This window comes from Haliotis rubra, unplaced genomic scaffold (assembly GCF_003918875.1).
Source record: "Haliotis rubra isolate DU_JTF1 unplaced genomic scaffold, ASM391887v1 Scf231, whole genome shotgun sequence".
Lineage (NCBI taxonomy): Eukaryota > Metazoa > Mollusca > Gastropoda > Lepetellida > Haliotidae > Haliotis > Haliotis rubra.
The window spans coordinates 107,131-179,219 of NW_025766348.1; the positions used below are offsets into that span (position 1 = coordinate 107,131).

At 41.1% G+C, this 72,089-nt stretch overlaps 2 protein-coding genes across 4 annotated transcripts; one reads left to right on the forward strand and one right to left on the reverse strand.

Moving 5' to 3' along the window:
- Positions 1-626: 626 nt before the first annotated feature.
- LOC124278106 (5'-deoxynucleotidase HDDC2-like) lies at positions 627-50,187 on the reverse strand. 3 transcript variants are annotated; one of them, XM_046713851.1, is made up of 6 exons: positions 50,074-50,187; positions 39,713-39,846; positions 10,354-10,456; positions 8,103-8,171; positions 6,758-6,896; positions 627-1,196 (listed from the first exon to the last, which is right to left on the reverse strand). In XM_046713851.1, exons 1-6 carry the CDS (start codon positions 50,095-50,097, stop codon positions 1,084-1,086), a joined length of 582 nt encoding a protein of 193 aa, XP_046569807.1. In that variant the 5' UTR covers positions 50,098-50,187; the 3' UTR covers positions 627-1,083. The 3 variants fall into 3 exon arrangements, with proteins under 3 accessions (XP_046569807.1, XP_046569806.1, XP_046569808.1); XM_046713850.1 differs by lacking the exon at positions 50,074-50,187 and adding an exon at positions 49,889-50,044; XM_046713852.1 differs by lacking the exon at positions 50,074-50,187 and adding an exon at positions 47,502-47,715.
- Positions 50,046-58,858, forward strand: LOC124278105 (28S ribosomal protein S28, mitochondrial-like). Its single transcript, XM_046713849.1, has 2 exons — positions 50,046-50,544; positions 58,610-58,858. Exons 1-2 carry the CDS (start codon positions 50,084-50,086, stop codon positions 58,761-58,763), a joined length of 615 nt encoding a protein of 204 aa, XP_046569805.1. The 5' UTR covers positions 50,046-50,083; the 3' UTR covers positions 58,764-58,858.
- The last annotated feature ends 13,231 nt before the right edge of the window (positions 58,859-72,089 follow it).

Below are 72,089 nucleotides of genomic sequence, written 5' to 3' on the forward strand. Positions count from 1 at the left end.
GTGTCGTCAATAACACAATTCTCCAATCTGCTTCAGCAATCTGCCGTCACATGCAATCACTGAAAAGCTTCGTTGGTCGCCATTTTTAATGCGCTTGAAACCAGTGCAAACAAATTCAAGCATGAATGTTAGAGAATTTCCCCATTGGACGCTATTTATAGATGCACCAATCAGCGATCATTTAAGAAAACCATGCTAGTTTTCGGTGCTTGCCGCTCCGATTATAATAAAATTCGATTCTTTAGTATACGCAAAAAAAATCAAGATGAATAGTTTCGACTGACTGACTGAATCTGATACGCAAACAGTTTATGTGGTTTACGTGGTTTCAAAACTACGCACATTTATTTTAATTAAAACGTAACGGTAATATTTGATGCCAGCAGAGACCATATAATAGATATATGGTCTCTGATGCCAGTAATTTTCCGCAGACATGTAAAACTTACTTTTTAAAAATATGTTTCTTAAGAATACACCGTTCATCTGGAATTCTAAATTCAGAGGGATTTAGTCATGTCCTACCTGTATTTGTATTTATGCTGCTTATGTTACTCTACATCCCTAAAACTAGAGCTGGCTTTTAGCCATCAATAACAGGAAATATCGTCATTAGAACAAAATGATAATGATTATCTGCTTCTAAATTCTATTCAGGCGCTCTCCGATATTTATAGCCAGACGTACTTAAAACTCCCAAGTTGGCACCACACTTGCACAATTATAGTCTCTCTTTGCTCAAATGTTTTCTGACTTCACAAAATGAAAGGTTGAACCAAATATTTATGTAAATTAGGAAATGATGTTTTCTGACTTGATACCTCTCTACAAAATGAAAGGTTGAAACCAAATATTTATGTAAATTAGGAAATGATGTTTTCTGACTTGATACCTCTCTACAAAATGAAAGGTTGAAACCAAATATTTATGTAAATTAGGAAATGTCTCTTTTCAGTTTTTTTAAGTAGTGTATTGTGGCATTTATATTGTTACAGTTAACATGTTACTGCTGTATTGATGTTGAGCTGGGTATAATGTAATAAACTGACAGTTCAGTCAAACAGAACACCCAGATCGAAGCCCTCACTGGCTGGTCGTGGAGTCTGTGTATGAATGCCCCGCTCTTGTTTCACACACATCCCGAACAGCCCTGAGGGACTGCACCCACTCCTTCACTTGTTCAGTTTTGAATTTTCCTGAAAATACAAATGCTAAAATATATCACCTTCTTTTAGTTCAGAAAATCTGTATTCTGAAATATTTGTGAAAGTAGTGTCAATGTTTCTTTTAGTGTGTGTCAGCATGATCATACAGGTCTTAGTATTTTACTGTTTCTGTGAAACCCATGAACATAGTTACCATGATAACAAACTGTTAACATGATCTGGGCAAATTGAGATTCTAACATAATCAGGCAAAACCACAAACGTCATACCCTGTACAATGAGCAAGGAGGGTTCAATGATAAGCTCGGAGCTGCACAAAGAAGGAGCTTTGTAATTGGGAAGTCTTTTGTTGTGGACTGTAGATGATGTAGAAAGGTACAACTGAGTCATTTTAGCAAATTGTGAATTAAGCAAGCAAGGTCTCTGACCATTTGAAAATGTACAAAATGCATCAGGAACAACATGTTCCATTTAGTCTTTACTGCTTTTGTTAAACCCTGTGGATAGAATATCCAAAATAGTAGATGCATTTGACATCACCACTTCCAAAGAAGGATCAACTGGAAAGGTTAAGACTTCCATGTTCTGAGATGCCAAGGGTGTCATCATAAACAGAGACTATAATTCTGTATTCCTGAGACAATTACTACAAAGAAACATGAGATGCAGAGAAAATATGTACTCTTCCTTCTGGACAATGTACCAGTGCACAAACTGGGCCATTGTCATGGCTCCAATCATAAAGCATGGCTTTGAACTCCTTCAGCAACCACCTATTTTCCTGATCTGGTTTTGTTTGACTTCCATTTATTCTCCAACATGAGGAAAGCTCTATCCACAGTCTTCTACAAAACTTGGATCAAATCCCTTCAACAACGTTGGCAAAGAGTGTCGATGTGTGAGATCAATATGTTGAAAAAACTTTAGGTGAAGTCAGGCTAAGAACATATCAATGAAGACTTACTTTAGCATGGTTTGCAACATGGTTCATATTGTGGCACTTTTGAAGGTTCAGGTATCATCACACTCTTTTGAACATCAACACATTTGAAGCCCATCATATGTCACAGTATTTCAAACATGTCTTTTGTGATGGTCATATGTAATGTTGGTTGATAATTATGCAACCAAGAAAACCATTACTGTGATCATTATGGAATTCTAGATGGGACCTCATTGCACTGTCGTCAAAATCAAACAAAAGTATTGTCAAAATTCACAAAAGAATAACAATGAGAAAATAGAACAGCGCGACATTTTGACTATTTGTCACACTGTTGCATTTTGAATATGTTTTGAGAAAGGATGATAATGTGCCAATGTGATATTTTTCATGGCAAAAATATGTCATCCCATTTGATGTGTGTAAAACACACATTAAAAGGTGAGCTATTTCCACAATGTGATATATTATTCATATTTCATTGTCACCCTTTCAACTGATGATAGCTTGAATGGTTAAAATACCTGTGTATCAACTGCAATTTGGGTAGCTTTTTCCCAAAGTTAAAACAAATCATTCATTGTTCCTTCAGAAATTATATACTGCTAGTGTCAGTGTTGTCATCTGTATCTATCCTCAAATCAATAAGAGGACATGATTGGCCCTGTTGTTTTAGACAACACAATTTGCTGTGCAAAGCTCCATTCCATATATTTATGTACCAGAAATTTATGATTGTGGATTTGAATTCTTGCACTAGTACTAGCATATCTAGTCTGTCTCACAGTCCCCCGAACCACATTATTTTCCCTACTGCCTAGCCCTCCCTGCAGTGTAGTCTGTCTCACAGTCCCCGAACCACATTATTTTCCCTACTGCCTAGCCCTCCCTGCAGTGTAGTCTGTCTCACAGTCCCCCGAACCACATTATTTTCCCTAATGCCTAGCCCTCCCTGCAGTGTAGTCTGTCTCACAGTCCCCGAACCACATTATTTTCCCTACTGCCAAAGGAGAGTCTTTAGCAAAAATTTAACTTTGTAGCCATCAAAGGAGATTTGGTCACAGAGAGACTGGAAGAGGCTATTGTTGTGGCACTCGTCTATCGTCTATCGTGGCCGTAGAAATTGTTGCAATGGGCGTAACTGCAACTGCCCTCTCTCAGTCAGCTCTTGTGTTGAGGTGCAGAAAGCTAGAACTTCTTGCTATTGCCACTTGTTTAAGTCCCTAAAGGTAGTGTACTCGGCCCAGTTCTCTTCATTATTTACATAAATGACCTCCCTCGTGTAGCTCAATCGACATCCCATATGTTTGCAGATGACCCCAAAGTGTACAATGTGTCAACACCACAAGGAAACACAGTTTTTCAAGAGGACATAGTCTATTCAACTAGTCATCTGATTGGCAACCACGCTTCAACGCAGGCAAGTGTAAAACACTTCACATGGGGACAAACAATCACAGACATGTACATTCCAGGAACTAGAAAAAGATCTTTTTGTTAACATGGACTCTGAATTATAATATTCAAAGCACGTTGAAATCCAAGAAAGAAAGGCAAACTGAATTCTAGGACTAATAAGGAGACAGTGATCTAGCAATGGTAGCTGAAGCCATCCAGGAGATCCAGGCAATATCCTTGAAGACGATTTGAGACTAGTGGTTGTATGTTGTTGGAGCAAAGTTGCAAATGCATCCTATGATCCCAAAATGTGGATAGGATACACCATCTGGGGATTCAATACTCTTGCTCTCTGCTGTCCTCTCCACAATAGAAGCATCCCGGTGACCTTGTGTGATGATAGCCTTGGCTGAACAATATATACCCATGGAAACGAATATGGGATCACATGAAAGTACATGTGTTCCCTTATTTGTTTCCTTGAGTATATGATTGTACTGTGTCACTTCAAGTGTTATGAGGGGCGGTGGGGTAGCCTAGAGGTTAAAGCGTTGGCTCGTCACGCCGAAGACCCAGGTTTGAATCCCCACATTGGTACAATGTGTGCAGCCCATTTCTGGTGTTCCCGCCCTGATGTTGCTGGAATATTGCTAAAAGCGGCGTAAAACCAAACTCAGTCAGTCAGTCAAGTGTTATGAGTGAGTGACTATGGTTTTATGCCACTTTTAGCAATGTCACAGCAATATCACAGTGGGGGACAGGAGAAATGGGCCTCATACATTGCACCCATGTGGGGAATCAATCTTTGCGATGACGAGTGAACGTTTTAACCATTAGGCTATGCCACCGCCCCTCTAAGTGTTATGAAGATTATGAAGGATAGGGATTGATGGGGATCTACCAATCTAAAAGGTGTAATCTCTACTTCAACATGAGAATCTGTGCTCTTTTCCTCCTGAATAGTTGGTGTTGGTATAGTTGTCTCCAACGATAAGACATGCCTCTTGTCTCCTGGAGTAGTGGTAGAGGTATTACAGCCGCTACAGGTACAAACATGGTTATAAGCTTCAAATCTTCATTAAGTTACAAATTCGAAGTCTCATCCATGGTGATGGTGGGAAAAATAGTAGGTCTTTAGCAGTAGATGAAGGCGACTTCTTAGGAATAATGACAAATCTCTTGGTCTTCTCTTGCCTGAAGCAAGCTACTGTGAAGCCTTTATTGAAGAAACCAAGCCTTGACACTGATGATCTGGCCAATTATAGACATCTCAACTCTATCCAAAGTGCTGGAAAAGGTTGCCTTACTGCTCATTTGAAAAACCACAGTCTAAACAATGCATTCCAGTCAGTGTATTGAAGCAATGACAGCACTGAGACAACTTTACTTCATCAAATAGAGTGGTCTGACATTACCATTCTCGCCAACAACCAAACGGACTTCACTAAATGGAAGCTCACCAAAGCCATTCACATCAAATGCCATAAGCCCACCATCAACCGTGACCAAGGATACTTCATTCCAACCGCTTATGATGCACTCCTCCACCAAGCCCAATCTATTGTATAAACATCTCCTTCATTGTAACTACTCCTTTATTTGTACATCTCTGGCTTCCATTCACTACCCTTTGTGTACTCACTGGCTTCATCAGCTTACTGCTTAACCAGTTATGGCTATTATGTTGTTTTCTTTGTCAATTATGTTGTCTCATTGTTATATTCAGTATATATATATATATATACATCTCCTCCACTTCATGTGTCACTCTTGCTTGACAGCGGTACAAGAATCTGTATCGAAACGTCGCACTTACGAAATAAAGAAGTTGTTATCCATAAAAAAATTGTCCTACATTGTACGTCTTAACTTCTAAAATGCCACTCAAACAAACTTTACTTCATGTAATAGATACTCTGCTTGGAGTGGTCGACTCTGGTCAGGTTTGTGTGCTCGTTCTTCTTGATTTATCGGCAGGATTCAATACGATAGACCACAAACAACTTCTTGATTGTCTACAAAATTGTTTTGGAATAGGGGGCTCTGTTCTAAGACGGCTTTCGTCATACCTAAAAGAACGATCTCAATTTGTGCTCATCCAAGATGTTAGATCTCAGAAACGCAACCTTTCATGTGGTGTCCTGCAAGGCTCAGTGTTGGGACTGATGATATTCCCTCTCTACACCAGCAGTCTTGGGGACCTTACTACTCAGCACAAGATCTTACGTCACTGTTATGCTGATGATAATCAACTCTTAAGAAAACTCAATGTCAATGATGCAAAATCAGAAGTTGCAGAAGTTGAAGAGTGTGTAGAAAATGTGAAGACTTGGGTGATTGCCAGTAAACTCAAATTGAATGATAACAAAACAGCCATTCTCATGGCTTGTTCACCAGCCAACAGAACTAAACTGAGTTTGAATTCACTTAAGATAGGTGAATCTCTAATCTCTGTAAGCCCTTCAGTCTAAAACCTGGGTGTCTTGACACAATCTACACTTTGTATGGAGCCACATGTAAGTAACTTACGTAAAATCTGCTATCATCACATTAGGAATATCTCCAGGATACGCCACCTATTACCCTATTAACAACTGGCGCAACACACCATCTTTAAGATCTATGATGTTGTCCCGCTTGGCCTACTGCAACAGTTTGCTTGGGAACGTGAACAAGGACCTGCTGTCCAGGTTGCAAAAAAGTTCAGAATGCAGCTGCCAGATTGATCTGCAGAACCACCAAACACAGCCACATCTCCCCAATCCTCATGCGTCTGCACTGGTTACTACTGTCCACAACAGAAATCCATGGTTCCACCTCTTCTGCCAGAAAGATATAAGTAGTAAGCCAAGCAGGATAGCTGGATGGTCTTTGTAATGGATGGGCACTGTTTATCCAGGTGTAGATCCCTGTGTGACATCTGGGTTGAGAAGTCTTTTTGGATTGTTATTGTAAAAGAGGACTCCCCTTGGCAGGTCTAACTGATAGACATGATTTATTCATAGCTTTATACAGAACTTTTCATGATCAGTAAGTTCACTCTTGAGAAAAACTGTCATACTGGCAATATCTGACCCTTACATAAGGTGAGGGGAAAACACAATACATCTTGTTTACAGACTAATACAAATGAATGAACTTTGTAAGCATTGAAAGACAACAAAATATAGCTTATGTTGTGCATGATACATGACAGTGTCCTCATTAGTGTCAACTGTACACCAAACTCAAATCTCTCATAGAATCTTACCTTTTGTGCTGTCAAAGAAGTCTTGAAGGTATCCAGGATTCCTGTCCATCTGTTCATACTCATATGCTTGCAGGATCATTTCAAACTTGTCTACATCTTTTATAAACTCTGCTTCTTTACTTCCTTGATCTTCATACTCCTAAAATCAAAGGCTGAGCATTGGAACTACAAACGTATCAGCAGTAAAGTGAATAACTGAAACAGTACTATCTGTGCATTATATCACAGACCATATATACAATAAGTGTGTACTTTTAACTGTGCAGGGCTTCAGATAATTTTTCAACATCAGGAGTACTGGAAAACCTTAAGAGTACATTTAGTTTACTGAATGGAATTTAATGGAGTATCAGTAATCGTGTGTTTCGTTTCATATATGCACCACAACATCGCTACTCATGTGTAAACAGGTCAATAAACAATAAATAAATAATGTTTCAGATAAATACGTCTTTAAATGATTCTAAGACCATACACCATTGCTGTGGTGCGTATCTGCTACGTTTTCTAAATTATTTCCTACCGTATCGTGCATATTTTTTATCCGTACATACGCCGATACGGCCCATATCTGGAGCCCTGACTGTGCATTATGTACAATAAGTGTGTACTTGGAGTATGTAAGCAGAATGCTAAACACCCTTTATGAGATACTATAGAGCTATGAACCAGTTTGTGAGACAAAATTTCCCTGACAAATATTCAAGATGGAAGAAGAAGACTTTGTATTCTGATGTCACACAATGTAAATCTTCCTGTTGATGCTAATCACAGGATTTGTCTCTTTCTTTTTTAAGATGCTATATGGTGGCGGTCTGTAAATAATCGATTCTGGACCAGACAATCCAGTGATCAACATCATGAGCATTGTTCTACGCAATTGGTATATTATGACATGTGTCAACAAAATCAGCGAACCTGACCACCCAATCCCGTTAGTCGTTTGTTACAACAAGCATGGGTTACTGAAGGCCAATTCTAACCTGGATGTTCACGGGTAGACACTTAAAGACATAGTTGCAAATGCCAATATCATTCTTCCACTGGTTATGTTGCTGAGGAAACACATGGAAATGCACTATTTCATTTTGACACTGTGTGAAAATCAATCAATATTTCATCCATAAAAAACAGATTCATACAGAGAAGCACATTTCTTGCTGATGTTATTAAAAAATTCTGAGAAAAAACTTTTATTTATCACTCATTCAGTTTTTATAACAACAGAAATGACTCCGAAGTACAGACCAGTCACCAACCCTGGTTTAGTGGTGCACAAGATCTTCAGAATGAAATGAAAGGTGAGATGAATGGCATGCCCTTACACCAGTTTGTCATGTCCTACCTGCCACAGGCTGTAGATCTCTTGCCCAACACTATCTTCCACCAGGCTGCAGATGTATTTCATGGCAGTCTGAAATACAATTTGTATTTAAACATAACGACAAATGAAAGGTTCAACCTTTGAGAGGAGTATGAAATTTGCCAAAAACATTTTGTTGGTTAGGTTGAATAAAATGAAATTCAGGAATAAAATATATTATTTATATTTCTTCTTCTGATTCAACAGTCTGTTGATGAGTCTTGAAGATTTTAAGACACATTATCTACTGGTTGTAACTGAAGCATTTTACAGAATTGACCAGGCAGTACTGAATCAAGTTCTATAACTTCTTCAGTAGATGCGATATTCAACTTAAAAAATAATGATGATAACTACAGATTCTCATGAAGATAGGCCTTTGAGATTTCTGCAAAATGATGGACTCATCTTTGAAGGTAAAAATGTGCCTTCACAATTCTCACAAATTGATAAGGTAAAAAGCCAAATGATTTGGCTATAAATGTTTTGGAGCGTTCTGAAGGAACTAATGTAAACATCATAAGTTCTATCCCAGAAAATATTCCCAGAATAAATTTATTTCTTGAAGAAAAAAATGGCACACACCACTGTACAATACAAAAATTCTAGAAGGCTAAAGTAAGGAAAAGAAATATATCTGCAAAAGATACCTGCATTGATACTGTAGACAAAATCTTTTCAAAGCACATAAAGAAGACTGTGATGTAAGACATTTAAAGACGTATCAATTACTGTAACTAAATGCCAGTACAATACATACAATATTGTAAAAACAGTACAATACATAGTCAACCCTGACTTTGAAACTCTAATAAGACAGGTTGAAAATACTAAATACAGACCACAAGCCTAATTCAGTTATACATATAAAACTCAAAAACATAACATGTAGTTGTGAGGTATGATGGAAAAAACACATGGTCCTGTGATTTATAGAGGCCTCATGCAGCAGAAATGTTCCTAGAATCCCTCCAAACTGAAGAGTGAACAGTCAGGGAGCATTTATCACATACAAAACCCCTGTGTATAACAAAGGCTGATTGAGAGTAGAACTAAAACAATACCAAGGGCCATCAAAACGTTTGAGCCTCAAATACTTCTGATATGTGCATGATAAAAATAACTGTATGATATTGAAGAAAGGTTTATATTATTCGCATAAGCGTCATATCAACATGCACATGTCGCTAGTTTCCCATCACGTGACATCTAATCACATGTACCCCTATTGAAATGGCAGAAATGGATAAGCTTGAGTACAGAGCAGTCATAAAGTTGTTGGTTCTCGAAGGCCACCCAGTGAAGCATATTGAAGAGATCACTCTTCAAGGCTGTGCTTCAGAGATCCAACAAAGTGTCAAGGACATGTTCTTGGCTTTGTTTCCATAATCTGTTAGTGTTCTTCAACAGGTTTTCATAGACAACATTGAAAGTATGGTAGGTATACAAATCTTTTCAAATTTTTGTTCTTTGGTAGGTGGTAAAAGCAAAACCACATGACAGGTATATTATATTTCATATTAATATTTGTCAAGCTCTACAGTAAAGATACTGAAGGAGTGAGTGAGTGAGTTTGGTTTTACGCTGCTTTTAGCAATATTCCACCAACATCACGCCTGGGGACACCAGAAATGGGCTTCACACAATGTACCCATGTGGGGATTCGAACCCGGGTCCTCAGCGTGACGAGCCAACGCTTTAACCACGAGGCTACCCCACCGCCCAGATACTGAAGGAAGCACCCAAGAGATATATGCATAAACCCCATCCACCAGCTTTTCATAGACTCGACAGTCTTGTTGAAAATGTCTTCAGCCCTGTGTACAACTGGATTAACAGAAGCAATCCATTCTATTAGGACTAAATAGTTTTACCAGTATACCGGTATACCGTAATACACTTTTTGAACAATATGTGTTTGAAAAAATTGTTCTGTGTAGTGGTATATTGGGTGAAAAAAATATCACAACATATTATCTCTATAGTTTAATTCTTGGCTGAGGACTGGGAAAAAAAGAGTTCAAACTGATAACAGTCAAAAGTATATCAAAAGTGGCATTTTTTTGGGAGAAAATTTCATTTAAAAAGGAATATCTGACAAAAACATTATCAAGGCTGACCCATACAATCCAGTGAGTGATACTATGAGCATTGTATATTATTTCCACCTTCCCTGTATTATGCTCCCAGTAAAGCGCTCACCTCCCCTTCATTTGTATGCTCTTGAACTCACCTCCTCCTTGTTATGTTTGTCCTCCTTGCTTATGTCATCTTGTGGTGTAATATCACCCACAATACACTCAGCCATGTCGTGAACAAGAGCAATCTTCATACACCTACATTGGAAATTAACATCATTTAAATTTATGTGAATAAATTAACAAATTGTGACATTTCTGAATTGAGTGAGTGAGTTTAGTTTTACGCCGCACTCAGCAATATTCCAGCTATATGGCGGCGGTCTGTAAATAATCGAGTCTGGACCAGACAATCCAGTGATCAACAGCAGGAACATCGATCTGCGATGTGTCAACCACGTCAGCGAACCTGACCACCTGATCCCGTTAGTCGCCTCTTACGACAAGCATGGGCATTTCTGAATTGAATGAAAACTGATGAATAGAAGAAAACCTTGATGCAAAGCATCATGACAGCAGCAAAGGCTGTATTCATCAAAACAAATGTACAGTGAATTTTGTTCCCTACAATGTTAAATAAACATGGGCATGTTTAACACAATAAGAACAATATAGGAACAATAGTCATCATTGCTAAAAATTCTAAGAATAATCGTCTAGTACATCAGCCAATCAGAATTTAGCTGTTCAGATTACAAAGGTGGGAAAATCCTCACTTCCTATCCAGGGACAGAAGAATGGGGAAGAGGGCGGTAGATGGTATTCACAGAATTGCTAACAATGGTAACTATTGCCTGATAGTTCTCCACCTCTATTACATCACTGCCAGACTATACCAGAAAGAAACAGGCTGGTTCTGGCTCTGCCATACTGCCAGTGTAGTGGACAGTTGTACTATCTTCCTGTTGATTCACCCCAGAAATGCTTGGAAAAATATGCATAGTCTCTTCTTTGCAAGAACGTGCAATATTTACTTGACACGATATTTTGCACAATGTATAAAAATCACTAATTATCCCTAAAAGTATTGTGACTGTTGGACGATGTATATCATATGTCATGAATAAATGATAATTGTGTTTCAATTATGTTTATTTTGTTGGTTGCATCTAAGCTTTAAAGGAAAATTAAGTTCCATGGATAGTCAACTTCTTTATTCCAATGAGTATTGTATTATGACCGATAAGTCTATATGCATGCAATTCATTGTGGCGGGTAGTTGTTTTCACGAAATGTGAAAGTCTTGTTTGCAACGTGTGAATTTAATCAGCATGAATATATTTTCTGTACGAGAAAACACATATTATCATGTATATAACTTAGAGAAGTGAAAAACAATGTTCAAGTACTTGTAAAATAAACAGTCGTGGATGAATAATGTCAAACATCACATACATAATATAATACAATGTTCAAATACGATTTAAAAATAGAATGGACATAACTGTAATCTATCTTTTTTGTTATCTGTAGGGGTTTATGGTGCATGATGTATAAAATGATTGTATGGGTGAATGGTGGATATCTATTGCTAATTTCTACAATCACTGCATTTTAATAAAGATAAATTTAAGTATCGGTATATATACTGAACATCATCGAAATCGCACCACTTATAAAAGTTCAGATTATTAAAAGCACGTGTAAGGAATTGATATTTTTTGAGTGGATAATAACAGAAGGACAACTGACAAAAACAACAACACAGAAAAGACCCTCATTCATTGAAATGTTCCACAGTCAGAAAGGATCAAACACACGTGGGGTCAAATCGAAAAGTCAATATTGAGTGTCACCGCCATTTGCATTGACACATGCAGTTCAACGTCTCCTCATTGAGTCAATAAGTGTCCGAATAGAGTTCTTGAGGATGGCATTCCACTTCTGCAGTAGTGCAGCCTCAAGTTCCCGGATGTTTCGCATCTGTTGTCGCCGCGAAAGACTTTGACCAATTTCGTCCCACAAGTGCTCCATGGGGGATACATCTGGCGACTGTGCTGGCCAATGAATAACCTGGATGAGTTGCTGGGCCAGATACTGCATGGAAAGTCTTGTTGTGTGTGCCCATGCGTTGTCCTGTTGAAAAGTATGGACATCTTGGTGGTGATTGAAGACAGATACGATGTGATTCTGAAGAATCTGCTCATGGTAATAAAGGGCATTAACTCTCCCCTGACAGACATGAAGGCAGTCCTGTGATTGTAATTTATTCCACCCCAGACAATGACACTCCCACCACCCAAAGGTCTGTCTGAACCACATACTCATCAGCATAACGTTCACCACGTCTACGCCAAACACGTAATCGGCTGTCAGCATTACGTAGATGAAGATGTGACTCGTCAGTGACTACCACACCATTCCATTGTTGTAACCTTTACTGAAAATGCCTGCTAGCCCATTGTATACGCTCATTACAGTGTCGGTCAGTCAGAATTGGTCCAACGTAAGGACGTCGAGCATGGAGCCCTGTAGCGTGTAGATGGCGTCGCATGGTGTCAGCGCTGATGACCCCCACATAAACCTTGAACTAGTGCAGCAGTCCTGGCAGTCGGCAGTGTTCAATCACTGATATGGACAAGGTCAATATGGCGATCCTGATGGAGCGTCGTAACACGTTGTTGCCAAGGTCATTGAAGGTCATGGGTGCTGCCTGTCTACTGATGTCGTCTAAGAAGCCTAACGATGGTGGAGTGGCCAAGTCCAAGTTGTCGATCAATATCCCTGCTGCTGGTGCAAACCTGAATCATGCCTAGTGCACATTCTCTTTCGTGAGGTGTTAACCTCGGCATCTCTGTCCTCGTTTCACAATCGTTAGTTCTCATACACCTGCTTTTAATGTCACAGTCAGTATGATTTCAGAATGAAATATGCGCTTTTTTCATGGCGTGGCTACATGTTGATGCATTTTGGAATTAAGAGTCATACTGTGGACAGGAATTTGTTTAAAATAGAGATTTTTTCTGGGTTACATCTTCTTTTTATTCTCGAGTACAACGTTTCAGGGCTTGTTCTGGCCCCATCATCAGGTAAAACTGAACCTGATGATGGGGCCAGAACAAGCCCTGAAAAGTTGTACTCGAGAATAAAAAGAAGATGTAACCCAGAAAAAATCTCTACGTTCATCAAATATCATCTTCTAAAATGCCAATCAAGCAGGATTTTGTTTCTAAAGCATTTTTTCAACTGGACATGCCCTTCGACTTCATGTTAGTAATATTCATTGATCATTGTCATGCTGAAATCCATCTTAATGAAAATATGGACAATTTTAGACTGGTGCGTTTTCAATGATGTTCAGTATATATTAAAATGGCATTTTTGAGATTTTGAATAGAAGAAAATAATATTTTTCAGACACAGAAGAAGCTATGCTAGTTAAATACATATTCGAGGGTACTTCCCAACTTCAATTTCTCATCATTTAAATAAACAAAAACATATTCATACTAATTATACTAATCTCTATAATAAATGACACTGTTTTTAAGTGTTGTAAACATCAAATGATTTATATATTACTAACTTGCACTGTCTACATGCAGTTTGCCTTCCGTATATTTAGATGATTATAACACTCATGAATGACAAATCTCATATCTGACTTTTTAGTACCCAGCCTTTTATGTTTCCTTGCTATAAACTGATTTTTCAAATTCTCACATAAGAAAGTCAATAAAGTCAATCTTTCTTCCTCTTTACATAAATAGATATCTGTATTGTACAGTGTTGTAATTTGATCTGACATTTTTGCATGATGGTGCATGTGTACTTTGATATTACATTACGCATGAATGACCTTTTACCAGTCATAATACATACTATTATCTGTTATATATGTACAAATATAAATAAATGCATAAACATATATGCATGGAATGTGAGGTTAAATTCAAATTTATGTCATCATAACAATATTTGAATTTAAACACATTTTCTATGGAATTTTTATTTCTAACAAAAAGACATAATGCTACAGTTGTATTTGAGAACTGTTACCAAAACAAAAAAAAAACATTTGTCATTTAATTTTATTTAAGTATCATATACTTACTCTGGGGCAGTCAGTATGATCTGCTGCTTGTTGAGACAAGTCTGTACCGGTACTTTACTACAGTTAGTCAGGTATGTATAATAATTATAAATCTCTGCTGTCTTGGCTGCAGATGTATGTGTATCTCTGATTTCATTACATTGAGTTCAGTGATAGTATGAGAACTCAGTTTTCACTATTTCATCGATGCTAAGTTACCTGAGACGTACACTGCCTCGTGTTCTGATGTAGGAAATGCCGTGACAATACACCAAATATTCATGGCGTTTTTCCCCTTATCTCCTATCATGTCAATTCGTATTGCACATGGAGATTCCACAAACGATGCTGATCTCAAGTAACAATCAACTCAATATAATGATAGTCATAATCAGGACATTTGAATAGTGCTGATCTCCACACCTAATGGGCATGCTCAAAGTGCACACAACAGTTCAAGTCAATTTCAATATCTCCCAAACAGATTGATTGTTTCTTCACCAACTTCTTATCCTGCCCTTTCTTAATCACCATAGCATATCTTTCATAGACTGATGCTGATAAGTAGTGTTGGGAATTGGTTCAAATCTAATAATTGATGATTGGTCCATTACAACCGATCAATCATCGAAAATAATTAGTTAGCGTCATTTATTAAATGTCCCTGTTATTTTTGTTAATGCATACAAAAAAATAAAGAAAAAACATGTAGTATATTTGGTTTTTTTGCAAATTGCTTAAAGTCCATTTGCAAATTTTGCATATTTAAATGATGATTAGTAGGTTAGGAACACATATTTCCTTGATTCTTTAAGATAAATTCAATCATGACTTGGAACGAGCTTGTATTGCTTATGAAATGTAAATTTAATGACAGTCTAAACCAGCCTTGTGAAAAATATTGATAATGCAAACAAGTGTTCCAAGATTGTTCGTGTTCGATTACGAGAAAACATGTTCGATTGCTTGGTCGCTTAGTCACTGCGACCAATCTTCGATTATTTCAATTAATCGGACCACCACTAGTGATAAGGATGAACAGACATTGCATCTGGTGACAAAGGACCATAGCTAATCTATGCTCTCCTAACATATTCATGGAGATCGTGACTGAGATATCAATTACCACATTTAGCACAGATTTATAATGACCCAAAGGTGAGGAAGAAACATACTTAATCCCTGGATGCCAGAAGCACATATATGCCCTTCCTCTTCAACCCTCACTTTGTAGTCCAATAAAATTCAATATATAACACGCACACAAATACACTTTACAGTTTTGAATTCTGCAGGAATTTTCCTGCTTCTTGATACCATCCACTATTATCTTAGACAAAGCTTAAGTGCTGAAAATTAGCAACATCATAAATATCGCCATTTTTGACACATTACGAAATTGCGATTCACAGCATTATTTGGTGTATGTCTTGAAAAGTAAAAATTGGATAATTACTCAGAGTACTGAATGTTGAAAATAGCATACTGATCATCACTGATATCAGTTTTTCATCAAATCACTAATGATAATTCTGAAACATTGCCGATAAACCTGGAATTGGTTTGGATGTTTTCAAAAATACATGAACACAATGTATGTAGCGCCATGAGCAGGCAGAAGTGAGCTTCCCCGTCATATTGGACAGTGTTTACAAAACCATGTTTTATATTCAGCTGCGACAAATACATCACTGAATTCCTCGTACATTTTAGAATCAAATTACAAATGGTCTTTGTCACCAATACCAATGTCTAGATGAAAGCAAACGAAATATATTGGGTGTGAAAACGAAATGCTGTGCTCGTAGGACAGTGCTTGTTTGAAATGTAAACAAAGAAAAGAAAAATTATGATTTGACACAGCGCAATTTCGCAAAATTTCAGACATTCATTCGTCTATTCGTAGCATGCATAGGATCAATACTTTCAGAACATGGAAAGAGTATTGTAGCAAGAAATAGGAAATAAAAAGTAGATACAATCCATTTATTGCAGAAATTCATACAAAATTGTCAAAGTTTCTGTGCTTTGTGACTGACGCAAAATCATGCAGAGCGACAATGGTAATTATGGACATTTCTGGCTTTTTCTCTTACTTATGATGAAAACAATAAAAGAAATAACCATACGCAGATGGTCAGAATGTTTCTGATTACTTACATCACATATTTATGTACAAACGATCCCTAACTCAAGGGAAGGGCCCTCGCAAAATCCTGCATATCGATGTCAGCAAACCAACCATTTTGTAAAAAACGGTAAGTGGTTGTGATGTCATAAGTCAACATTGTTGTTCATATTTGGCAATTTCTTTGAGGTGAAGGTCGGTTGAAAGAGAGTAAACACAATAATCCATATTTTGTAGGTATTTTTTCAGAAAAACTAATGTCATTTTCTACACTTTGCCATGTACATTATCAGCGTTTGAAATACCTGCCTGCCCGACTGCCCGGGACAGGTTATTTTCAACATGGACTGCCAGAATCTCAAATTCACCTGCACGATGGTTGGGTTAAAATTTAGAAATGTATATGAAGATATTTTGTGGGTAGGTAAGTTTTGGTCAGGGCTGGCAAGTTTTACATCTAACCAGCCCTGTGGTCTGGCTAAAAGTTTTTGGAGTTTCATACCCTGACAATATCATATCACATGCAGATGATAGCTGTAAGTTATGTTTATTCTTTGAAAGTTATTGTTTGTTTGATCACTATGCAGATAAGAAATTGACACATATTGCATAGAACACCATTTTTTAACCTTTACACAGGTGGAGAGGAACACTTCTTATAGATAGACAACCTCTTTATTGCAATATATGCGACGTTTCGGTGTAGATATTAACACCGTTATCAAGTATATGATGAGTACAGAGGGCATGAATATTTTGGCAATATCATCATTTGCTTGATGACGTTGTTAGGAACTACATCTACACCTCAATGTCACATATATTGCAGTAAAGGAGTAGTCTATCCATAAAAAGTGTTCCTCTTCATCATACCAGCTTCTAAATGCCACTTAAGGAAGACTTTACACAGGTGTTAGATGATGAACTGGCATAACTGGAACATGTACATGGTTTTTGTCATGTGTCTAGTCATTGTTGTAGTTTCATATAAACAGGTTAGTGAACATTTCATTTAATCTTATAACTAAAGCTGAACATATTACTTTAAATAAATGATTTAATATTTTTTTTATTAACCGTATGTGCACACATATTTATGAGGAATTTTCCTTGTCTTGGAATCTTTTTTGTGTATAAACTTTAAAATTATCTCTAATGATTTGCCGGGTGCATGTTTATCACAAACGTTTAAGGATTTATCTTTCTTGTTTTCTTAAAGGCACAGTTTCACACATTTTTGACAAAATTGTGGCCAATACTTTATATATTGGGGCATATGCTCTCACTTTAACTTCCTATTGATGCAATAAAAGACTTATCATCCCTTATCGCTTGCCTGAAATCGATAATTGAAACTTCAAGGCAAACAGCTACCAAACAGAGAACACTTGCCATATATGGAATGAAAACAATTGCTCCATACATCGAAAACAGTCATATGCGGTGCTGTCGGTGTTTGCCGAACTGGTTTCAATCACAAGTTCCGTAAAAGGATATTCATAAAGAGCGCTCCAAGGGACATAACTCTATGCTGTTCGCTTGAAATAATGTTTCGGCGGTAGTGGGTGTGAGAGTCAATTTAATGCAATGTTGCATTAATTCATTCGAACTTTATTTTTAAAATTGTTACCTAAATAAGTAATTTTGGGGGAATACATTATATGTTAGCTTCCCTGAGGGCTGTTAGTTAGTATTATTGAGAGAATTGCATTATTTATTTTTAGAGAAGTGTAGTGTGAAATAGTGCCTTTAATATAATCAATTTATATTTACAAAAATAATATATTGTGATGAAAGAATATGAGACTGGTAACTGTATTTCAAAAAGAATTACATAAAAAACAATGTTCCATGCCATGTCCTCCCCTCGTAAAACCATACAGTATTATGCTACTAAGTTCATACTTAAGGAGCAATTATGAAGAGAAATAGCCACATAATAATGAACAAGGAAAAGTTCTATTCAGACAAAATATTTGCGTGTTTTGAAATAATCTTTTTGATCTGCGTGAAACTCATGTCAAACAGGTGCGCGTGTTGTCCACACTAACACACCGCCAAGCTATCTAATTGTTTATCTATTCAGGACATTATTCAAATGGTAAAATAAGTCATTTCATGTTCCATCCAAAAAGCTGACAGACAAACTGAGATTCAGGAAAACAGGTGAGATAAATGCAAATCAGCATACCAATGTCAACTTTCTCCTACGTCACAAATCACAAAAAAACAAGCCATGACATCAACTGAAGTGGTGTAATATTTTCAGTAATTCCATTACATTTGATGATATGGCTAATACTCTGTTAGTAATGGTGCAAAATTAGTCAAAATACATCTACACAAACAGGAGAATATGGAAGTCTAAGAACTAATTTACATGTTGGATAGGGCCATCCAATTCGCTATTACATGCTTTCTCATGTGATACAGTGTCATAATTTCATATAAATCATTATAGTACCAAAACGTATCTGGTTACAGTATCGTTCCGGTATCAGGCAGTATTTTGTTTGCTCACATTGCCGGTAAAGATGCCAAATATGTAATTTTGATGATAAAATTTATATTTTATACTTATCCTGACTCATGCTATATGCTTATCTCCCTTTCCCTTTGAACGGTTACGTGGAAACTTGAATCCCTTGGCTCCCTGAAGCAAAAGAAAAATCACTCACCCAGAGGGCTACCTCCCTTTTCCCGCCAATGTGTCCCACGTGACCTGAACACTGGCATGCTCTTGTCACTCTCTCCTGAGTTAAGCCCACACTAAAACCAACAGGGAGGTCCATAGTGCTGAGAGGGGACAGTTGGGAGGGCCCTTTAACATGAGTCAGTGTAAAATATTTTATCATAAAAATTACATATTTTTCCTTATCCTGACTTTTGCTATATGCTTAAGGAATCCGACGGATTAGGTAATGGGTCAGCCACCTACCCGGGACTCCCTGTGACTGAATCTGTCACACTAGCATCTGCTGATATACCCCCTGGGAGCTCTTCATACAGACTTTCGTGTTGAATTCTGATGATGATCAGGGGACCACCTTCTCTTAATTTTATAAAAGAAGTAAATCTACTAGATTTCGTGGATTTAGACAACTAGTACACCTCGATGTCTAGTTATCTCAAACGACTCAAATGTTAAGGTAAGAACGTTACTAGAACTGAATCGCAACCCATCTGTTAGGGCAAGAACATTACCAAAACTGAGTCTATATTACTCATGCGCTGATTTATCTCGTAAGACAGTGGAGCATGGACTCTGCCGGTCTGGCATCCACAAGTCAGTGTGACAAGGGTGAGTTTCTCATTGTCTGGCAGGAATCGTGAGTTGTTGCGCTACTACAAGAGGGCCAAACATCTTCTGTAGCGATATCCCCGAAGATAATGGTTGGCGAACACTGTGTCCAACTTCCAGTAGCAGCCTTCCATGATGGACGATAAAGAGCAATCCCCATGCAGGGCAAGTGTCGAGACTAATGCTCTAACTTCGTGTAGGTTGGAGGCTCTGGGCAGATCCAACCCTGCTGCTCTGCTCGTAATCCAAAATGAGATCGTTGTTTGCAAAACTTCAATAGGGTGATAGCGGGACGAAGAAACGCTTGAACATCCGCCTCCTTGTAACAGTCCATTCCAAGTAGATCTTCAATGCTCAGACTGGGCACACCTGGTTGACCTGCTTCCGCTATGAAGTCCCATCTAAGTCCCAGGGGACTGTAGGATGTTCTCCGGAGTCGAATCAGGTTCGTCCATAGTCTGACATCCGAGCTAGGGCAAGGAGGAAGAGCGTCTTCTGTGTTAACAGCTTAAAAATAGTATGTCTCAGTGGCTCGTAGCCGTCGCTGGTCAGATGTTGCGGCACTATGTTGAGGTCCCAGGCTGGAGCTCTAAACTTCTGCTCCAGGTCCTCAAACTTGAATGGCCTCAGTAGAGTGACGAGTTCAGGTACTTTGGTGAGTTTGACTTCCGTATCCATGGTGATAACGGAGCTGATCGACGCAAAGTATGTAGATCCCTTCAGGTGTCTAGTAGCTTTCAGGTGACACAGGTACTCTGCTACTTGCGGATGTGATGCTTTCACAGCCGAAAAAACCCTTGCATGCAGCAAACTGGTCGAAACTATTCAACTTATCATTGTAGAGGTTCCGAGTTGATCGTCTTAAGGCCAGCATAACTGCCTTAGCTGCTCTGTTGGAGTACTCTCTTCCCTTCAGGCAGTGCGTAATGGTCTGGAAACCAGGTTCTCGCTGGTCAGTAAGGTGTGACCAAAATCAGTCATAGACTTTGGTCTGAGCGATCTTGTGTAGAATTTGTGGTAACAGGATTGGCGGCGGGAACACTTACGAGTTCAGTCCCTCCCATGGTATGGCTAGAGCATCAATAGCCCAGGCTTGAAGATCTGGTGATTGAAGCGTGTCACAAACAGATCTATGAAGGGACGGCCTAGGCCTTTGGTCAGTAGTTGGAACGCTTCTGGATGTACCATCCACTCTGTGGGTGATGGTCTGACCTGTCTGGATAAGGCGTCAGCTCAGACCTTTACCCCTGGAATGTGGCAGGCCTTCATCCATAGGTTGAGGTCGTCTATTAGGTTGAAGAGCTGGAACATCAGTTGTAGCAGCGGTGCTGATCTTGTTTAGCCTTGTAGATTTATGTAGAAGGCTACTGTTGAGCTGTGGATCATAAGGAACTGATTCCTTATCAGGTGTGCCCAGTGTTGAACTGCCTCGATGACTGCCTTGAAATCCAGCTGGTTTATGTGTAGAGCCCTCTCTTCCGGCAACCAGGTTCCTGATGCGACCTCTTTGCTGCAATGCACTCCCATCCTTGTAGAGATGCAAAGAGATGAAGGCTGTAAGACAGTTCTTTCAAATAGGTTCCGCCGCAGATATTCAACTTGTCTGTCCACCAGAGTAGGTACTACTACAGGTGCTGAAGGATGGATACCTTCCTGCAGAGTATCGAGACGAGGTCTGAGGAAGCATCGTAGTGGTTGTAAGTGCAGTCTTCCTCTGCGTGTGAGAGCCTGTGCTGACATAATAAGGCCTAGTCGACACTGCCACGCTCTTATCGATAGTGGAGACTTGAGAGCAGCTTGTAGACATGCCTGGATGCTTGACCACCGATCTTCTGAAATGGTGATGCAATTCTCCATGGTCTGGAATCTGGTGCCGAGGAACCTGTGATGTCATTCATGTGATTGACAATCCAGCCGAGCTGCATCAGTAGATGGATCATAAACTGTAGTTGACGTCTGAGTTGATCTTCCAGTTGATGCGCCTGGATGCCGTCATCTAGGAAGAATGCGTTGCTGAGCTGATACAGGAATCGTAGGTACTTCCTTGAGGCCGGATGTATGGGGATGTGCAGGTATGCGTATTGCAGATCGGTGCTGGCTAAGTAGTCGTTGAGTCTTATGAGATGGCCCAGTTGTGGTAAAATGCAGCATCTGGGATTTGTCTGGTTTGAGCAATCAGTCTTGGTTGAAAAGGTTCATATTGTAGATAAGGCGGAACTTCTCTTGGATTTCTTCTCCAGACTAGGAAAATTGGAAAGTAGAAGCCGGGGGTCAGATTGCATTGATCCAGGATCTCTATGGTGTTCTTTGCGAGTTGATATCCTCAGTCAACTTGATGCGTTGTAACTCGGATATATGTGCACCTGCGGGTTGACAGTGAGAGGAGGCGTCGCTTTGAGCTGGATCTCGTACCCTTCGTGCTGCACTCGAATGATATAGTTGTCTTCTGGTAGTATCCATTTCTCCCAAGTGTAGCTTTGACGTCCACCCATGGTTGATAGTTGCACAGGAACGTCTGGGGTTGGAACGGACCAGCCGTTCCAAACCTGAATTTCCATGACAGGATGTTGACGGAGCCGTGACCTCGGCTGGAGTGAGCTCTGGAGAGAAAACCTTGAGATCTTCCATCCCGGGATGACAGATACCTCTTATCCTTGGCCTTCTGTATGGACCAGAACTGGTGAATGGTGCGAGTAGTCTGTGCAGATGTATTCTAACACGAGGGTTCGCAAACCGTGCTGGAACAGTAGAGGTGCTGTGTAGTGTAGATTGCCTGGCCGATGCTGTAGCTGCCGTGTGACGATTCTGCGTGGAAGGATTCGCGAACCCTTTACGGCTGGAAGTAGTCTTCCACTGCGTAGATCTCACAAGACTTCTGGTTCGAGAACCAGTGGCTGTGAGTATGATAATCAACTGCTCCATCAGCTGGTGTCAGATCGTTTGCGACCGAACGGACTTCAACAGCAGGCAGATACTTCAGCAGCTGGCACATTGTTCGTGAACGAACATACTCCGGCAGCAGACACATTGTTCGTGAACGAACATACTTCAGCAGCAGCCACATCATTCTACAATGACGGTCTTCGGCTTCTGGGGATCAGACCCCTCCCTAAGAGGAAACTTCCTCTCAGAGAAGGCTGCGTTGCTGTTTCTGCAAGATCGGCAGAGATGGGAGTAACCCGGGAGGGAGACTCCAAATTTAGCAGACATGGGAATACTAACATTCCCTGACTATGGCAGAGGAGACAAGTCACAATCAGATGACTGGAAACACCCTTTACAGCGGTGACCCTGCTGTCACGCTAAGTTTGTCCATAGTCTGGCGTAAACGGGATAAGAATTATATATTAAATGCAAATTCTGATAAATGTGCACAATATTTACAACGTGAGGTAAGAGAACACGATGTGTTAACGCAAGAACAATACACAGTGTGTGGATCAGCTGCTGAGATGCATAACCTGCATTGTTTACATGCCACCATGTAATAACAGTCACCTGAAATGGAGTGAGAAAACCTCAGAAATTAGTCGTAATTTACGTAAATAAATACATCGTTATGATAAAGGAAGGTTCTAAAATACAATCCACAGCCTTAATTTGAAAGTTTCGCCAAAGGTATAAAGGATATAACCTGTAGCAGGAAACCAAGAAACCGCCCCGCCGTCTGCTTGGGCGATGAAGGAGAGAGTAACAAGAGCATGCCAGTGTTCAGGCCACACGGGACGCATTGGCGGGAAAAGGGAGGTAACCCTCTGGGTGAGTGATTTTATGTTTGCTTCAGGGAGCAAAGGGATTCAAGTATCCACGTAACCGTACGAAACCGTAACCATATAGCATGAGTCAGGATAAGGAAAAGTAAAAACAAAATTGTCGCACAGCGTTTTTATCAGTGTACAATAAAAAAAATGGAGAAATTTTGGACAACTCTTAGCAGTTTTCTATTTTCTAAACCACCCAGGTAATTGCACTTGAGTTTACACCATCGCTTAGGAAATTTAATATTCTATATTTCTGTGTCTGAACACATTATGAATAATCCCGATCATGAAATTGACTGGGAAACTGAAGTCCTCTCAAAACATCAGTGCCTGGCGTAAACGCAAGTTGATTGAAGCTATCTTCATCAAACGCACAAAACCAGCAATAAACAGGGACCAGGGTGTCTTACCTCCCAAATGCATGGTACATAAAACAATAAGACAATACCCTACCCTGCGTCACTGTTCCCATGTATAATGCATAATTTCTATGTATACACTGCTATTACTTTACATTCTATACATTTATAAATACGTCTCTGTACATTTCTAATTCAATCAACAATTTTGTATAAGTATCTGCACAGTTCTAAAATTGATCCATTAATTTTGCAGTAAATGACATCTTATATATTCATAATAACATGTATTCTATGAGTAGTATATACAATGGGGTTCTGGATCACTTTCAACAAAGCCTCCTGCAAAGCCTTATTTGGTAAATAAGGCTTTTGTCGGGCCCTTAGCTCTTGCTACCATTTCCCCTACTATGAAAAAAGTTTGGGCTGATAGCGGTTCTGGATCACTTTCAACCAAAGCCTCTGCAAAGCCTTATTTCACAAGTAAGGCTTTGGTCGGACTCCTTAGCTCTTGCTACCATTACCCCTACTACAAAGTTGGGGAACCTCCTCGCTACCGGGGCATGGCTGGAGTAATGGGACACCGCTATGCTGGAGGTAACACTGTGCCGCACGGTACGATCAATAATTCCGCTCATTTTACAAACCCCCTACCTGGCCCATTCCTCAAGTAGTACATGTTAGGCTCGTCTGCTTTGATGTCCACTTTTATCTATGTTGTAAGTTTTGACTGACCATATAGGATCGGTGGCTCGCTTTACACGCTATCACCCTCGCGGTTCCCCGGCTGGTATAGATACCCTCACTAGGGCCCTATCTGGTATCTGTTTCTCTTTTCCACGCAATGGAGCAGCCGGCTCTGCAACTATTGATTTTAGTTTGATAGCGCCTGCCGGTTTCTTATCAGTGAGCCGGGTGACTTCATGGTTGATTGCCGACACCACCTTGGGTAACCTCTCGCGACCCATTCAGTCGATCGCTTTCCCGGGTTACCATCTCCCTCGTGATACTGATGGTCAATAATCGCCGCCAGCCAAAGTCCTATTAAATCTCTCAACTATGGCTTGGCTGCGATGGGCTCCAGCCGCGCTAATGCCTGACCTTTGTATCGCGGTTTGGCCAGCAGTTGTGACATCGGCACTCCATGAACTCCCCGTCCGGGGTCAACTTGCAGCCTCAGGGCCACGCCAGCGGACTGCGTGCTTTGTATATGCTCGAATCCTCTGGCTACCTACTCCAATAGTCTTCGCGGTCAAGGGTTCAGCTTCCTTGTAGCTGACACTGGCTACGCCCACTACGATTAAGGCATACTTGTACCTCTTGTCGGGTAGGAACAGTAGGTCTGCCTGGTGAACGCTTATTAGGTATGTTAATACCGAACCTCCTTCTAGGCACGAGCGCGGGTGCCGGGCAAATAGATCTGCCACAGGGCTTGCTCTTTTCAAGCCACGCTTTGGCCTCCTCTGTGGGTACTTCCGGCGCCTATTTTAGCTAGCTTATCATCTACAGCACTAGCTCCTTTCCAGTACCCACGCGGGCTGTAGTAAATAGCCCTCAAACTTTCTCTGGTTTCGCGGACATGTCTTGGTTCAATTTTCTCATGCCCATACGCTGCGACGCGTGTTTATCCCATCAATAGCTATCCAACGCTTAGTGTCCATAGGCCATACAGGGACGCCTTTGTTTATAGTCAGTCCGTGATATCTTATGCCCATCACTTCTGGTGTGTTCATTTTATGCCTAAAGGTACGGGTCTTGAACAGGGCTTCCCTTGAATCTGGCGGTTTGATGTGTTGTTTCACCACATACTCTTAACACCCTTAGCCTCCTCGGATTTCACCATTGTCGGCCTTCAGTATGGAGTACATCTTAGGCCTCAACCCTATGTACTGGCTCGGCTATGGGGCAAGCCAGCACACTCATCCTTCATCTTACCTAGGACCTTTTTATTTACCGTACTGTGTATGGCATGGGCCTTGGGGTAGTCGCTGGTGTCGCATAAATCGAGGTGTTTTTTCATGTCAACGCATTACCGCCCTCGGTTGAATCTCCATCAGCAGGGGAATCCGCGGTCAGTGTACAGAACTTCACACCTGTCGTCAGACTGTTTCTTAAGCTCGCTGTAATAAAAAGTCGTGACATCAGGTGTTTGGATAAATCGAGGATGCTCATCCCCAACGTAAACAGGCCGGGTTGAATTTTATGTGGCTTTTCTTCATGTGTAGGGCAACTAGATCATCGGGTGAATATCTTGCTCACGGTTGAATGCCGGACTGGCTATCAGTCTCCTGAGCTTGTCTTCCTCGATCTCGACCGAATCCAGCTTCACGGTCATGCTGCGTTTCCTCAGGTTCTCCATAGTCTTACCAAACACCGAGTTGTTCATGAGCTTGTAGAGATTTTTCAAAGTCACTGGTGGCAAGCTTTCGGAGGTCTGTGTTCATTCTGATGTAGTATTCCATCCAGGGGCTCTGGGTGAACACGAGCACCCTCTGTGTATTTTGGTCAGCCCTCATACCCAACGCATAGGTACAGCTGTAGGTTCGCGATAGTGAACGATGTAATTTGGTCTTATTCATTAAGTTGGGGAACGAGTTTTTCAACGCTCTGTCACACGCCCACCTAACAAGTTATGTTGGTACCTCAGACATCCAGTCTGCTAACCCTCATACGCTCAGCCAGGGGGTAGCCTGTTGTGTGATGTGTGTGTAATGCCTTGGGTATTCCAAGTCAACCTCGAGGGATATAACCTTTATTCGAATCTGGTGCGATGCTCATAACATCGACCTCCTGTGACGCATTCGAACCCCCTGTGGGTAGATACTGGCTCATGGCCCAGCCGCATAGGTTGTTGGCGCCGAGGTAGAGAATGTGATTGGTTGGCTTACTAGGGTCGTGAGTCCCCTTAACGTATTGATTATTTGCTTTTCGCATCGCTTTTGGCTGCCATGGAGATCCCACCTCGCAGCCTTTCTCAATGAATAGGTGCATGTCATAATCTGTAGCAATTCCAACTTAACTCCGGTCTTTTAAGCAAGGCATCCTACCTACAGACCTGGGCTGGTGTAATACCATGCTGGGTCGAGTTTATACTGCTTGAAACACGCCCCAGCCTAAACGCCTCAAACACGTCCGCTAACAGCAGTACATCTGTCCTCAAGTACAGGTCGTCGGATAATCCCCAGGTTCTTATAACCCAGTTTATTCCATACGCTAATAGCATGTGAGTAATCATCTTGGGATATTTCCGAGTCCGTCAGATTGCTGTAAAATTCTCTGATGGGGTAGTCTGGTCTCAGCGTTTAACTTGGGCCAACTATCCATGTACTCATAGGGGTACACACCCTTTCCCTCATAAGCAGGGGTCTAGTCTCCATGTCTGTGTATCGGTCGGTGATAGGGGAAGGTATCGTTGGCCTTGACCAGACTGTCTAATGAAGACAATAGAAATTGTACTGAATCTATGAACCTAAGGCCGCTTTTAAGCTGAAGGAGATGTATCTCTCCATGTTGTTGGGGGATGCACGCTATATTACCATCGATTTTAGCGATTGCCTGCATTGATTAAGGGAGAGTCGTACTCTCAAGTTGTGAAAGACAACGGGATGTTTATTGTCTTAGGGTTGATTCTAAGCTTGAGGTTACATCGCAGCAGAGTCGCTTCTATATACCTCTACCGGTTACGCGGCAGTGATCTCACCGAATCACCATTCAGTGGTGAGTCACACACGCGGACAGTTAGTGCTACAGGCGTGAGCTAGCCTGTCGGCTCGGTCATACGCATGGGAGCGACTCTATACAGTGCATTCTAATAATTTTTCTTCCTCCTGCAAACACTTTTAGAAACCTTTCACAGCCAGCCAGGCCCCTATACACTACGGAGCTTTCGCTTCCCATCACAACGGACTAACAATGTATCCAAACCCACAGGCTTCATGCTCTTGTGTTTTGTGTGGGTGAAGCTCTCACCCGTGGAGTCCTCGCCTGTGGGGGTATCCCCAACAACTGGTTTAACCAAGGCTTCAAAGTCGGGCGTGATATGATATAAGGCACAGACATTTGGTTCTTGTGGTTACCGGAATTTTAGGATATTGTCACCTTCTTTTAGGCATGTCGATCCAGATAGTCAGCTCTGCCCTCCACACCTTGGCAATCCTCCCGGTGGATTCTAATAAATCAGCTCGTGAAGCCATGTAGGCACCGCTCAAGTAGAAGTGGGTCTTTTCTCTGTGTGCTGATTGGTCATACAACAGCCTGCTAAAGTGTTTTATCCATGTGTAGTGATACTTGTCACCACCCGCTGGATCATGAATATATTGATAACACGAGGGGTTCCCCCTGGGGTTTCCCCACCACTGGGCTGACCCTGTGCACTATTGTTGTGTTACCTTCATGCCCAAAGACATTTTATAGCTAGATTATTCTGTTTTTCTATTTTAGTTATCTGGGATATGGGGTGGGTTCATCTATACCATCCCAGTTGAGCCCATCGCCTTGGGGATAACTAGAAGGCTCTGTTCAATTAGTGTCAGCTGGAAACAAGGCTGACCTGATAGCTAACCTCAAGCAATCGCTCTCTATTCCTGACGTTGACTATGGCATGTTTTTTCCTATAGTAGGAGGCAAGTCTAGGTATGACCTGCCTCTGAACGCACGTAGTTAGCTATGTCTAGATAGACATTATCGATTTTATCTACAGTCCACCGGACCCCAAGTGTGTAGCGTTCTAGGTATTCTCTTATCTGCTGAAAACTAGTATCGATTGATGCGTCAATAATGGTCTCTATATGGGTCACACCCTTTGTTTTACCCCGGAAGTAAGGCTGGAACGTACTCAGTGACACCTCCCCACTCTGCCTGTTATCGAGTGACATTTTAACTGTGATTTGAAATTTGATACTTCCTAGACTGGTTAGTTCCTGGTTGACCTTATCAGCTATCAGAGGTTTGATATCTCTGCGATATCTATGTTCCTATCAACATGCATACGCCAGCTCCTCTCAAATAGTTGCCTACAGCACGCCAGTGCGCGACCGAACTGTAGGTCGACAGCCTCTATTCTGTCGTAATAGTTCTACAAGCTGTGGTTTCCCTCATAATGGAATATCCCCTAACCCCAAATCACGCGTGCCTCGTTTTCAATTGTTTTACAGTGGAGGTTTTGCTTACGGGCATGTGATAACAATGCATTAACCCGCTCTCCCAGGTTTGAATAACCTCGTGAATCCAAGCTGTTTTGCTTTGAGCTTTTAATTCTTTTACCGTAGGAGGGGCTTCTAAACCTAGTAATCTTCAACAATGCTGGTTTTCGTGAGAATACCCATCACGCTCTCTGTCTTGCATTTGTTTGAGCTCACAGCGATAGTCAGCTATAGTTGCTGCATTAACACCTAAGAGAACCAATGTCTAATTGGCTCCACCGTAAAGGTAAAAAATCAAGATACACCTTATCGATTGATTCCCTCAACTTCCACCCGGAATATGCGCAGCATAGTAGGGTGTTTTGTATTACTTGCAACGAGTCCCCAACAAGTATATCTTATATCCCCATGCACATCTACTCGCCCACCATCAAAGTAATTCCAAGTGTGCCCAGCTCCATGGCACATCAAACCCTACTTTTACAATGATTGTAAACGAAAGCACCCTTATATAGTTCACTAACAATCATGGGTTTGAGGACACTAATATCTATACTTTTCCCCACGTCCATCTGCCAGCTGCTCAGGCAACCTTCCTGGCTCAGTTTCCACAAACATAGCTATACCGTGATGTGTGTATAATCTCAATTGGGACACTTACACTGCTATCTTGAGAAATCGCCACGCTCTTTTATGTAGGCCTTTTATTCTCGAGATGAGGTGATGTCTGACTACACGTCGCCTCATTGAGCTTTACATAGACAGTAGTGCCCTTTAACCCCTATACCGCACACAGAACAATGAAGTTAGGGCTTCCCATGTGGAAACAACAGTACCCCCTGAGTCCTGCATTTCCTACCACAGGCCTTCGGTCCTCCCATAAGTATGCATTCGTGATCGTATGGAGCAGGTCTCATGTTTAGCATACTTATATGGGTATTTAGTCTAATTGTTTGGCAACCAACGAGAGTCGCTGCTATACCCAGCTATGAAGCCTCCAGTTCACGGTCCATTTGCCCTCTTGGATGGTGTAGTACTGAGCGAAAGTGTGGGTTTATTGAGTGGTTGCAACCGCTTACCAGTTAATAAGTAGTATTCTTTCGCTACGGCCGCCAACATCGCGGGAATGTTTGAACGGCATGGTTTTCACTTCGAGTTGTTCGTTAATGTAATCGATCCTCTGGAGGCGTTTTTTAGCCGCATCTTCGGATTGGGCAGCCTGTAATTTCTCAATAGCGCAGATTATTATGGCTTTCTTTTCTTCCTGTATTTCAGCCGCGCAGTGACTCTCGTAGTTTCTCGAAGAGGAAATTACTCCCGGAAAATGCTAGGGCATTCACTAACGCCCCCACCGTAATTCATCAGCTATCGTGGCCATCTTTACTTCATAATATTTTCTCAGGTAGTATCCCTTTGTTTTACTAGGATGTCTTTGTAGCCACACGCCATACCAAGGTTCATTATGAGCATACCCATATCCTGCAGGTTGAAATCTAGCTTGATAGTTGGTTGTTTAAGCACCAGTTTGGTCAACCGAAGCGTATCCTACAAGTTAGACTGGCTACCACTGTGGCGTGGTATGCGCGCACGTTGATCTAACGCTCTCAGACATTACAGCAGTGTATATGATATAAAAATATTAAATTATAACATGATATGCGGTCGCACTCTCTAATTGTGGGAGAGGTTTTCAATCGGAATCTTTAGGATTCCTGTGGGTTTCCTCACGGGTGTGGGCTCCCTCCTGTGTCGTATATAACTACTAGATAGCCACGCAGCAGCTGGGCGCATACAACTAACAAGAGACGTCCGGTGAGTCACCCTGATAATTTTATGTTGGTTACACCACCGCTTTTTACCAGCAGCTACCTCCTCTTAGGATTCTTCTGCCTGGTTACTGTTTCCCCAACTTTGGGGTTTCCGCCAGTTGGGGGTCTCCTCCCTGGGGGTTTCCTCCAGGTGTGGTGTCTCCTGTGCATCCATCTATACTATTATTATTATTTTTCCTCCTCAAATTGACAATGCTTTGCCGCGGATAAATTGCCAGCCACCGCTAACAACATACCATATTTGTGGTACAGCTCGCAGCTAATAGAGCTCAAGGCTGTTCGATAAAAGGGTCTTTCTCAAGGTCTTCCCACAGGTAAAGCCGACGCCTGGGGGAATGGGAAGGAAGTATGACGCAATACCAGTGTATATCTGGGTCATAGCCGCATCCTATTGTCTTTGTCATTTCTGCCCGAGCCGACTCTGTGATTCAGCGACAGCTTATCGATTTCTCGGGCTGGCATTTTGTGAATTTTATCTGGAGTGTAATCCAAAGTAATGTTTGGCTTTTTTACCACCAACAGCCAACCACCAGTTTCTCTCGCTACATCATCCACTTGGGGTACCAACAATTGTTCGAAGTAATTCCTCACACTCCATCTTATAATATAACAAGTAAGATTTAGTTTTAACTATATAATAATTCCTATGCAGGCAAAAACACAGCTTAAATAAAGGTTAAGTTGCACACCTACTCCACACTTCAAAAATATCATAGCTATAACTAAATGCTGCTTTTGCTAAGCTTTGCTAAGCTTTGCTAAGCTTTGCTAAGCTAAAACACCCTATAGGCTACTGGTTGATCGGTCTTGAGCACGAAGTTAGCGTGTTTAGTTTCAGCGAGCTGTTTCTTCACCCGCTCCCGCTTCTAATTCATTCATCACATCGCTCTCTCAAACACTCTTCAACGTAATCCCTGTCCTTGCAGTGAAATAAGGCCACCCATCGCCTGCCTGCCCCTGAGGTCTTTCAACACCGAAGTTGAACTTCGCGCCAGTACCCAGACGCTGTGATTTATGCGCCGGGCCGGAGAAGGCCAGGTAATGATAGCATCGCCTCTTTTGTTATCTCACGCATTAGCTTGCAGTCATCCAGTATGAACAGCGCCGGTTCCCTTTAAATTTCGTGAAGAGCTTTCAACCAGTCCTGCAGGCGGTGTTCCCGATCGACTTTGTGTATGCCCGGGTCAGTCATGACCAAGGTCTTTCCGCGGTACGCTTTATTCATGCTCAGAGGAAGGGCGCATGATAACGATGTTATCAAACACATCCTTGTAGTAAACCTCCAACATATCCAACACCGAAAACGGTCTTCCCACAGCCAGTCTGCCCACACACTATGGCACAGTGTGGGTCGCGGGTTAAATCAATGCCGCCGCAGGCAAATCAGTAGATGGCCTGCACGAATCTCCCATTGTCTATATATTAAGTTGCGCCATTCATAATAACGCATGCAGATATAATTTCAACTTACCAGCCGGGTTGAGCCTTCTTGGTAATCTGGATAGTAATCCTCGCTGCCATTGTCTCATGCGGCCGCTACCATGCAGTTTATCATCATCTGTGGATCGTGATGTCCAACCATAGGGCATACTTGGTGGTCAGGTATTCACCGATCTTCACGGAGGATAGGTCCAGGTCCTTGGTTATGTGGTGTTGTTTGGCTGGTAGCTTTTTATCTCATCCCACCGCTGGTATGGCCTCATACCATGACTGAACAGCTGGTTGGCACGCCCCGATGGTCACTTCCACCTTTTCAATCTCGGGTTGAAAAACTTCCTCGCTGTCCCTCCGGAACGGGTCGAATCCTCCCACGGGATCTACCAGGATGCCTTTCATCGATCGCGCACCGCACGCTTCAGGTTGATATTCCACACAGTGTCGCTTCTTATCTCGCATCGCGACTGATCGGCGCCTCAGTATGCGGTCGTACAGGATGGCCATCTTCCCCCAGAGTACTGGCTTCAACCTGCCTGGCCAGCTCTGGGCTAGTGACCATGTCGAACTCAGAGAGATGTTGTCTATGGCGTAACTGGCCTCATCATCACTCGGGCGACGCATCTACTTTGCTGTAGTCGCGTTAAACGCTATTCAGATTCAAGCCTATCACCCAGCGCCGCCTGGTAAAAAAGCGCTGCGGTCCGTGGAGCAACTCGAAGTCGAAATGGCACGCAGAACCGGGTTCCCGTGACGCTTTGAGCGATGGCCTTTTCACCGTCCGCGGATCTTGTCTAGCTGGTCTTGGCGTGAAGGCATACCCTATGCGCCGACCGGGTCGATTTGTTGATACCCTGGTACACGCCATTGACATCGCTCTCCTCGCTTCCAGAGATCCCTGTAGGCAGGAAACACGCCGCTGTCGCCAATACTCAACACCTCGCTACCGCTTTGATCGATGGTGGTTTTCTTTGATGATGGCTCTCACTTTACGCTCCGCGACTCAGCTCACGCTTGTCGCTGGTGGAGGTCAACGTGGAGGTTGAACGCGAAGCCGAACCGCGCCTGGTATACAATGAGGTCATTCTCGCCAAGGTTTGGGGAATCTAAATCCAGCAGCGCTTGATTCTGGTCTATCTTGCTGGGATTGTTGTTGATGGTCACCGACTGGCGACGGCTCTGGCTACTAGAGGCTCTCTTTGATCTTCTGAAAGGATCTTAGTTTTCTACCGTACATTGTTATATAAATGAAATATATTTTAATACTAAATAATGGCAGAGTACATACTCCCATGGATGATATGTGGGATGATAGGGTGCCCAGGCATTCGAGGATGACACCTCATCTACTACCCCAAAGTACTGAACTTGTACAGCCTGCTGTCGATGCTACCACCATTATTACAACGCGAGTTGAAAATAGAGACAACATCAAGCCGTTGGGAAGGGACTATGCCAAGTTTACCGCCGATAAGAAGGGCACGCTTCGTGATTGAAGGCGTCACCGGGGTCGATATCATAAAAAGACGGGAAGCCGATGTTTTGTCAACACTCACCAGTCGCCATGGGGCCAGCTGATCCGTGATGAACTAGGTTTCATAGATTACGGGCGGGCGATAAAGCCAAAGCTCAAGGCCGTCCAAGATCTGCAAGCAGCCAGGGCCAATACTGGGATGCTAAAGAAACGCCGGACAGTATCGAGTGGAACTATTGACCACGCACTCATGACAAACCTTGCCGGTCTCCGACTTTCCCTGAGGGAACTTCGCGCAGGCCTAGACGTAAGCCTTGAAACATGTACCGCTGAGAACTCGTGGAACAATATGGGGAAACTTAATGAAATCGATGAGCACATGCATTTCATGAGAAAATAAAACCTCACCGGCCGGATGGTGATATGAAACGTCCGATCGAGGAGAGAAATAAAACTTGGAAGACGAGAGACGGACTCGGTTGGAACTGGGCTTCCTCTAACCGAAGCCTCCCATCACAGATCAGTAGAGTAATGGAAACCATCGACGAAGTCCTAAATGAAGACACCACGCCATAGCTGACAGGATTCGGATCCTGTTCCGAGCAAGGCATCACCATCGCCAGCATTCTGACCGCATTGGGCTTCATCATATCAACCCTGGTGGTGTGTTACTGACGCCGGCGGCGCGTGGGGTACTCCCTACACCAACAACCCACAGGTGGTGTCAAAGAGCGGGATAAAAAGGCTTCTCGGGAGGCCCTGGCTAACTGGCTGGTAAGGCTGTCAAGCCCTACCCGCATCCTGCAGTAGCATCGCCTCGTGGCTGCTGGGTGCTCTGGCTAAAACTGCCACGCGGGCTTAGTCAAACCTGTGGGCAGCCATTGTCGCCATGGTGGTGGGCCTGGTGTACGTAGCGGCTAAGAAATTTTAACCAAATAAGCCCCAAAGCTACCCCACCAACCACCAGGGCTGTTTTTACTTTATCGCATGTGCTGTTGATTGATTGTGGAGCCACTTCCCCACAGGGGGTGCGTTGGTTGAACCCTAGGCTCCGGGGTGGCGCCACTATACCCGCTTTCACCGGGTCGTGGGTGGTGGACGGGGGACGCTGACATCGAGGTTGACGCCAACTTTGGTCCGCCGCAGGCTACAACTATTTCGTTGTTGTAGCCCACCACTTTTACTCTCAGTTGCATATCACTCGGAGCTACATAACCCCACGCCGAACACGTGAGTCGACTTCTTCGACCTGGCATATTCCAACACGCCTTGGTAGCTTTGATGGCACTCGAGATCAACTGGAGCATTGATAGCATCCTCTACGCTGACAACTAACTGTTTTGCCGCCGTGAAGCAGTCCCCTTTACCGATAATACTGGAACGCTGCTTTTGCGCCTGGCTAACACCACTTCACGCGATCGCTCAATCGAAGCCGCTTAAAGGCGCTCAGTGCCGCACGCGAGTAAACCCTTCTGACGGTCCAACATAAACTTTTTCCAGTCATCCGCCTGCCCTCCCTGATCAAACCTCCAGACTCTGTACCCTTTGTTGGCATTGAAAGCCATGTAACGGTCATCCCACCTCGCTGGTTGTGAAGAGATGATAATGACTTGTATCCCCTAATCTTCACCAGCAGTTTGCTGGCTTCCACAAGGCATTTGGTGAATCGATGGGGATACCCAACCCGTGGTTCGCCCCCGCAAACGCTTTAATCCGCCTTCGGTTTTAGTCTGAATTCGCTGCAAATACGCTCATAGGCTTCAGCCTATCGTGACTTGTTGTTTAATGGGTTCCATGCATTGTCCTGTGGGATGCGGACGCTTGATTTCTTTAAGGATGCGCCTGACCTGGTAGTAATATCGCGGAACTTGAACACAGACTGACTCCACGTCCACGCCGAAAGTGTCGGTCAATGTCACACCACACCCCGCCAGCGCACTACCACACGCGGTTGACTTGATTCTGCCAGAACTGCATCGGGTTGTTGAACCAAAGCATGAACTACCTTAGCGTTAGTCACCGAAAATTTATACAGGCTGAATACATCTAAAAGCTGGCGCTTGAAATACATCCCATCAGCAACCGCGATCTTCATGGGTGAGAAATCTATGTCCAGTTTAGGGTAAAACACTCCAGGGGAGTAATGCAGGATGCTCCCTCCTTGGGGAATACATTTTAAAACTATTATATAATGAGCATATATACCTAACATGTACATAACACTTCCAGGAATAACGAGCGGCGAGGCAGTTCAGCTGGACGACGCTGATCGATCGATAATACGCCCTGTCAACCTCGAAGTCGACTCTGCGATATCACCTACCTACCGCGAATGGACTCAACATCAACGCCAGCAACAATAAGCTGTTCGTTAGTGGAACTCTCGCAGCCAGATAACTGGACGGCTACTACAGCGGTGCTCGCTAAGGTTGCATGAGGTCTTCAAACCCCCCGGGAGTTTCAACTCAAGCATTGAGAACGACTCAAACGGCACAGTGGTGTTAATCAACAACGAAGAAACTCCTTGAGGCTCGGGCCGCCATTGGCGAAAACACTTCGAAATGTCACCTGGACGGTGATAAAACCAACAACAACCGCCACAGGCACGAAGTTACCCGACCTAGTACCGCATCGAGAGCTGTGGCTACATTCATCTAGGTCAGGTGAGCACAACGCATAACATTCAAGGGGTCACCCTTCCACTATAATTGAGAGCCGTGGGCCGTGAAAACGGAAACAATACAACGATGGTAGAACCGAAAGTCGCTTTCACCACGGCAGTAGAAAGAGGTTGACTCAGGGTAACATACCTGAGCTTGATAATATCGGGTTAGATATAAATCATAATCCCGTTGAATATAGGATACCTCAGCTTAACGCTCACATAAAATGACCAGCGACTGGGGCCCGGGTGAAAATGCGCACAATGTGGATCTCGACACCGGGACACCGCTGCCTTCGACGCTTCCCGAGTAGATGGTAAATTGTACTTTGCAACTGAAAACAACATTTACAAACGCTGCTGAAGTCCTCTTCTCCGTGGAGCCCTAGGTGATATAGGGTAGATACCGCAAGAGCGGTTGTCAACACTTTGGTACACCCTTTGTCAACACCGGTGATGATAACTGGATAATATACCCATCATTCGGGGCAAATTGTCTCGACTTAGATCGATGTTGAGAGCACTACCGTCAGCCCAAACCAGCCATATACACTCGCCTTCACCGAAGATGACAAGTGGGTGTTGTTACCCGATAAAGATTCGACTGGTTTCTCAATATTAGGAGCCGGCTCCCCTATGTGTTCACGGATAACAAAGACAACCACCTAAACAAAGTCGCTATCAACGTGGAACCCTGCTGCTCGTGGCTTTACGCCCGAACTCAGAGACGAAGGTGAGTCATCAGCCCAGTCGCCAGTATGGCAGCCCACATGCCATCGGAAGTAAAGCGGGCATGCAAAGCGGCGTGACATTGCAGTTGGTGTCTGAATTTGAAGGCGGGTCAGGATACTAGAGAGTCTACCGTGGGCTAACTCAACACTGATCATCAAAGTCTACCTAGGGGAACCATCGGGGAATGATGTCGAGATCGCGGAAGGGATCAAACTCCTGGGTGGGTGAAACGACACCAGTATCACGCTTTGCACAGTTTACGCGGGCGGGGTGGTCGGCTCCAACACCAGTCTGTAGGGTGTCACCGCGGATCGGGGAAAACACTATCACTAACCAAGATCTTCCTACCTGACAACATACACTTCATGTAAAGGGTGAAGTTAACCCTGAACTATTCATCAGAAAACCAGTTGGAAATTATATCGTAATAGTATTATAGCAATGACCAGTCATCACCCCAACACCACTACTTTAACGCTACCTAGGGGACAACGGAGGGATTCGATCAGCCCGGTGAGGAAGGCTCATACATCCTAACACTTGAAAGACAACGCGTATAGGCGGGCAGCAATGGTCGATCATCTCACCCAAGCCCACACTCGAGGGCTTAGGGGACACCGGAGGATTTGATCAATCTGGTGACGACATATACCTCCTACACTTGAAAGACAACGCGTGTATAGGGCGGGTGTCGTTATCATATTTTTAAAGAGCCTAAATGGTTACTCAACTTAACCCCTCGCCTCACCTTATATCTCATTAGACAAAAGATGGTTATGTCTCTGAAATTAAGCAAACAACGAGGTGCCTTGATCACGCTCTTTCATTCCAACTGGAAAAGGATACTTCTTGACTAATATTTCCCTAGGGACACCCTGTTAATTTCAACTCCAGGCAATCCCCATTGTTAATAGCCACCCACCATCATAACATAGTAGGGGGTTAGGGCTATGGAACCAGGCTCTACTAAGCTCATCATCGAAGTCCGCTCACAAGGGGTAGGTTTGATTCGAATGAACATATCCCATCCCCAAACTTCTGCAGATTTTACCCGTGTAACAATACGCTAGGTGACTTAACTGCAGGAAGTGGTTTTATACGTTGCAGATTCGGCTTATACGATTTTGAAGCTCCCAACAGGGATTACTACCCCAATAATATACTGCTTTGGCGTTGAGATATACCAAAAGTTACCTATTGACCCTTCCCTTATCTACATATACGGAGAATCTCAGTTTTATAAACCCTCAGGTACATTGACCGACAACTAACTGAAACTCAATTAAAATATCTTTGTATATATATATTATAGGATGGGGCTGTACCCAGTCATAGAGGAAGTAGCGAAGACCCTGGAAACCGTGAGACGGGTTCCGCTTTGAGGCAGTTATGTGATGTGAAACGCCAACTAGAACAAGATCAAGCGACACACACGTAAAAGCACTTGGTGTAAAAAGTACCATAGAGCTTTCAATATCGTGGACGGGCTGACACTGCCCTTATGGCAACCAGCATGGGACTAGGGCCGCAGGTGTTGGGTTGTTAGCTACCATCGTGGCTGCACCTATAGTGCTAGGCATTGAAATAACAGCTGGGGTGGCAGGGGTGTTAGGGTTGGCTTTTAAGTTGGCATCACGCAGACTGCATCGTGAAGGCATTGAAACATGATGGGATCAGGGTTCTGGCAGAAGCAAAGCTGAACACAGTAAGTGAGCGTATTTCCACTGCACTCACTGACAGTAAGATCTCAGAGGAGGAATTTCTGTTCAATCCTCTGAACTCACAAAATATAACGAAATGAAACAAGAGATTCTGGTCCAAGTCTCGTAAGTCTGCTATCAGCGCAGGATGATAAAAAAAAGTACATAGAACAAGGTGTAAAAAAAGCCCGCAAGCCTTTATTACAAACACCAAAGAGATCATAGGCGCATTCACATTAAACTGTTTCATCGAGGTAAACATAGCATAGTTAGACGCAGCCCAGTATTGGATGGGGCAATACCCGCATTTCCCCATGCCCCGGTAGCGCTGCTAGAGGTGCGCTCGCATCCCCCAACTTTTGTAGTAGGGTAATGGTAGCAAGAGCTAAGGGTCCCACCAAAGCCTTACTTGTGAAATAAGGTTTTGCAGAGGCTTTGGTTGAAAGTGATCCAGAACCGCTTATCAGCCCAAACTTTTTCATAGTAGGGGAAATGGTAGCAAGAGCTAAGGGTTCTGACAAAAGCCTTACTTTTACCAAATAAGGCTTTGCAGAGGCTTTTGTTGAAAGTGATCCAGAACCCCATTGTATATACTACTCTATGAGCCATGTCATCTGTATCTATTGACCACCACATGTATTGGCGTCGTCAATATAAATATATGTCAAAATATTATATCCAATTTCAATTATCATGGAATAATAATTCATACAAAATTCATTATTACCCCTACAAGAAAAATATTAGGATTCAGATATTAGGAAAATATAAATATAGAATATTAGTTTCATCATGATCAGTAATAGCATAGATAAAGACTCCAGTCAAAAGTAATAAAACTCATCTCACAGACATACTATTGAAAAAGGTATAAGGTATAAGTTACAACTGCATTGTTACCTGTGTTTATCTAATCCTGCCCCAGGTTCAACAAGGAAAGCCAGCACTGCCATTCTGTACATGTGGTCAGCGACACTCTCAGGACTACTTCCACCACAAACTTTCTTCCGTACCCAGCCAGTACGACGTACATGCTGGAAAATATATGGTTGAATAGATATGAAAGTATAAACAGAATTACCACTAACACTGTAACAGATATTATCACTTCTTTTAATAATTGGGTTGTGGTTGGGGTTGGGGGTGTACAAGTAGTATGTTGCCTGTACAGAAAATACCAGGTACTGTAAAACACAGTTGGGAACATAGTTAAGTGGCCAACATTTTTGTGGCTCCATTAAGTGATTGTGATCATTGCCACATAGCAGATTAAACAATGGACTTTCTGGAATAGAAATCACTTGGTATTGTTGAACATCAAGGGGCTTTCTTATGTCTAGTGTGAATCTGGATACTGTCATGAATGAGCATGCATGCTGCTGAAAATACTCAAATTCATATTGATACAATGACATGGCAAGGAATGCCAAGAATGTTTCATATTTTGTGAGTAACTATGACCTGTGAATAAAATTACTCAAAGTATGGCTTATTTAATGGCTGTATTTTTTTTATGGATACAAAAGCTGATCTGACATCTTTTTGACAATTTCTGTTATCAGCCAAATGATAAACTGATATGCAAATTCCAATGTTTATTGTAACAAAGGACTTAGGCCCGTATATATGAAGTGCATATAACACAGTACAGGATCATTTTAAGAAACAATTCATGTCATTTCAATACGTTTCTACTCTTATAGGCATACATGAAAAATAACTTAACATATTTTAAATGTTGATAGTTTGGGGTTGCCAGAAGGTCAAAGGAAGTATTTTATTTCCATACTCTTTCAGATTTTGCAATTTAATGGCTCCGAATTTCAATATTTAGCCATGTACATACAACTCGAACATCTGCTTCAAGGCTAATCTTAAAACTTGTACAACATTCACATCTAGAGCTAGATTCTAATATATGTCCATTCTTGGTTGAACATATATTTAGATCTGGTTTGAAAAATGCTAAAATAGCTCTATATCTAAAGACCAAAGCATGAACAACACCTGAACTAAATAAAACATGTCTGACATTAAGGAGTCCAGTTTTCTTCACCTGTTGAATCAAGATAAACATTTTGTAGGCCTCATATTGTATACGATACCTCAGAGGTACAGATAAGCTGCGTATCTGAGCAAATTGTGCAAATATTTATGTGAAAACTCAATTCCTATTATTTCTATTGCGTACAAGTACGCTTGAAGTTTTGTAAATACTCAATACATTTTATCTTGCATGCGTACACACAAAAATGTCAAATCTTAGCTTGCGTACCGGTGGATAGATAAAATAACTGAGGTATATTGAGAGGTTCTATTTCAACACATGCAGTCTTTCTTATCGTTTCTCATATTACAGATCAAATATGAATAACAAATGCGTAAGCCAACATTTAAACTTTATTATATCTTTACAATAAAGGGAATATGGCAAAATACCCAACTGAGTTTGAGTGAGGTTGGTACAATATATTTGGCTGCTCAAAGAAAAATAAGGATACCCAATTGAGATGAACACAAGCGAGTACATAACTCAATGACCCAAAAGCCATCTGTAGCTCTCATACCTTTCCATAACAAAGTATGAAGAAGGTCAAATACCAGATTTTGAGTTTATATATGGCAGTATTTGACTAGATACAACAGGCACATACCAAATAAATTAAACCTACGGTAACTAATTATTTCTTTATCAGATGTATTATTTGTTGAAATGCCCAAATTCCGCATGTTTGCATTAATTATCAGGGTTCAGGAAACACACTTCATTCGAAAACAGCCAGTAACATAAATCTTCACCATTAATCTAAAGCCCCTTTTGATTAACTTGGCTTTCCTGGCAGTTGTTTTGGTATTAACAAATTGTGAAAACTATGTGTAATTGTTTAAATGGATGTTAAAGTAAATATCCTTATACATGATATTGTGCATATTCACTGAAGGGGGGTCAAGTTGTACATATTAATGTTTCAGAATCCTGGCCATATTCCTGGAGATTGTTAAGCATCAAAGCCACAAATAACACCAGACACAATCACAATCACCAATTTTATCATTCCAAAACAAAAAGCCAAGTACCATTGACAACAGCTTTGACAAGAAAGCATGGAAGTATACTTAGTCCGATATAGCAGAAAGCTTTGGTGACAGCTCAATATTCAACAGTTGAATGTCTTGTGCCAGATAAAGTGCTTTGTGAGACTGACAGAGACTACTGACCATTGAATCACCATACTCCTTGTCAGTGGTCAGCTTAGAATAATACAAAATAATACAAATGCTTCTAAAATCCTGTACACCCTACTATTGAAAGGCGATTAACTGCATCTGACATGAATTTAAAACATTAAACTGCAACAGGGATTTCTGCCTAGATAGGTGCAATTTTTAATTACTCAGCCAAATCAAAACTTTACAATAGGGACATATTGGGAAATCACCCAACATCTTTACAGCTTTGCATGAAAGCCTAAATAGTAGAGGCAGACAAATGAAAACCCCTTGTTTTCATAGCCCAACAATTCATGGTGCACATTTTATTTCATGTTTTTGCGTTCCCCATACTTTTTCAGTAGCCCTACTTTATTATACCTGCACAAATCACTTTCAATGCATGCACACATAGGAAATTTATATTTGGAATTAATTTATGATAATAAACATGAATATCGAAAACTCCATCTGATATTTCCATTTTTTCTTACTTTTGCAGAGTATATACCAATAGAAAGAAATAGCTAAAATATATATGAAAATAGAATTTGTTCACAGAAGAAGTAAACACATGCAGACATGAGTGCCACAGGAAAACTTTAGGGACCTGCACAGTTGACTAGGCAGTTGTCACCTGTCAGAATACCTTTCAGAATATATTCAGCTTGGGATCCCTACTTCCAAAACACAGGGGAGTGCCACTTCTTGACCTAATTTAGAAAAAAAAGCAGGATTTGTAACCTTGATGCATGGACTGAGATATGACTCTGACCAAACTGTATTTACAGAAGTTTGTAACCACAGACGACCTCCTTGAATGATGATATCTTAGTGTGGAGTGAGGGCTCAGATAGGGGCAAGCTGCCTGAAGTGCTGGAGTTGGAAACAAGACAGGGTATTGGCAATGCAGTTCTCTCTATCTGGTACATATTTTCCAAAGATGAATTATTTTCCACAGCAGTTTGCACTTACAACAAGCTGTTCCATTCTTTTGAGAGAGGGAGACCTATAAACTATCAAACAATCTGCACACATTCCCATACTTCATACACGTTCACTGCCAATCCAGTAGATTACTATGGACATATAGTCAAACATCTTTGGATTAGATTTACATCCAAAGACTACACATGTAAAAAATACATCCTATTGTCCAACTGCATGCCACAGAGAGGGATGAATAGGCACTTTCTTGAAGGCATCTTCTATGTTGAATTTACACATCCAAGAGTTAACACCTCATAATTACTCAATACGGTAAACTGCATATTCTAGTTTGACATATGACATACTTAGAGAACACGTCCTTATCCATCAAACTATTGAGACTGTTTACTTCATGTTTGTGTGGAGCTGACAGATCAATAATGATTCTTTTCTTTAGAGAATATTTACAGCTGGAGATTCTAAGGGGGATTGATCTTGAAAGTTGGAAACGGGTACTTGATGAATGGCCCACTATGTCATTATGTTTAACACATCCAGCTCTAGGCAATACAGCAACATCACCTGGATCATCTTTAGTGGTCTTGTTGTTATTACACAACATGCACGATACAATGTAGTAAATAAGAAAGTACTTGGGAAGATGAAAGATGAATGTGCTGGGACTCCTATTACAGAGTATGTCGGATTAAGACCTAACATGTATTCTTTAAATAAGCTGACACCGGCGAGATAAGAAAGGCTAAGGGTGTGAAGAAATATGTCGTAAAAAAACAAATAAACCACAAATAATTCAATGGTTGGACATTCAAACATGAAATGAATGCTTTGAAAAGTGACAAGCATAGGATATATATGGTTTAAGGTTGAACAAAACATCATTATCGCCCATGAACACAAAAAGATGGATTGCCGATGATGGCATAATGTATAACGACTTACGCATATGGATACCTAGGGGAATAATACTGTATCACTAGGTGCTATGAGTAATTCCTCTCACACAAACCCCCTGCCTGGACCATCCTTCAGGTAATACAAAAACGGTTTGTCTTCTTTAATATCTACCCGGTCAATGCTGAATGTTTTGATGGACCAAACTGGGTCAGTTGCGTGGCGCTGACACCCCTCAAGTTTACAAGGCTGGTATAAATACCTTATGATGACCCGACCCGAAAGTTTCTGCTTATTGCCCCTGCACAGTGCAAATGATTCAGAAGTCACAGATTTCATTTTTAATGGCATCAGATAGTTCCTTACCGATTAATCTAGTCACTTTGTTATTCAACGCTGACACAACTGCATTTAATGTGTCACCCATTCCATTGATTGTTTATCGGGCGTTACCATCTCCTGCCAATACTGATACACAAACGAGCGTTCAGCTAATGTTTGATTAAATATCTCATCAATAGCTTGGCTACGATGAGCCCCCACTATTCCACACCTGACATTGACCTTATGCTTTGCAAGCAGCTGCAACACAGATCCCATGAAATTGCATCCCGGGTCTACTTGAAATTCTTGAGGCCTTTTCAAAAGACTTTGTTTGTATATATATGCGACAGCGCATTAGCCACTTCAGTCAAATCTTTTGTGGTTAATGGCTCGGCCTCTTTGAGGAGTGAGTGAGTGAGTGAGTGAGTGAGTGAGTGAGTGAGTGAGTGAGTGAGTGAGTGAGTGAGTGAGTGAGTGAGTGAGTGAGTGAGTGAGTGAGTGAGTGAGTGAGTGAGTGAGTGAGTGAGTGAGTATGGTTTTTCGCTGCTTTTAGCAATATTCCAGCAATATTACAGCGGGGGACACCAGAAATGGGCTCCACACATTGTGCCCATGTGGGGATTCGAACCCGGGTCTTTGGCATGACGAGCGGACGCTTTAACCACCAGGCTACTCCAACGCCCACGGCCTCTTTGTAATGACTAGCCACATCCACTTCGGTCCAAGCATATTTATAAGTTTTACATCATACTTTATAGTGTGGAAGAAACAAGAGATCGGCCTGATGTACCTGATTAGTCGTTGAAATATCAAACTTCCTCCTGGGTATATATCGTGGAGCTGGTAAGTATATTTGCCATATGGCTTGTTTCTTTAACCTATCCTCAGCTACATCTTTGGATATCTTATCCACTGCAGTTAGTTTTTGCATCGCTCCTTTCCCTTTTCAATATCCCTGTGGGCTGTAGTAAATTTTATCCATTTTAATAAATCATGATGTTTACCTTTAATTTTAATACACCCTCATATTAGTGGGACATCATTCAATGTCCCACTATTTGACCTGTTTTTGTGGCTCATGTGGGGGTAGATTTGGGGCGAAATGGCTTGATAATGGGGGTTGCGGTAGAATCTCCATTCAGTATACTACTCCTTCGAATCATTACTGAACAAATATAGCATGTGAAAGTGGCTTAAGTGCAAGTTCAGGCCAATTTCCATAAGCCGATTTTTTCTACATTAAACCATTTCACTGTGTACTTTCTGTGTTTTTGTGCGGAAAAAAAGTATAAAATATGCAAAAGAAAAAACAACAAATGGTACATGCATTACACCGAACATCCAGATCTACCTACATGTATATATTGGATAAGGTCCCTTACTCTAACCCTGACCCTAAACCCTCGAAATAATCCTAATAAATAGATTACACTGACGAAAATGGTTGACCTGTCCAGTATAATGCATTCTTACAGCTATGAAAAATATAATTTCATTTCTGAGTAATGATGCAAATTACTGAATGAAAAAAATATATATCAGGTACCATTTATAATTCATTTCGTCCCAAAAGTTACCTTGAAACCAAAATATGAAATATATTTAAAATAAAAGTGCTTTCATAAACTGGCGCTTGCTGTAACATATTGTAGGGACCGCAGACGCCGCTAGGGGCTCTAGTGTAGCTATTTTTAGAATTTTGGCCATGGACAGGCCAACGTTTAAGGTCCAAATACACATATTTTGACTAAAGGTATGCGATTTCTTTCATGGTATAGCGTTGTACACGTTCCGGTGCGCGTATTTTGCAAAACTAACATCTGGCGACGAAAGATGAAGCAAGGACGGTAAGTTGAACTTTGCTCTTTGTTAAACGTATGCCAAATATTGTAAAAGTATTTATTTTCTTGAAGTATGGGCAAATACGTTCAATATAATTATTAATATACACGCACAAAAAGTTTGGTATTTTTAGGAAGTATATATAACTTACTGAAATGAGACCTTAAACTTTTCTTGTGTCATTGCCGCGAATCTGCGTACCTCGGTCATTTAGAGTTATCTGCCTGTGATATTCAGCGGGAAAGTAGACGCAGATATTCAGCTATTTTTTCACAGCGAATGTTTTTATAAATAACGCCTTTGTTTATCAAGTTTCCTGGATTCTCCTGATCATAGAACATTTTTAGGTGAGGTGAGGTGAAATTGGGTTTATCGTCGTGCTTGAGAATATATCGCTCATATGACGACGTGCATGCGTGTGTATGTGTATGTGCGCCTGCTTGTACTAGCCCAGACTGAAGCTGGTTTTATAGTGCTAGCCCACTGAGATACCATGCCGCAGAGAAGCATGAATACCCCACTCAGACACATTATACTGACTCCAAGCCGACCAGTCCTTGTTGTACCCATTAATGCCGAGCACCAGGCAGGGACCAACAAGTACCATATTTTAACATCTTTTGGTATGACGCGGTCAGGGATCGAACCCGCGACCTTCCCCTCTCCGGGCGAACGCTCTAACCACTACACCACGGAGGCGGTTTGAACATTTTTAGTATTGTGGTAATCGTATTTGAGCAAGTTACTCTGAACTGAAGTACAAATTAACAGGAATTTGTCACTCTTGTTTTGTTTACAAATTGCAATTAGTAACCATGGTAACCTGAGTATGAATTTTTTTCAAACTATATGCATGTAAACAATCCCCGTCTCTCAGCAAAGACAAGGCCTATTACATGTTCATTTTTGTGTGTTGAAATAGTGGTAACACTTGCGTGTATAATAATGTTTTTTTTTACTGTATTCACTTAATTAAAGCTGACTTATAGTTATTGAAAACCAGAATGAATGTATGATGGAAGGATAATTTTTCTTACCTTAAAAAATAATTTTCAAGAATCAAATGAGTGTTTTATTAATATGATTTCATTTTGAAGTTTACACAATAGTAAAGAGGAATTTTGAGAAGTAGTTTGGGCTCAAAACCTTAGTAAAAGCAACATGACAAAAATTGTACTTTTGTTCTTGAATGCATGTAAATAGACATGGATAGGGTGAAGTAAGTTTAATCTGAACTAAAAGTGACAACATTCAGTGATACTATGTGAATAATTGCTTAGAAGAAAATATAATATGATAATAAACATGATTTTGTGACTTGATCTTGTCTGTTTTTGTCTCACAACGATATTTCCATGCAGACACATACCAGTAGTTAAAAAAATTATGAATATTTTCACAGGAAACTTTGGGGAAATATGCAACAACATCTGCTCAACAGACTGGAACAGTTTTTTCCATCAAAACTTACATTTCCTTGGAGCAGTTGAGTGGCCAAAATTGTTTTTAAAAATGCGAAAATGGGTGACGTCGACGGTTCCGCTTGGGGCACCACTGTGGCCTAAAGCATATACATTTTTGTAAAAGAAACATTATTTCTTTACTTCTCAGTGGTTACTAGACCTAAAAAATATAGGCAAAAAAAACATCCCTTATATTGAAAAATTTGGTCTGCGGTCCCTACATATTGTGCCGCCGCCGTCCATGTTTAGTACACAAACTCCCTACATCGCTTGGCTTACTCAATGACAATGCGAATAGAGACGACAGAACACTGAGAGGAGTTTTAGGGGGTTATGGCTATAACGGAACCACAGCAGAACGGCACCAAATCTGTTCGGCGAAAACGGCACCATATTGGCGAAAACAGCTACTGATTCCTTGGCTAAAACAGCACCATATATAAAACAAAGTATGACGTTGACTCAATTCGTGCATATTTATGTTATATGTTTGTATCCGACAAACCTAAGTCAAAATAATAAATAAATATTACGGTAACTAATTAACTTATCCCAGTTTATTCTTCACTTTACAGTAACAAAATTAGGGAAAATATATTTTTATATTTATTCTAAACCACCCAATTTTACTAAATTTTCATGTGTGACAACTCCAGTGGCTGAAGTGCAAATTGGATTTTTTGGGATTTTTTCATAAGCAATAAATATACAATTTCAAAACTCATTAGCCATGTTATATTGTAAAACTAGATATTTTAATATATATGTACGTTAAATAAATATTATCTTTGGAATTTTTCTTTTCAAAATGATGTTACAAATTTCAGTGACGGCAGTGACACAATTTCAGGAAATTTCTAATAAAAATGGTTAAATATGAAAAATGAAACATCATTAGACTTGCATAATTTATGTTGTGTATATTCAGAAAAAAATATTATGTTATGTATACCCAAAAAAGAAAAAGAAATCCCAAAAAATCAAACAAACAATGGGTTGTTGTTATTTTCTTCATTTAATGTCGCACGCACAACTAAGTTATTTCGGCGACAGTAAACAATGAGTACATTTGTGCGTTTGAAATACAATTTCATTTTTACACTGTTTGACACAGGGCGATTTCAGTTGAGTAAATGTACTTAAAACATCAAAGGTTGCGATGTTTTTACGCTAAATTGTCGGCACAGTAGATGTATTTACTATCTCATCATTCTGCAATCCGATTGTCAGCTATGGGATGCCCATTTCAAATCACTGTCGGCACAGTAGATGTATTTGGTTTAAACATATTTTTATTTCGTCAGAGAAACCTGGATTGGCGAACAAGCCTAGTGGCTTATATAAACGCCGCTCCAGTACATTGTTTCATTAGCTGGATACATACAGTGGAAACCTGATAAGTAAAATTTCAAGGGACTCGCCAAAATTGTTTTCTTATCAGGTATTTTACTTATCCAAACTTATCAAAACCTGCAAATGACAACCATATGCATGTATATGTATACAGCAGAATAACAGCATTCCACAATTTTGTCCGAATTTCTACAAAAATGAACATGTCAGGGCTGGCTTCCAGTTGTCAGTGTATTGTCAACTGCATGACGCCAACGAGCTGTAAGTAGGATGTTTGTTTACCTGGAGACTGACACGTGCCCCTCATGTCGGATTATGTGGCGATCTCTAATTTAGTTATCCGGTCTCTTTTGTTAAGTAATTTACTTCCAGGGACCGTGAGAAAACGTTTAGTTAAGCGGTATTGTTTACTTATCCGAGTTTAGTTAACCAGACTCTAATAGTGATAATTAATGAAGAAATTTGCCGGGACCAAAGAAAAGTGTTTACTTATCAGGTCTGTTTAGTTAAGCGGTCTTTACTTAGGCGGTTTCCACTGTAATTGAAATAATTTACCGTATAAAGTAGTTTTCACATCGTATCCTTGAATATAAAAATACATTGTTGTTCTTAAATTTTGATAGTTCCGACATAATAGTAGGTGCATTTACCATCTAAACATTCTGCAATCCAATTATCTAATAACAAACTAGTTTTTCCCATAAGATTTTAGTTGGTGCCGTTCTCGCCATAAGATTTGTAGCCGTTTTCGACAAGTCGAGGTTCCGTTATGTCCAAATGGTGCCGTTTTGGCCAGGTGCCGTTTTGCTGTGGTGACGTTTTAGCCTGAACCCGTTTTAGGCACAACAGGAACAGTCCGACTCGGATGTCAAAGAGCATTGTTTTGATAACAAAGTTTCACAAATTACGTCATAAGGTATTGTGATGTAATTTGTAAAGTTTGTGGTGCTGTTATTTTAAAGGTAGGCTGCGAATATTCAAACCCGAAAAAGTGCACATATAAAAGTGTGACATATACACTACTTTAAAATATTAGAATAACCTTTAGCTTTCCAACCAATGACATAAATTCCATCATCTTTGTAAAGTTTTCACTCATTTTCACTGATGACCTGTGCACAGTGCAGTTTTCGTCGGCACGCTGGTGTGAGGAATAAGTTTTCACCCGAACCAATCATCCATTCCGTTAGTTATTGCACGACTGTAAACGCCGTTTTCATTGGTTACCTTATCAAACATGGCTGCTTCCATGTTGTACGGCTTCCATGCTCTCCGCAAAACGTCAGTGTTGACATTGACCAAATGTCATTTCGGTTCAGGGAGTGGTAAAAGCACAACTATTACAGATGAAGGAATCAATAACAGTGCGAATGAATCTTCAGTGAGGGAAATGACCGAGTCAGTCTCCATGGTGTATGGAGAATCATTGCCCGGAGAAAAAGCATTGCATGGTTTTGCACGAGCTATGGGAAAAATAAGTGAAGAACGGGTCCGAATTAATACCGGAGAGCATCAGGAATTAGATATGCAAGACGAAACATTTGCTTCCATTCTCCGAAAGTCAAAGTTGATGCAAATTGGGGATCCATCGAGTCGTGTTGTTGCAGCAACAATAATGGAGACTGTTGGGGATGATTTATACATTGACTTCGGATGTAAATTCCACTGCGTGTGCGAAAAGGCAAAGTTAACCCCAGAGTAAGAAAATGTTTGTTAAAAGGTTGCATGCTTTTATGAGCGAAATAGGAAATGTCAGAACTATAAGAATGTTATAACTGTGGCAGCTTATTTGAAATTACTGATTCTTTAACATGTTTAATGAACAGTCACAATTGGATATTGTTGGTTTGCCACAAATCATCTATGGAAGACATAGAGATTAGTGTTGGGAATTGACTGAGCTACGTCCACACTGTTGCACAATGTGCAAATTTATCGAGTCATTCCTGTGACGCCACGGAAATGAACAGAAAGAGTCGAATAGGTCACGGAGAATTACGAAGGTTACAAGTAGACTTGGTGTCTCGTGACTTTAATCTACGGACAATTGCCGAATGGATTCGATGCCATTTGGCACACTCATCCCATTCCGTAATCTACAAGATAACGCGTGGCGTGGAATGGCGTGGCCAATTTCCACTAGCCCCATTTCATGAAGTGTACTTTTTTCGGCGTGATTTTGGTTTCCAGAAAAGTTTTGTGTGTGAAAAAGTATTAAAAGGGAAAAAGAACAAATTGTATTCACATATTACACACCGGACCAACTATATTGGATTAGGACCCTAAACCCTCAGCCCTAACCCCTTGAAATAATCCTAGTAAATACAATGCATTGACCGAACCGGCAGTATTAAATTTAAAATGCAAAAGGAAAAACAACAAATGGTACTCGCGTATTACACCGGACATGTACCTACTATATTGGATTAGGTTCCTAACCCTAAACCTAAACCCTCAGCCCTAAGCCCTAACCCTAGCTAACCCTAACCCTAACGTACCTAACCCCTTGAAATAATTCTAATAAATGCATTGACCGAACAGTCACAAACATGACTGACGTGTCCAGTGTAATGCATTATTACCCGCTTCGAAAAATAAAATACTAATAAAAAACTGGCAAATAATTTAGACTTAATAGTTACTTAGAAACCGAAATATAAAATATATTTACATAATTTAAATAATTACAATGACCAAAATTGCGAATAATCGAATATATATAATATAGACCGGTGTAACGCATTCTCGCGAAATCTAAAAAATACAAAAAAACAATAATACACAAAACATAACACCTCAGCACCCCGTAATACAAATAAATATGAGCGTATTGGTGAAAAAAGCAAAATATTTCAAACTGGTGCTTGCAAAAGATTGCGCATCTGCCGATATACAACTACTGGAAACTCTCAACATCGTTGGCCTTATGCAATGACATAGCTAGTAGAGATGAAACACCAGTGAGTTGCGGCTGAAAATCACATTAATTAGGGAGCGCGCCCACTCCGTAGAGTTTTTGTGCTGTGTAAGCCAAGGGGTTACCTAAAGAAACCCATCTCAAGTTTGGAGTTTGCATATCAGGAGTTGGTGCTTTCTCCTGGCCTCCTTGGGTTATGCGTTTTCCCGGTGGTAGTAGTAACGGGGTAATCTGCGACCCGCCTACCAACCGTGGGATTATGCACACAGTGAGATAGGGTAAGTTTAAAAATTTGAAAATTTTATAATAAATTGTATATTTATATACTTATCCTATCTCACACGATAGGACCCACCCGACCTGTCCCACATCACAGATAACTGGAAGCTCCAGGACGAGAATGACAGGTAGAGGTGGTCATGTGATCGTTTGGGCGAGCCGCACGCTTTGGTGGATGATTGACAGGCATTGATGTCGGGGTGAGGGCAGAGGGCAGAGGCCAGAGGCCAGAGGCCAGTTAGATTTAACTCAACTTAGCTGACGGCACGTTTCCACACATGGTCGTAGAAGATAGAGATGGTGCATACCGTGAGATAGGATAAGTATATAAATGTACAATTTATTATAAAATTTTCAATTTTAGATTATTTTAGAAATAACATAACAGTTAAGATGTTACACACATTTTGTTTTAGTTGGAAATCAAGAGAAGAGAAGCTTAAACCACAGGAAGTGAACAATCTTGTTTCTGTTTTTGCTTGTTTATATCACTATATGTGCAAATGGGTTCTCACCAATTTTAGTTGTCAGTTTTACAGTTCTAAATTGGTGCTACCAGTGAAGGTCCGGTTTAGAATGTACCTTCAGTAACCCATGCTTGTGGTAAGAGGCAACTAACGGGATCGGTGGTCAGGCTCGCTGGCTTGGTTGACACATGTCATCAGTTCCCAGTTGCGCAGATCGATGCTCATGCTGTTGATCACTGGATTGCTGGTCCAGACTCAATTATTTACAGACCGCCGCCATATAGCTGGAGTATTGCTGAGTCCGGCGTAAAACTAATCTCACTCACTCACTCGCTCACTAAACTGAGGCAGATGAAAAGTACATGCCAAATTTAAATTAGTGAATTAAAAGTACAGTCGAGCACCGTTGTGTCGAACTCTGATAACTTGATATCTCGGTTGTCTCGATATAACATCTCGGTCCCGGCAAAATCCTTCATTAATAATCATTATTTAAGCTCTTTTAACTCGATACGGATGTCTCGATATTTCGGATATCTCATATAATTTCATGGTCCCAACAAGCAAAATTACCCTTTTAACTCTATATTTGCAAAGAAACTCGATATTCACGTACCTTCTATGGGCAAGTATCCCTCTGAACTGAGGTTGTTTCCACATGTTTACACATGGTGCGGCATGAATCAAAGGGATGCGGTAGTGTAAACTAATTAGGGCTAATTGAGTTGAAGGTGTCACCTATTTGTTATTTAATTAGGATTAATTACGAAGGAATTAATTAGGAAGTAGTCACTGTTACGACTAAACACTACTGATAAAGGATTATAGTTTCGAATCAAAACATACTGAGAATCCAATGAGGGTTGTGTGTAATCACATGACTACCATGTGATTGTTGAGTTGTTTCTAAATGTTGTATGATTCAAGATGGACACTGTAACATGTGCTGTATCGTGTGTGAGTAAAAATGTATATACAGATAAGTATACATGAAATCTACTTTTTGTTTTCTTTCATAGTGATATGTGATGATATGCCCTGGTCGGATGTCTCAAAGTTTGGATAACTCGATATTTTTTCCTAGTCCCATGAATATCGAGACAACGGTGCTCGACTGTATTAGTGAATTTCAAAAGCATCTCTGCTCCTGTTGGACAAAATGTCAATGCAAAAGCTAAACAAAGCAATATGCATACATCTTCCAAGTAACTGTTGTATATGGGGGTTAATGCACAACTGATTGATACCATTTGAGTCTCACTTGGACAGAGGTGATGTAATTACATTTAAGATATCAGGAGAAGGTGTGAGTTATAATTCCTACTTTAATGAACTGTAGCCATGCATATGAACTATTTGTGAACTTTGTCTCTTTGTTTTAATTTTATCACCAATTGCCTCAGAAGTGCAGCATAATGCTCTCCCCTGTATTGTTTGGGCTCTAGACAGTTCACCATGATCACATGCAAGGTATCCAAGAACACTGAGGTGATAACACTTCCAGCTGATGCAAGGGCATTTGTCCTCTTAACTAGTGGTGATGTTAAACGCATCCACTGATTTTATTGCTTTTTGAACTCCAGAGGTGGTTGAAGTTTCATCCATACTCACACATTCATGAATTTGATTCAGAAAGGTTTCTTGCAGGTAGAGCTTCTCAGAATTTATCAGTTGGACCTTGTAGATGTGTCATCCATCCTGTCATCAATATTGCTAGGCTACATTGCCTTGATGCTAGTTTTATGTCAAGTTTAGGCATATAGTTTATAGATGGGGATATAGGTTTGAGCTCCGTCCGTCCAAGATGATGTGAACAGATTTTCTCAGAAACCATTAAGATATGGAAACCAAATTTAGTATGTGTTTTCGGGACACGAATGCCTAGATGGAGTTGCCGTACCTCCATCTATTGGGGACTTGCTTCCATTAGAAATCTGTACTCGCATCGCAAATACTGTACTCTCATCTCCAGTATATGACATTTCATATCAAAAGTCTTTGTCGTGTCTAACCATGTCTGGAAATGAAGTACATTGTACTAGTGACGGGCGGAGGAAACAAGGTGATGAGTTTATTGACAGTATGGGGCCACTGGCCCATTATACAGATTCAAGATACAGCGTATAACATAATGAAGTAACTGAAATATATAATATACATGTGACTGCAGAAAACGTGATAGTAATCTAAATCCTAAGAATACATACTTTGCAAACAGATAATACATGGATATTTTTAGATGCAATCAATTGTTGAAATTTTATTTATGAAGGAAATGTATAGTAATATGTAGGAATGATAGAGCGTCTAAGACCATTATAAAATGGACATACTAAACAAAAGTGGATGCACGACAGATAAACTTCAAAGTTTGCCTTGTGTTTTATAGAACGGTACAAAGTTAGTTTATTATACGTATGGAGACCTTCAAACCAGTGTTTGCTTATCTCTATCTATACATTTCTACTTGAAAGATGATATGGACCGATTATAATACCAACATCCTGATTTCTCCACACTTCACCAAATCCATAATTAAACAAAAACAATTTAACCTTTAATGTACAACAACTCAAGTCCTTATTTGCTAGAGACAACTGGTGAGAACAAACTTTCTTAAGAATAACATTAGCCTTATCCAAAACTTTATACCGTAATCTTCACATGACAGTTACTAGGGTCGGACAAAAAGTAGCCAGCCTCACCTAGAAAATGATACAAATGCAGGTGTTTTTATGTTTTATATTTCTACATATTATCTGTCAACCTCAAGCAAATTGGTTTTGGCTATGTTCCAGTCTCACAACCCCCATTTTGTTTAACTTTTAGGTTTGGTAACCAAAAAAGGCAAAATCTGCAATTAATGCATCACAAACTTAAGGAAACAAAAATGCAAGAAACATTTTGTGTATTTGAGATAGGTAGAAGCCTGCTAGAATCAAACTTAGACATTAAGGTGCATAAAAAGCGATTTGAAACTACAATCGCTTGTTAAAGTGACTCCCCCTTCATGTTTACTGAAAGAGCTTGTTTTGGAGACACTACCCACCCCCTTTCAGATGACATAATCATAAGTACATAACTTATTCTAATGTTTTCACATTAGCCAAGGGTTCCAACTAAATACTGAATGGTCACACAAGTATCAGCTCTCAGTATATTATAAAGAGGGCCAGTTTGAATATCTGGACACAATGTTTTTGAAGGGCTAAAATGGGGGTGTCCTTAAAAAACAGCCCCGGTCTAAATCTAAATCAAGCAATCCAAATCTTTGACAGTTGATTAATATGACAGGAAGTCATCCAATACTGTACTGAACATATTTTCTTTTATCTTATCTGAGAGCAGACCATTATCCAAGAAGTACCAAATGACAGATCAGTTTTCATTTTCAACAAAAAAAATTAAAAACATTATACCCCAATGTGTTGTGATGACTAATGTCTTGTTAACCACATTACCCACATGTGAAATTTTGGATATGGCTTTGCTAATGATTCCTTCAAGATAGAATGTAAGCTTTACATTGGACATGGAGAATATAGGCCGACTATGTTTTGGCCAACCCTTGTAACGTCAATTGAATGCCATCCTAACCAGTGTATGAAGTAGCCACTGGCCCGCTAGCCTGTGGCAAGTAAAAATCCAGTCGGGCCAGTAAATCTCTACAGTCACTGGCACGACTGGCTTGTGAATTTTCATGAGGTCATTTTGTAAATATATCACTATATCTCCCTGACTTGTTAAGTTAAAACTCACTTCTAAATCATGCAAGATTATGGCCTGATAAAAATGTTCATGTCAGCAGCTTAGTGATGAAGCACGTGTCTACATTCAAATTTCAGACTAGTGAATTATTTTGTGAGCTTTCAGGCATAGCTAGCCCAACTTGCTAGCAAAATTTGGAAACTATTTTACACACTGGTCCTAACTCACCTCGTGCCACAATATTTGGTACAGATCTTCGTAAATGTAACACCTCCTTACAGAAACGATCATTAACTCTTTCCACATCAGGTGATTGGTGAAACCCCCCAAACCTCAGAACCATAGACAAGAACTTGAATTTTTTTTAAATCAAGTATATGACATAACATATGAACTGGTAAGTTATGAAAGTTATTGACTTTAGACTTGAAGCACTTGATGACCTTAGTAGCTTGGAGGGCGTTTTCAAAACTTGGAGAATTTTCTGAGCAATATACCAAGAGCCAGAAATTGAGAAATGTACTCCCAGGTATTTATAGGTAGGAACAATATCTATTATTCGACCATTAAAAAGGAATTTTGTAAAGCTTAAGTCTGCGGGGCCAGTGTCTATAAGCGAGCGTGGGTTTGCACAGTGAATACAAAGACGGTATAACATGTACGCTCAGCACTCGCAGTACTGTTACTGTCAAACCGATTCAGGGAACAAGTCGGAGCCTTTGCTTAATTCCAGGAAAAGCTGATGGGTGCTACTAAAATGGAATGGATTTTCCGATTCTGCAATTCAAAATTATGCACTGAACTAGCGCTCTATTACGTGTAAAATTGTTTTGAATTGAAAGTGTATCAATTTATTAACAGTTTTGATCAGTAAAAACACAGAATGTGTTTATATACTGAACAGCAAAAGAAACGCAAGTTTCGAAAAAATGAAATTTCATGAAGGTAAGCGTTCATGTTTATTGAACGTTTATGGTAAACTGACGTAATGATCCCAGATGAGATGATGTCATGCAATTTGACGTCCATACGAACCATTCCCACAAACACACCAACAGTGCAGCAAAACCTTAATTTTAGCACGTGCATCGACGGTTCTGGATGGAAAGCATGCATTTCACTCTGAGGTATTCCTTATAAAGGTTTGTGTCAAAAAAGAGTTCAGTATTGACGCTAGGAGGTGTAAACGCCACACAAATGATGCCTAGACTAACGACTGAGCAGAGGGGAATGGCCATTGGAAAGTTGCACGGAGGTAGCTCTGCAACCGCTGTAGCTAGACAACTGGGCTGTCATCTTACCACCATGACTTGCTCAACGTCATCAGCAAATCGGGGTTGCTGCTGATCGTCCCCGTATCAGACGGCAACGAGTGACAACTCATACGCAAGATCGGATCAGCCGGGTCACTTATCTAAGGAACCGAACTCAAGCAGCAACAGTAACCTTAGTTCTAGGGTCAAGGGGTACAGTGTCCAGCGATACGATTAGGCGTCGTCTTCGGGCTGCTGGAATCCACTGCCGAAGGCCATATGTGGGGCCAATTTTGGCACGTCAACAACGCCAGCGATCGCAACCCTCACACAGCAAGGGTGTTGATGGATTATCTTGCTCAGAACAACATTAACATCTTTCCATGGCCGTCTCTTTCCCGGATATGGCTCCCATTGAACATTCTGGGACGAAATTGGAGGGATGATTTGGGCAGATAGACAGCCACTCACACTCGCACAATTGGAATAGAGATTCGTGTTTGAGCGGAACCAATTGCCTCAGGCATTCTTTCAGACTCTAGTGAACTCAATGAGGCCACGTTGCACGTCCTGTGTGCAAGCTCAAGGTGGCTATACGCGCTACCAAAGAGACTGTCACTTTTCGCGTGATCAATTTGAACTTATTGCAATTCAATGTCAACAGCAACTTTCAGTTGTTAAATTGACAGCGTTTTCTATAGAATAAATGATCAGACATGATTTTGGTTGTCTTTTATTCAAAAACTTGACAAAACGCCAGACTTTCTTTTGCTGTTCAGTATATTAGCAATTTATTGAAAACTCGATTTCCGCATTAACTATGAAGTAAAGCGGAACAATTATTTCAGATTACCCACATGGTCACGTGGCTCCTAATTTGCTACAGCTGTGTTCATTGGTGATTTGGAATTGCCAAAATACGAGGAGACTAAGTATGATTGGCTGAAAGTTCATTTTGAAAAATCCAAGTGTATGTTATATTGAGAAATTTCACCTGAGAGACAAAATTCAGCCTGATTTAAAGGTGGGATGCGTTTGCGCATCCAACCAATAAGAGGTATCAAGCTGCCCAGTAAACAGTGAATTAATGAAACCATGAATTATAAACATCCTTCCACATCATGCTTATTTATTTACAGGAGGTATCATCGAGGTGTGTCAGTCAAGCTGCAGGTGAGGGACCTTGAGATGACATCTGCCTTCTTGGGCTCAGACAAACACATAACTCTGCAGGAAGCCGATTCAGTACTGAAGGGGCTGCGGCGAACAGATGCTGATACAACTTTGTATTGATATTAAAAACTTTCACTATGATAGTGGTGTATCTGCATTGACAAGTTTGCTTGCAGTTGTATGTAGATGAACGGAAATAAATTAAATGTCTCAAATGAAAGTGTTGTGCTTCTAGCATAGATTTTACATCACATGATATGATTTATTGGCAACTGTATACCAAGTATTACTATTTAGTGGAACATATTTAGTTCATTTGCCTTCACTGTAAAAACAAAAAGAAAATTGCCCATTTGCCCAGATTATCCCAGATACCAGGTGATTGATGTTGTGTACTTTAACTTTGATGTATGTTTTTACCTGGCCTTGTTCCAAGGCTGTACTGAATGCTGAGTCCATGGATGTATAGTAATTCGATCCTTCAAAGAGGCAAGTCTAGATTACCCAACAGTACAGCCTTGAGAAAAACAGAATTTTACCGACCCTGGTCTGAGCCTCATATGGCCAGCTGGAATGTCTGTGTCCCCCCTACACACTTCCAGGTTCCTGTCACATCGCCTTTTCCCTTTCTGATTAATAATGACCACAGACAGCTGGGAATATTAGTTCCCGAATCCCAAGTTCAACAAGACAACACTTGGTTTCTTAGCTCCTGCTTCCTCGTAATCATCTTTCATCAAGCGCTTCTCTTTTACTGTGAGATGTTTTTCTGAAATTACCTTCAGTGTTTCCTGACATATATGCTTTTAGGTTTTCTAATTTAGTTTTAATTGCTTGAATTTCTATGTGACACTTTCTACACACTATATGGGTGTTCAGTTCTGGAGAGAAACCAATACCTATGGGTGTTTCTAAAGGAAAACAAGTCTCCATCTTTTCCCTACCTCTGAACAATTGTCTTCCATATATTTCCCCAGGTAATACAAATACAAATATTTTGCTGCCAAGAGTCATGAACAACATTGTAAGCAACGAAGAGTCTGAACAGAACTGCCCAGATAAGGCAGTGGCCACACTACATGTTGATAAGTTGATAACAATATCAACATGGGTGTCCCAGTGCAAATCCGGATTTCACAAGTCTCTAAGGACCCAAGTCTGTTGTTTATTATTTTTTAGAAATTATCATTTAAACTATTAATTTTACCTTAGAGTCTTGTGCAAGTCTAGTTTTTACCCTTCTTTTGCCTTTGCTTGGCCCTATAGTTCATAAACAACTTTATTTGTGTCTCTCTTTCTTTTAAGTTTTCAATAATATGACTTCATCTGACAATATGGGGTAATAATGAATATCTATAATGCCAAATTCCACATCTGCAGATACACCACATTCAAGTCATTTCAGTGCGCCACATTCAAGTCATTTCAGTGCTGCCTTATAATCTTCACCATCTATTTGGTATTTTGGAATTTTGTTTTGTACAGTTTTCAATTTTGAGATGATATTTTTCAAAGTGTTGTCATGAATGCCAGTCACCAGATTAAATAAGTGTGGAAGTAGATGTGTCTCATTTAAATATACACATAAGCATTAATTAAACACCACCTCAATCCGAGGGCAATTTTTCTAAATTTGGACACAAACACCTGGTCATACCACTGCCTACTGGAATGCTCCTATAAAGCACATACTTAAATAACTCTGGAAAGCTATACACCGCATGATGATGTGATGCATATTCAGTATGTGCGCTACACTAGGATAAAACAACTACATTTTGTAGGAATGTGCGTCTAACACGTGTACAGTTTCATTAATTTCCAAAAAAGTTCCATTTAATCCAATAAAGGCTTGGATTTCTTAGGCCTTCTGTCGTGCAGACTTCTTGAATCCCAGCAAGTAGATCTACAGGAATTTGTATTCTTTACACTTTTCTGAGAAGTACTGAAAAAGTGAGTGAGTGAGTTACGATTTATAGTGGCATCGGTAGTATTTCAGTCATATCGTGACAAAACAAGTTATACATTAATAATATATGCTGTTGGACCCTGTGCTGTCAAAGGCCAGTAAAAGAAATAGATTATCACAGACTGTATAAAACGTTATCACGATATTAACCAGTACATGATAGAAACAGGCTATTGATTGCCAATAACAAGGTAGATCACCTGACTAAATTAGTACCATCGGGAGTAACAGTGCCTTGGCGATCTGCTTGGGCCCTAACGTGTGGCACGTGCACTTTGTGCACAATGAACTTGCTCACTTTTTGCATGCTTTTTGACATGATATTGAAAATTGAAGAACGGCTAATTATCACCCGCCGCGCGTTAAGCGCGAAGCGGGGTATATAGTATTAGGCTCCGTCCGTACGTACGTACGAATTGGAATATCTTAAGAATTTTCAAGGTCATGGCGACACTGAAGATTTCAGCATGTTAAGCTGCATGTAAAGATTGTCAGCAAGATATCTCAAGAACCATTCACTGGCCTTTCTTCATATTTGACACCAAGCTTCATCTAGGGAAGGTGCAAGTTCCAGTCGATTTTGGTGACCTTCACATAATTTTCAAAGTCACGGCGACACTTTGAAGATTTCAACATCTTAAACTGAATGTTAAGATTGTCAGCGAGATATCTCAAGAACAGTTCACTGGATTTTCTTCATAGACTTTCAAGACTTCCCTTGAATGTTTTTCAATAAGCAATTTCTTTGTTACTATTTTTGCATATTTCATACACTAAGACATTCATGTCAAGGTCAAAGTGAGTCTTGAAAATATTGTTGCGTTTGAACAACTACAGAGCAAGATATCAAGAGAGGTTGACTGGTCATGTTTTTGTTTACATTTAACTTCATCTTAAATTACGACCTTCACTTTCATTACTTTTTAAGTTTGATTTGATAATTTGCAGCGGGGGATTATGTCACCTTGTTCTCTAATCTTTCAACTTAAACTGCGCGTACGACATGCCACGGCTAACCGACAATCAGCTTCTGTGCGCCGTGGGTATGCTGGAGACTGTAATGGCCAAAATTAAAGTGGGCAAGCATTTTGGTGTCAACCGAAACACGATCTCATCTCCGGAGACGTTTTGAACATAATGGGAACACAAGAGATTTGCCTCGGACCGGCAAATGGTATGGGGATGCTTTTTGTTGGTTTGCAAATGGACCTCGTTGCCACTCGTGGTAACCTTAATGGGCCAGTCCCAACAGGAGACCTTCAGAGGGATGTTTGATAACCATACTCTAGCCATAAGAGCCATCTTTATGGGAAAGCACGTTGTCATCCAATTCTTGCACCAGATTCCAGACTCTCAGTGAATTGACTGCTGCTTTGCACGAGGAATGGAACTGGATTCCTCAGAATACAAGGAATGATGAGGCGTCTTGAATCAGTTGTTTGTGTGCAGGAAGGTTACTCAAGATACTGCTGGAAAGTCCAATTCAATACATTCACCAACGGAAACTATTTGATAAACTACTGAGAAAGTGCAAGAAATCATATCAGTAAGTGCAGTACGATAAATAAGCTTGTTGACTCATTTAATAATAATGACTCAAGACTGACCGACTGAGTTAGTTTTTACGTCGCTTTTAGCAATATTCCAGCAATATGACGGCGGGGGACACCAGAAATGGCTATCACATGTTGTACCCATGTACCTTCGGCGTGACGAGCGAACGCTTTAACCACCAGGCTACTCCACCGCCCCAGTGACTTAAGAGATTTCTGGAAGCAGATAGGCGATCCCACGTAAAGTATACTGTGATATAATTAAGGCATAGGTGGATGCAGAAATGTTCCCCAAAAAGGGGGGGTGTCAGTGTGATGATATTCTATCTGAAGAACAAAATGGTTTCAGAAAGAAGAGTTGCTTGGAACATATATATAGTTTAACAAGTATTATTAGAAACAGATGAAATGCTAAACAATCGACTTTCTGCTGTTTTATTGCTATGAACAAGGCATTGATAACGTCAACCGTGACTGTGGTTTAAAATAAAACTATATGGTATCACCGGTAAACTCCTGGACGCAGTGAGGTCCTTGCATAGAGATGTAAAATACACGGTTAGAGTAAATGGCCATCTGTCACCTTGGTTTAATGCACCTCGCGGAGTAAAGCATGGATGTTTCAATGAAAGAAATATCAGTGTACTGTTGTATGCAGATGATGTTCTGATCGCCCCCAGTGAGAAGAAGCTTCAGTGTTTACTAGATCATGTTAACTCCTGGTGTCATAAATGGCGACTAAGCGTTAATCCAAAGAAGACCAACATTTTACACTTCAGATCGAAGACTACAGCGCGTTCACAACAAGGTTCGCCATAGGGGACATGAATGTTGAATACAGTGACAATTATAGATATCTCGGACTCTGGTTAAATTTTAGATTTTACAGTTGCGATAAATGAACTGAGAAAGTCCGTTAGCCGCGCCCTTGGGGCTCTATGTTCCAACTATTTTTATGCTGGTGGTTTCACCTATGCTATTATTTACAAGTCTGTATGAGTCCCTTGTGCAACCAATAACATCTATACAGAAGCGCCATCTGGGGTATGTATGAACAAAAGCGTCTAAATACAATTCAAAACAGAGCCTGCAAATTCTTTCTGGGACTGAGCCGGAACTCCTCTGATATTGTTGCAAGGGGTGACATGGGGTGGACCGCCAGTGTAGCCAAACAGAGGCTAGTATACACAAGCCTGGGACGCCTGAAGAGTGTGCCCCGCCATAGACTACCAAGTTGTATCCATGGTTGGTCTCTCCACAATCCTGGAAAAACACATGTTTTTGAACTATCTAAAAATCTCAATGTTTATAAGCAAGTTAACAAATCTACAATAGTCATTACACAACTTCGAGGACAGCTGCATATTATTGATGTTGGTTGGCTTGGTTGACATATGCCATCTTTGCAATTCTAAGTATCACTTTCAAAGCTCTACATGGACAAACACCTGAATACCTCTCCAGTCTTCTGTGTCAGTACATCCCAACCCGACCATTACGATCCCAAAATCACCAGCTACTTGTCATTCCTAAAGTTCGACTCTCATCCAATGGGAAAAGATCATTCCAACACGCAGCCGCCAGTCTCTGGAATAACTTGCCCACTCACATCAAGAATGCTGAATCTTTGGACACATTTAAATCGTCTTAGTCTGTCTCACAGTCCCTGAACCACATTATTTTCCCTACTGCCAAGCTCTCTCTGCAATGCTAAAGCCCTAAATAAAGCAAGTCTAGATTTCCTCAGGTTCAGGGTCTGTTAACATCTGCAGGAAAACTAACTCATTTTGGGGGTCGGATTACAAAGTTAACATATCTAACTGACTGACTGACTGAGTTTGGTTTTACGCCGCTTTTAGAAATATTCCAGCAACATCACGGCGGGGGACACCAGAAATGGGCTTCACACATTGTACCCATGTGGGGATTCGAACCCGGGTCTTCGGCGTGACGAGCCAACGCTTTAACCCTAAACAGTACACTTGGGGTCCATGCGGACCCCATCGGTATGCATTCCCTATTTTTATCTAAATGACTGGTCATATTTGGTGGATATATTAGGTAGTTGTCACTTATCGTATTGTCATTAAATACACAAAGTATCGTTGTGTTGACCTCTCTTACAAAACTATTAATTTGAAAAGTTATTTGGGGTCCATGCGGACCCCAGCAGATACTGTCAAGCGCGTGGAAGGTTTTCGGGTACTGTCACATGCAACGTAAATCACAACTTTGCAGATTCTGATACCTTTCGGTATGGACTTACCGAAACAAATCGTCAAAAATGCAAATTCAACTTATAAAGTTGAAAAATAACGCGATGAAAAAAACCGCGCGAAATCGGAGTTCAAACGTTTCACTAATTTTCCCCCGACTTTTCTGGGGAAAACGGGTTTCAACAGCTGGGCTGCGCTCATAGCACGTGCGCAGTGAAATAGGTTCGCGCAGCTTGGAAGCGGGCTGTCCGGTGAATACTCGGTGAAGGCTTTGGTGTGAGCTATTTTTCTAATGTTTTGTTGATATCTCACAGGCGCGAGCTTTTTATATGTTATGACAGTAAATTAACTGTTTATATAATTTCACCACACGTTCTTCTTACCGAGTCACTTTCTCAGTTCAATACTTAAAAGCAATGTCATTATTTAGCGTTGACAGAATTTCTAACTGTGATATAGATATGGCGTTGTCACAGACAAAACTCAATGTCTTGTTTTATTGACACCTGTGTGTCTGCCTGCCTGTCTGCTAATGACAATATTCAATACACAGATGCTATCACTGACCACATGCAATTTGAACTTAACACCAATCAGGCTATACACCATAAACAAAATGCATTGATTTATGGCCCGAGTCCGGTCTCATTATGTAATTACACAGACAGGCAGGTGTGATAGTTGACCACTTGACATGTTATGATGTCTGTTGATTGCAAAATGTTATACACAAAAAATGAGCATGTATTTACAAAACCCAACATCTCTACATATACACACACAATAAGCCGTGAGGGCATACGCAAATGAACCAGCCGTTACACTTGAGTGCACACCCACCCGCTCTGACTGGGTTCGGTATCCCGGCTGCTTCGTTTCTTGGGAAGTAAACCGAAGTACACAATATTGCACTTTTGATTTGCGATTGTACGCTTATAATTTTGTTTATATGTTTTTTCATAACCAGCAATGTATATTATATGTCACGAATAAGTGATAATTGTGTTTTAATTATGTTTGATTTTTTGGTTGCATGTGACCTTTAACTGTAATTTTCTTCTACATTTAGCATATTGAATCCTACCAGTACATTCATAGACAACCACAGCTTTGATTTCAATATTAATCGGTTTTATATTTGTAATAGTTTGAAACCAAGACGGCAAGAAATCAAGCGCGATACACAACTCCTCAGGTTTTACGTATGATTGTTGAAAGTGACACCGACCCTTCGGATTTGGACAATTCTGATTTTGATGATGATTATATGGTTGGGTCTATTGATAATTCTGAAAGTGAGGGTCATGTGTCTGGCCTGGAGTCTGATGGAAGTATTTGAGATAGTGTTTCAGATGAGGGTAGAAGGGTGGTAGAAGAACACCAGGATGTACGAAATGTACCTGGAGCAGATGATGAAGATAGAGAAGAAATAGAAAGAGATAGTCCAGACGAGGAAAATGGAGGAAGAAAAACGATTAGAGGAAGAAGAGGGGCAGGGGAAGAAGAGGAAGAAAAGGACGAGGAACAAGTGGGCGGGGACGAGGAAGAGGACGCAGAAATGCTGTAGATCCAGACCACCCACATGAGGGTGCAGACAATCATGCTATTCTTCAACAACGACCTGACAATTTAAGACCCAACCAAGCACAACAAGAACAAGTGATTAGCGCTAGAAATGGCAAAGAATGGAATCTTGCTCAACCGGCAATCCACAGGAGAGGTCCAACCATAGAATGAGACAGGACTGAATGTCAACGCTTTACCAGTGTGCCTTTGGTGGAAGATCTGTTAGTTCATCACTTGACCTATGTTGGAACCATCCGGAAAAAATCAAGCCAGATATCCCTCCTGAGATGCATCCAAGTCATAGAAGACCTGAACATTCCTCAGTGTTTGGATTTGATGATCAGCTAGCATTAGTTCCCTATGCGCCAAAGTGAAACAATGCAGTCTTCATGCTTTCTTCTATGCACCATGACCAATCTACTCAGGCTGAGCTTCACAAACCTGATATCATAACTCACTACAATGCTCACAAAGGAGGTGTTGACAATATTGATCATTTGGCTGGAATTTAATCGGTAAAACGTAAATGCAATGGATGGCCTTTGGTTCTTTTCTACAACATTGCGGATGTTGCTGGAAGAGCGTCCAATGTAGTATGGCTCTGCAATTACCCCAACTGGATAGTTCGACGAGGAGGCTCCCCTCGGCTTCTCTTCCTGCAGGTACTGGGTTTAGCTCTCGTAAATGACCTTCTTCAACCTCGTCTTCAGAACCCCAGGGCATTGCAAAAGGGTGTGAAATCTGCATTTGTGGATCTGGGTATGCTCGACATTAGACGGAATGCAGCTCAAAGACCACCGGCTGCCAAGAAGCGACGCTACCTTTGTCCAAGGACAGCTGACCGCAAAGTTCGTCAATACTGCGCAAACTGTGGCAACAACGTCTGCAAAAACCATTCTTCTGAGAGGGCTTGTTGTGATGAATGTGTCTAAATGTCAAATTATGCACTGTTCTGTGATACCACTGTTCTGTGATACTCAAGCAAGAAAATATCTTGATTAGATATGTCCTGCCAGATTGGCCCTTCTGGCATAGACTCTACGCAAATAACACATTAGTAACTTGTGATTTCAACAAACATTAATAGCCAAAAATAAATGATAAATTTCAGAAAAATCAAACTGTGTGCAAAATGCCTACCGTGCACACAACAGGGCTTGGCGCGACCAGCCGAATAATATAACGGGGCCAATTCTACCACCCGTCTAGGTGAAGTAAAGGTGAAAGTGGTGTGGTGGGCAAAATGAATACCTGGTCCTGGTTCCAGTGTCCTGGGACCCCGTCCTCGACCGACACACTGGCACAACTCAAGCCAAACAGGTCGCCCAATGCAGTCGCCTTTTACGACCAGCAATGGGACTCTGAGGACCTATTCAGAGTCCATACGAAACAAGAACTCTTAGCACAACCCAGCACTCACCATGAGAAGGTTGTCTTAAATTTGTCGAAAAAAGACAACCAAATGGTTGTTGTTCGAATTGAATGAAAGTTACAAGAAGCATTACGTATTCGTGGAAAATGGACAGACAACCAGACGTTTATCATTTCCACTCATTGGAGTCTTAAGAAGTACAGAAAGCAGAAACACACTTCTATTCATCATTCCGCCACAACTCGGGGAACGCTGTAGATATACTTCAGTCTGGTACCTTGTAGCGTAACGTTGCTCTTCGATTCAACGTCCATAGAAACACCATTTGGTATTTAGAGCAACGTTTTCAGAAAAACAATGAAGTAATAATAGACCGCCCCCGTCGTGGCCGCCCACCTGTAACGACTCCTGGGCAAGACTGATGGCTTCGAACCACACACCTCTCATAGGTTCCATCCAGAAAAAACATTACAGCAGGGACGAAACTTGGCAACAGAGGTGTATTTGCGAGAACAGTTAGATGACGTCTACGTCTCTACGGCATCCCTGAAAGACAACCAGACCGACAACCACTTCCGACGCCCGAGCATCGACGCCGAACGGCCCTGTAGTGACGTTTCAAAACGATTAGGCCAGACCATACGTTTTTGTCCAGCAGGATCTTTATCATAACAATGTTAATGTTACACCGGCCCACTACACTGTTGCACTCCCCGATGTGTCACCAATTGATCACGCGTGGGATGGAATAGAGCGACGTTTAGGGTGTCATTCGAATCCTCCAGCAACGCTGCAGGAACACCACCAAATCCTTCCTCGGAAATGGAATGATTTTCCCCAGGACTTCCATCGACGTTTTGTGGCCTCAGTGAGGCGAAGTTGCCAGGCCTGCATATACACAAGGTGGACGCACTCGATACTGACCATGTGAACATGCTTGTGAAACCCCCTCTTGTTTTGTGGTTCATTTGCATATATGATATATTTTTATGAGTGATTTTAGTTTTAAGCCGCTGTCAGCAATATTCCAGCAATATCACGACGGGGTACACCAGGAATGGGCTTCACACATTGTACCCATGTTGGGAATTGAACCCGGGTCTTCGGCATGACGAGCACACGCTTTAACCACTAGGCCTCCCCACCGCCCCCGCTGTTCTCACGGACTGTTGATCGATAGATACCTTGAAATATGCGTTTTTCCCAATGCTAACATTTCATTCGCGGCTGTAAATCTGATTGTGCTTGTTGTTAGTGTGTCACAATAACTTTTCCTTTGGGTTTAGATAATACCATGCTTAATGCAAAGATTACAAAATAGTCAAGGCATGTCTAATGGTAGGTGTTACTATGTGATTGTCATGTGCACCCTGCCCTCTCCTGTTTTCACTGTTTATAACTGACCTTGTAAAACAGTATTAGAACCATGAGGAAAAGGCATTCATATTGAATTATTTCTTGATTTCTTGAATTATTCCTTTTGCTCTTTGCTGACGGTGTTATTTTTATATCTGACTATGTCAAGGGTTTAAAGCACAGGGATTCGAATCACTGTTTGGACAATAATTTATAAAAATAAAAATCTTTGATTAACATATATTTCAAATTTGAACGAAATCGGTGAACAAATAGTGATCGGTAGAAACCTGATCGAAAACCGGACTTCACCTGGATGAAGTCGGTTGAAGTGAAAGTGAAACCGAGGGCTTCCTTTTTGCTGCCAGTGACCAACCACTTTCCACTCGCATTCGCCAAAATGTGATTCTTACAGAAAATGATTGTGCAATGAATTCACTTAGACTGTTCAACTCCATGCCAATGCATGCCGTTACTTGGCACAAACAGCATATCTTAAACGACATAAAGGCATGGTTCCTTGATTCTATTACCATCTTCGCAATGCCTCCATCTAACAACCCTGAATACGTCCGGGCGTCACAGAAAATCATGCCTGTAAATGTCTGTGGACAGGCCAATATACAGCCTCAGAACAATTCCTGTCATCAAACCTGATCTTGTCCTTTTTGAAAAAGCCAATAAATGTCTTTATATTATTGAATTTTCTGTCCCTTTTGACAGCAGTGTGATTGGCAAGATTCAGGAACAACATGCTTAATATGCGGACCTCTGACTCTATGAAATGTCACACCGTCGTCAAGCTCCAATTATTCTCGGTACTCTCAGTTTGGTACCACCTGATCTCGTGGCGCAGATCAGAAGAGTGCCTGGGGTCTCCACTGGGTGGACAGTTCTTCTGGCACTCTGGGTAATGAAGAAGGCTGCAGTATTTGGGAGTCTCCATATGATACGCAATGTTCTTGGTGGTTTCGATTAGGCAGCGCTTCCTGAGATGTCTCATTTGCTGCCTAAGCTGTGTGTCCACACGTCTAGAGTGTGCGAGTGGCAAAAAGATGGACTGACAATCCTCGAACAAATGGCAAATTATTTAAGCAACCTTGAGACAATGCCATGCCCATGTATTCATACCTGAGTGAGCAGAGTTTTCGTGACAAGCTCCGGCAACTAAACTCGTATATGCGCAGTGAAACACCTGAGTTTACTGGCAACACTTGTCAGGTATAACTGCGTCAACCCGCAGTTTCGACAGCAGCAGACGTCTCGACTTCTGCATTGTTCTGATGATCCATGGTATGGTTTGGTCAAGTCATTGACAATGAAATCTGTGATTTACCACTTGAAAAACGGAGGCCAACCATACAATTTATCAAATCTTTTCCACAAAATCAAATAATTTCTCTCAATGCGGACTCTCCTTTACATGACATTAATTGTTGTATGCTGCTGCTCAAACACTGGATGAACTCAATACACTTTCCAGTGAAAAGGGCCACTGGCGAGCAGTAAAAGAAAATATCAAAGAAAAACAGTTCGCAAGAAAGTTAACTGAAACACAAAAAGATATCCCTTGGATAGAACTTTGCTTGAAATTGCTGGGTGACGTTAACAGCTCTTACCCCCGTGTGGATCATTGCTGATACCCAATTGGGCAACCCTGTGTTTTGCAAACGTGTTGGTTTGAAGATGGGTTTCTGGTTTTGAGAGCACTGGTACCAGGAACAGCGTTTCTTTGCCCAATACGCCATTTCAACCCTTACTTCACTCAGATGGGTGGTAGAATGGGACCAGGTTCTATCAATCAGCGGGTCACGCCAAGCCCTGTACTACTCCTATTAGATGTTATTATAAAAACGATAACATGAATTTTCAGTCTTGGCCAAATGATTTGTAATTCGGAATTTCAAATGCAATATTTCATCGAAGTTTGTACCTATAGTCGTTTGCCCAGACTATAAAACACCAATTGTGCACTTGTAACTGATCCTGATGATGACAATAAAAAACTGCCCAAATCAGTTGACTATTGGCCACATTTCATAGTGACTGAGACTCTTGAAAAGACACCCTTGAAGTTGAACCCTATTGTAATATCAAAAGGTTTCCAAGGCATCGCCGGAAAGTAAAAACATGTACGCTTGCAGGCAGGTGCACCTTTAGCAAAATGCACCAACTGTGCAGGAGATCACCCATCTTTTCTAAAAAAACGTGTCCGATTTGCAAACATCAAATAAACATCAACAGACTGAAATTTACCTGAAACATATAGTGTTCCCGATGCCGAAAAACTTGTCCAAACCTGAAACCTGAGAATGCTGTGCTTCAATAACCAGAACACGTCCCAAATTCAATCAGAGTCATCTTATGACCAGGAATCTTTTTAGTCGACCACTAAGTCTCAATCTTCAGCTCAAGTTTAACATATCGTTAAAAGCCAAAACTAACCTGAGCCTGACGAAAAAGCAAAGTGGCAGGGCCTCAAACGAGTAAGAAAATAGAATTAGACTGTTAAAAAAATACGGATCACTTGAGGACATGGGTGTGTCAGAAAACGTCCATTCTGGGGCACATAGCTTGTCGCCCACCAAATAGGTTTGGGGTGGATCCCCAATTAACAAACCCTTCAAACATAAGTTAACACGTTTACTCTGCATACCGATTGTTTTGAACATGTTCTAAGAAAAGCGGGGTAGGAATATAATTCCATTTCCGATTCGAAATAAACTATTATGCAGATTTAACGAAATACTCTACAGTTTACTCATGTTGTAGATTGTTTGAGAATAACTACATATATACTCAGCGGCAAAATAAAACGTCAGTACGAATTCAAAGACATAGGCGCTGTAATCAAATCATTACAGAAATTGACATAATAAGCGGATCAAAAATATCTTGATCTTGATATCAATATCTTGACACATCAATGAATAACTCAGCAGAATTTCAAGACATTACGTGAACATTTGCAGTCCATTCAGACTCTTCAGTATCTAGTGTGACCGCCACGAGCGTCAATAACTGCAGCCCAGTGTCTATGCATGAGTGCACCAATCGATTGATGAAGGCCATTGGCACCTGGAACCACACTCTGAGAAAGGCCTGGCGCAAGAAATCGGCTGTGTTCGGCCTTGGTATGACATTATTCAGTCTTTCTGAATTTCATCCCAAAGATGTTCAGTTGGGTTTAAATCAGGACTAAGGGCTGGCCACTGCATAATGTTGACACCGTCCTGCTGTAGGAAGTCCAGTGTAGCTCTGGCAGTATGGGCCCGGGCGTTATCATGCTGGAAAATGTTGTTCCGGTGACGTGCGAAATGTGGTATGACGTAGGGTCTGAGAGCTTGGTCGGTGTAGCGCACCGCTGTAATGCCGCCTCCTCTCCCTGGACCAAGGTTCTTGAACACCACAGGG

Excerpts from the sequence above, each read along its gene's own strand:
- LOC124278106 (XM_046713850.1), bottom strand. The coding sequence starts at position 49,945 with ATGAGTGAAAACTTTACAAAGATGATGGAATTTATGTCATTGGTTGGA. Across the intron at positions 10,457-39,712 it reads GCAGGATTAGATAAACACAG|GTGTATGAAGATTGCTCTTG; the intron begins GTAACAATGCAG and ends TTTCCAATGTAG. Across the intron at positions 6,897-8,102 it reads AGATCTACAGCCTGTGGCAG|GAGTATGAAGATCAAGGAAG; the intron begins GTAGGACATGAC and ends CTTTGATTTTAG.
- LOC124278105 (XM_046713849.1), top strand. The coding sequence starts at position 50,084 with ATGGCTGCTTCCATGTTGTACGGCTTCCATGCTCTCCGCAAAACGTCA. Across the intron at positions 50,545-58,609 it reads AAGGCAAAGTTAACCCCAGA|GAGGTATCATCGAGGTGTGT; the intron begins GTAAGAAAATGT and ends ATTTATTTACAG.